The sequence below is a fragment of the Triturus cristatus genome, chromosome 3_2, assembly GCF_964204655.1.
Source record: "Triturus cristatus chromosome 3_2, aTriCri1.1, whole genome shotgun sequence".
Lineage (NCBI taxonomy): Eukaryota > Metazoa > Chordata > Amphibia > Caudata > Salamandridae > Triturus > Triturus cristatus.
The window spans coordinates 153943654-154015742 of NC_140584.1; the positions used below are offsets into that span (position 1 = coordinate 153943654).

Sequence of the window (72089 nt, forward strand, 5' to 3'; positions counted from 1 at the left end):
TATTGGAGGACTCCATTGATAAAGAGCAAAAAGAGTGTGGGGGCGAATACGCAGCCCTGCCGAACCACTTTGTTGACTTAGGTAGGGCCAGTTAACTGTACTTGACTGCCCCAACGGACCCTTGCATAATCGGTCTCTCCGAGACGAATGACTAGTGATAAGATGTCAGATGGAAGTCCCATCTCGTATAAGACTGACCAAAACTTATGCCTTGGGACCAGGTCAAAGGCAGACCTTAGATCGATAAAAGCAACATAAAGGCCTCTCTGACCTATGACCACAGTTTTCCATACCAATAAAAGGAATTGAAATGCCTGATCAGTAGTACTAATCTTTTTGCCAGAACCCAGCCTGGAAGGGGGACAGAATGTTAAAGTCACTACACCAGGCCTGTATTTTCATGAGAAGAGCGTGAGCAAACACCTTCTGAACACAGTCTATCAAACTGATGGGCCTGTAGTTAGAAGGTGAGGATCAATCACCTTTCTTGTAGATTGGGATTACCTCAGCTCCCTTCCAAGAAGGTGGAATAGGGGGACCTGCTTCAATACCATTTGCAAGAGCTAGAATGTAGGTAGTCCAATTCTCAACATCATTAAAAAAAAACATCTCCCGGAATGCCATCAGGTCCCGCGGCCCTGGCCCTTCTGATGGAATTTATACTGGGCCTGGTTTCAGCTCCTGTAAAGAAATCTGTAGAATATAGATGGGGGTGGTCAAGAGTATAGGCTATACTATCGGGATTATGGGGCTCGGAGTATAATGCAACAAAATAATCTTGCCAGGCTGAGATGGAGATGTTGTTAGTCAGAGACGAGGGCCTGTTGGCTTCCCCCCTAGTTACTGACGCCCACAATTGTTTTGAATTGTGTCTATTGCAGGCGTTCCTGACTGACAACCATCAGTTCTCCTCCCATTCCCTCTTTGCTCTGGCCAGAGGTGCCTTAAAGGCACTTTGTAGTTCTCTCAACTATGCCACGTTATTTGCCCTAACAGAAACTACTAGTTTGTGTCTGAGGCTCCTGCATTTTTTGTTGTACCAGGCAAACTGTGACCTAGTCTTCCTAATAGTATCCATAGAACGTGACAGTTCTCTAAAGAGGCAGGCCAACAGACTAAAGAGATGGCTATGGCATCTCATGACATTACCCAGCATCCCCTGTTTGCATCTTGATATCTTAGTGATGCTGTCAAGAATGTTTGATTTGATTACTTTGAGTTTGTCTTCGTCAAGAGATATCCGAGCCCAATTGAGTCGTCTGTTGTCGTTGGAAGAACATACCTTCCGTGTCATAACAACGGGACTGCTTGAATTCATACACTTATCCCAGGGTGATACCAGGGAGGGCTCTAAGGGATTATGATCACTATCTGTGGTAGTCCCCACCACCATATAATTGGCCACAGTCTCAGATCTAGCAGGAAATAATCATTGCAGCTTAATTTAGTGGTTCTAATAAAAGTGTTAGCCCCCCTAGGATCTGACCAAGTGCAGCCATTAGCTGCCCTCAATCCATACTCAAGGGTTAAAGCATTAGGCTGTAGTGGCACTTGTGACCATTTTTTGATGGTAGGTAGATCAAGGGGGGGACATGCCACAGCTCGTCCTCCTCCCTGGTCCCAGATATGTCCTCCTTAGCTAATGGCTCAAAGGTGACGTTTAAGTCACCTGCTACAATTAGTAGGAGCTCAGCTTCTCTAGTATCAAGCACATTTTAGAATTGGCGATCGTCTTCCTGCAGTGAGTCCTCGGGCGTAGGTATTATAAATATCTAGCAATGTGCCATTTCTGCCCCTAATTTGGACTGCTAGAATGTCGGGACTATTAGAATGGTGCTCAAAGATGGTGCATGCTAACCCGATTCTTATCCAAATCATCAGTCCCCCTGCTGGCCAGCCTGGTTTGTTGGAAGAAGTTGGGCGATGGAAAGTAAGGTAGCCAGGTCTGTGGATTGGAATGGTACTACCGGTTTCCTGGAGAATGCATATGTCAAAAGACTCAATAAATTGGACCCAATGAAGAAGAGCCATTTTAGCCCTGCCACATTCCACGACACCAGCTTAAGTCTATTGGATGTTTTACAGCTGGAATTCGCAGATAGATGGGTGTCCACTACATTACAATTCCTATATGCTCTTGGGTGAGATATTATCACAGAATAAGCTCCCTCCTTGGGTCCAGCTATTTTGCTCGGGGGCATAATGATCCTCTCAGCGTCAATCAGCATGGGGGTTGTTGAAAGCTTTGCTGCACAGGTGCAATCCCTGATCGCATCGTTACAATACTGTCTGCTTGGACTCGCCGTGTGTGTGTTTGTGACATCTGGGATAGCAGAGTGGACAAATCAATCGATATTTGCAGTTGTGAATCTAGGCCCAAGTGAGAACCCTGATGCAGGGGAGTGATTAGAGATGGAATCTGGAGAAGTCTGTACTTGAGTTGGATGCCTGAGGGAGTGGGAGACCAGGTTCTAGCTTTGAGTGCTATCAGATCAGGGGCCATATTCCCATGTGCAAGGTAGAGTTCGATAGAGTCTGACTGAGTATTAGGGCAGGTTATCCTTTTGGCACCCAGGATGTCATCCCTTATAACTGAACGGCAACCCCTCACATGGCGGAGCCAATGGATGACCTTGTTGATCTGGGAGTACTCACCTTCATGTTTAGCAGGGGAAACAGCTTTGGGGACATTAGTCATGAATAAACGCTTAGGGGGTAGTTGAATCTGCCCGTGTTATTTGTAGTAATCTGTGCTTGTTTATAAGGCACCTGGAAGCATGGAACTTCACTGCGTGAGTGTTCTGTGTTGGGAGTTCTAGGAGTATCCATTGGTGCCCACTTGATCCTTGTAGCTGCTCTGCTTGATGGCTCAGGACATATATTAATAAATATACTTACAACGTACTTGGGAACTTGCATCTTTACCACATCTTTTGTTGGCGACGAGCTGGCCCATCGACACTGACCTGCGCATCACCGATGTCAACCTTATCTGCTGTCTACGTAGGTGTCTTGACCGGAGTTAAAACTGATCACCCCACGCTTCATTCGGCTTTCCACTACAACGTTATTTGTGGAAGCAGAAGCAGAGCAGCATAATTCATGGGAAAAAGGTCAGTGGCAGCTGGAACGCAATGTGGAACGTGCGTTCAAACAACGGTATAAATCTATGCATATCAGACGTCAAGACGTGTAGCGATGTCAGCACGCATCTGTCAGCACGCATCTGCGTTTCTCCACCGAGACGCAGAGCACTCTTCCGGTGTGTGATGTCACAGTGGACCTTTGTCCTGCTGAAGCGAGATGGCAGCATAGTGGTTCAGTGATGCGTGAATTTCTCTTGTCTACGTCACAATTGGATAAAAGGAGCGGCAGTATCCAAGATTTCCGGGACAGAGGTACTGGATTTGAACCATACAGGTACTTTGCATTCTCAGCGTTCTTACCTGTTTTTTTTTTACATCGTTTTTGACTATGTTTGTTCAAAGTTTTTGGTTTTTTGTGTCCAGTCTTACGTACGCTGTGTTGAACATATCTCCCTGTAACAATTCTTTCTCCATAAGCTCTCAGTGACTTTGGGCCTCATGTATCAAAGGGTTTTACCCATTCTGTGTCTATGGGAAAATGTGTTCATACATATGGCTCTTTGTGACTTACGTTTTTGTTCAACTTTGGACACATTTTTACGACTTGTTGGAGTCACAATTAGCAAAAACATGCAAGCTGTTTCGCCTCCACCACCTTTCCTTGAAACACCCGGTGAACCACCCATCAAATGGAAACAGTGGTTTGATGGGTTTGAGACCTACCTGGGTGCGACTGGAGCGATGAAATTTAGATCTGATCGCAGGCATTACCTTTTGTTACCCTCATTAGGTTTTGAAGGGTGAGAGATTTTAAAACAGCTACATCCTCCAGTTATTGATGGAGAAAATGTTCTTGATGAATACCAAGACACTGTCAAGAGATTACAGATAAGATTCGATGTTCAGCCTAGTCTAGTAGTGCTTCGTCACAAATTTTTCTTGTGCACACAAAATATAGGGGAAAATGTTGACAACTACATTTCGGCTCTGAGGAGACTTGTGGCAGAATGTCAGTTTGAAATCTTTGTAGATCAGTTGGTGCGCGATCAGTTTATTTATCATTGCACGGATAAAACTGTCAAGCAAAATCTTCTAACCATGGAAAACTCTACACTTGAGGAAACTATTAAAGTGGCAAAACGTATTGAGACCTCTCAATTGTCAGCCAAGGAATTGGATAGTAAAATTAATGAGTCTGTTTTGGCAGTTAAACTGAAGGATAATAAGGACAAAGACAACAAATCTGTGGACAAGTCACGTTCCACCATGGGAGAAAAGCATAGGTCTTTCTTTTCTCAAACTAACATTTGTTTTAGATGTTTTAGATGTGGTTACAAAGCTCATATGCCAGGCAGCAAATGTGCAGCTAAATATGTAACTTGTAGAATTTGCAACAAGACAGGTCATTTTGCGAAAGTGTATCAAGCTAGTAAGAGCAAGACATTTTCACTATCTTCCTCTGTCAAGTGTGTTGTTGATGGAGGCATGCTTGCTGATGATGAAGAATTTGCCACTAATGACCTGAGTAACATGTTATCTGTTGTACAAGATGATGGGATTATTGTTGGTAATCCAGAAATGTGTGTTGATCCTTATGTAGAAATTGGAGTTGGAGATCGAGTGCTCAGGCTCCTTGTTGACTCTGGTGCTAGAATTTCTATGAACACGCAGGACCTCTATGATGCGACGTGGCCAAACGGGCCCCTGTTACCCCCTGATCGTAAAGCTGTTTCATACGAGGGGAGAGTGATCAATTTATCAGGATACATTGAGGAAATTATGGAATTCAAGGGGAGGATGATTGCTGAAAAGTTGTATGTGGCATGTAAAGGTTTGAATATCTTAGGCTGGTTCCACCAAGGACTTTTTGGTATGGTACGTAGGCCTGGGACCTCAGAACAAGTCCTTGTTATAAGGGATAATCCTGATCTTGAAGATCTGATCAACAAATTTCCTCATGTATTATCTGGTGAGCTAGGCAAGATTAATGATTTCCAACATAAAATTATTGTGAAAGATAGTGCAAGACCAGTCAAGCACAAGCTTAGGGATGTTCCCTTTAGTATCAGGCAAGATCTTGGGAAATAACTTGATTCCTTGTGTACTAAAGGAATAATCGTACCTGTTGATTCCTCATTGTGGTTATCTCCATTAGTAGTTGCACGTAAGCAAAATGGTGAACTGAGGGTCTGTGTTGAACTCCGCTGTTTAAACGAAGAAATATGGGTGGATTCCCACCCACTGCCAAATATCAAGTTGTTGGCAGGTTTGAAAGTTGCTAAAGTTTTTACTAAATTGGATTTGGCATCCGCCTACCATCAGGTAGATTTAGCCCATGAGTCGAGACACCTCACTGCATTTGTTTCCCCTTTTGGAACATATCAATATGTTCGCATGCGATATGGGCTTGCGTCTGCTGCTTCAGTTTTTCAGCGACTCATGAGCAACATGTTGAAGAGGATTGAAGGTATATCTGTGTTCCAGGATGATGTCCTAGTCTTTGCACCTGACAGGGTTTCGCATGATACAATCCTTCAAGAAGTTCTTTCTAGGTTCCAGACAAATGGTGTGGTGTTGCTTAGGGATAAATGTGTTTTCATAACCAAGAAAGTCGAATACTTGGAACACTTGGTCAATGAAGACGGTATTCTCCCTAAGAGTAGTCTGGGTGATTCTATTGTCAAATTCAAAGCTCCATTTGACAAGTCTAGTCTCAAATCGTTTCTGGGCCTTTGTGAATTTTATTCACGGTTTGTGTAAGACTTTGAGAGCAAGTTGAGGCCTTTGTCAAAAATGTTAATGAAAGGTATTGCGTTTGAGTGGAGTGCTGAATGTCAAAGTGTTTTTGAATGGGTGAAGCAACAACTAGTTTCACCTAAGGTATTAAAGCATTATGATCCCTGCTTAGATTGCACCCTCACGGTTGATGCCAGCAATGTTGGTGTGGGGGGTGTTTTGAACAAAGGAGGGGAAGTTAAAACCATTGGTTTTGCGTCCAGAGTTTGGTCTCCCTCCAAAAAGAAGTATTCGGTTATTGAGAAAGAGTTGCTGGCATGCTGGTAGGCTGTGATGAAGTTCAGAAATGTCATTTGGGGTAGGAAGTTCTGTCTACAGACTGATAACAATCCTTTAGTCTTCATTCTCAGTGGGAATAACGTCAGGGGTTTCACTCCCAGGATTGCACAATTGTCCTCAAAACTTCTTCAATTTGATTTTTGCACTGAATACATCCCTGGAAGCAAGAATGGGTGTACAGATTACCTCTCGCGCTCTTCTGACACAGTTGAGGATGAATTTGATGTGAGTGAGGAGGACAAGGAGGAGTTTATTGTCGCTTCTGTGGATCTTTCACAATTGTGTGCAGTATCAGAGTGTGAATGGTGCCAAGCTCTTAATGCTGATGTTTCTTTGAATTCAGTTATGAAATATGTTGAAAGTGGGTGGCCCAAGGAAAGGAACCTACATTTTGAATTTAAAACATTTTTCCAGGTAGCAGACAAATTGACTATTGAAGATGGATTGTTATTGAGAGGAGACAAGCTTGCTCCTTTTTTTGCTTTGAGAGCTGTTTTAGTCAAGCATGCGCATGAGGGGCATCTTAGAGCTACAATGACAAAAAAAAGGGTCCGACTTTCTTTTCGGTGGCCCTCTATGGACCGGGAAATAGATGAAATTGTTAAGTCCTGTGTGATATGTTCTAGCTGTGATGAAACTGCTAAATTACGCACACCTCCTCTTTCTCCCATTGAGTTGCCTTCTGCGCCTTGGGTGAAGTTAGGAATTGACATTGTTGGCCCCTCTATGCTCTTGATTCATCATCTAGGTTTGCATTAGTTCTTATGGATTACTACTCAAAGTGGCCTGAAGTAAAGTTTGTGAGGTGAACTCTAAAACTGTTGTTGAGTTTCTTAATGATGTTTTTATGAACGAGGGATTTCCTGAGTTTCTTGTGATGGATAATGGTGCCCAGTTTGTGGCTAGAGAAGGAGAAGATTTTCTTCATTCCAGTGGTATCAAGCACCTCAAAAGTTCTTTGTATCACCCTCAGACTAATGGCCTAGTTGAGCGAATGAACAGGGTTTTGGGGGAGTGCATGCAGTGGGCTTTGCTAATAAATTTGCTGTTGCCAATTCTGTGAGGAGCATGCTTTGGTTTTACCGTACTACACCACATTAGTCCACTGGTGTGTCACCTTTTGAGTTCTTGCGTGGTCGGAGAGCCGCCACTGCTTTTTGTCCTAGTTGGATGAGGAAGTGGGTCAAAGGTACTCTGTGGACGGATGACACAGTCAGGAATCAAGTGGGGTTGGCCCAAAGCAAACAGAAAAGTTACTTTGACTCCAAGAAGTGTGTTAAAGATGTTGAGATCAGTTTGGGAGATTATGTCTGTGTGAAAAAACCTGTACATGTGAGAAAGGGATTTTCTAAATTTGGTTCCCCTGTTAAAGTGGTGGATGTGAAAGGGAATTCTGTGAAACTAATCAATGGACAATGGTGGAACAAGTGTTTCCTGGTGAGAAATTGTTCTCTTAACAAAGATGTTAGTAGTAAAAGTAATGAGGTGAGGCGTAATGCTCGAGTTAGGAATGTTCCTTCTTGTTGTAGAATGTAATTTTTGTAGTGCTCAAGTTAAGAATGTTTCTTCTCGCTATGGAATGTAATTTTTCCTAGTCCTACTAGGATTTCCTTTGCATGTACTGCATTTCATTCCTGGTTGTGTTATTTTCGTTTAACCTTTTATTTCCTTTTCAGGCTCTTCCAGTTGTTGTTTCTTTTCTTTTGTTTCTTTTAGTGTTCTTTCGCTATTCATTTTAAGGAATGGCCCATGTAGTAATCTGTGCTTGTTTATAAGGCTCCTGGCAGCATGAAACTTCACTGTGTGAGTGTTCTGTGTTGGGAGTTCTAGTAGTGTCAGTTGGTGTCCACCGTGATCCTTGTTGCTGCTCTGCTCGATGGCTCAGGACATATATAAATAAATATACTTACAACCTACTTGGAGACTTGCATCTTTACCACATTATTGTTTGTAGGAAGTCAGGGGAGTAGTCAAATCAGAAGATTGAGAGAAGGATTCTTGGCTCGTACGCCGGCCATGCTGTTTGTGACGTCTATTTTTTACTTGCCACCATGCTTTTTGCGCACTGCTTGCGTCTATGCTAATGTCTAATGGCAAGGGACATCACCTAGGGACAGTGTTTAGAGGCTGTTGGCAGTGTACTGGCATAGAAATAGTTGGTCAAGTACCAGCTCTAGGTTGATTTTGTTGCTTATCACCTGCCATTTTAGGCGGATGGACTAATGAGACTCCTCCAGCTGTTAGGAGTTTAACCTGCTCAGTGAGGGTGAGAACAACTGACTTTAATAGGATGACTTCCTTAGGTCAGTCATTGTCCTAAGAATCTCACTTTTGTTCAATGGTAGCCCCTCTGGAGAACTACTTACCCCTGTTGCACCTCCTACTACTTCCACTACTCTTGTGTCTAGTTCTGCCTCTCCCACCTCCCCCACCACCATATCGCCATTTTGTCTCCCCGTGCCCTCTCCTCGCCAATGGACACAATTCAAGTTCTGGAGTGGAATCTGTTGGATGAGGTAAGGTTGGGGTCAACAATATCAGCAAGGCCCTGGTCTGGAGCCATAAAAGTCCATGCACCGAACTTGGCTCAGTTTCGTTAACAGTGGGGGCCAGCAAAGGATGGCTACCGGGGGGTTGGGAGGTGCTGAGTGAACTGCGTGTTGCAGGTTTATTGAACATCTGTAGGGATACGTTTTTACGTTTTGGCTTTTGAAGTGGTTAAAGGGTTAAAGGGTAGGTCGAGATAGAGGGTATAGAGGATTTAGACGGGACATGGCGGAACGATGGTTCAAGAATTTACTCACATTCAATTTGGAGATTATCAATACGGTCTAAAACACAATTGTTCGCTCTAGGCTTAAGGCCCTGCTTTGCGTTGGAAGATTTTAGCTGGACCCCCATGCTCTTGTTTCCACCCCCAGACGCGCTAGGTTTTCTTTTACCCATAGCTTCCCTTGGCTTACTGGGGTACTGATGTACAAATAAAATCAAGCAAGCAAAAAGACAACAGATCTTTATAAAATCCGCAACTGGTCTGTAAAGCCAGTTTTGTCCAGAGTTTAGAAAGCAGTAACCCACAGTAACGGATCCCCGCGGCAGTTCGCCTCACCCAGTTGGCGAGCTACGGTACATGAGCTTATAGGTAGTAACAAATAGTTGTGGTGGCCGGATTAAAATCGATAAGTCTGACACAGCGTTGAAATGCCGGTGCAGTGGGACAAGTTGAAACACGTCCAGAGAGGTGATTGGACTGAAAGTGATACAGACCCAAGCCTATACCTAGCCCAGCTAAACAGACAAAGGACTTCCAGGACCTCATATAGCTGTGGTGAGACCCCGGAACTGTAAGGAAATCAAACACAAGGGGGGTGGCCCTGCCCTGCCTCTTCCTGCCAATGATGTGCAAGGACGGGCCCGCCTTTCGCCCGTGTGCATCCCGCACTGCGGGATGGGCAGCGCTTTAAGCGTGATGTGAACATCTCCCCCTTGTCAGCAGCAGCGGGAATGAAGCGCGTTGCACCCTGAGACTGATGTCCCACCAGAGTGTTCAGCAGATGGACAGTGTCCCCAGCAAAGCCAGCAAAAAGAACGTCCTGCACCGTGGGGGATGGGCAGCGCTTTAAGCATGATGTGGATGCCTCCTCCTCGTCAGCGGCAGTGGGAATGAATCATGTTGCACCCTGGGACTTGGAGTCCCACCAGGATGTTCAGCAGGCTGTGGGCAAAGAGAGGCGAATAGAAGTACACCCTGGGACTGATGTGCCACCAGGATGTTTAGCAGATGGCCAGTGTCCCCAGGAAATCCAGCAAAAAGAATGTCCCCTGAGAGTCTTGCCTGGATGACCTTTAATTATTCTTAAACAGATTGTTTTATATGCTGTTTTCCTTTCATGTATTTTTAATGTGGGTTATGTGTGAGAGCATTACAAACATTTTGCAGAGAAACGTTGGGTTTGTGTTTCAAGCAACACCCATAAAAAAGTTTCTTTTAGATCTAAACAGGGCCTCACATATTAGAAATGGGAGAGTGCCACATAGATTATTTGCAGTAATATTAGTGAGCTGCTGCTGTGTTACAACATTGAAAACACACATCACCATTCCAAAATATTAGATGTGAACACATTTGGAATTTGGAGGAGTGTGCCTGGGCATTCCAGTGACCTGGCAATAGAAATGAACGAGCTGAAATTGGATATTAAATTCAAAGCTGTTCTGAATAGGGGCCCCCAAAGTACGTTTGGCCCAGGGACCCCAAAATCCTTAAGATGTCCCTGTCTAAATGTAGGATATCAGTGGTACCCATCCTCAATTTACCACGTGCCAGAGGCAGGTGATGCTTTTCCTTTTGCAGGATGGGTGTGGTGGTGTCAGCGGTAGAAGTCCCTCCAAAGACAAGTCTCGTCTGCATTCCACATTAGGTGCCTGCACGCACACACTATTTTAAATACAGCCTCGTGGAGAGCAGAAAGGTGAACGAGTACATTCACCACACCGCTGCCAAACTGTATTAAGCATGGGTGCAGCCAGGGAGTTAGGTAATTAAGATGAAATTGATTTAGCAGTGAATCAAATAAGATAATGCTGACAGCAGGCCAAATTTGCCTTGTAATTCTAAAAGTGCAACTATGTCTGAACCGCATTCTTTTAGGAATCCTCTCCTTTTGGGGATAATGTAGCCTTATGGCTAGAGCTACCGACTTTGGAGCTGGGGAACCAGGTTCGGGCGTTGGCTCAACATCCGTGATTCTGGGCAAATCATTTAATCTCCCCGTGCCCACCAAAAATGAATGTGTCCTTGTGTAACGTAACTGGTGCTCATGTAAAGCGCTCCAATACCTTCGGGTCTCCTTTGCCCTATATAAATCTGCAAAATAATAATAATTCTCACACACAGTAATCCCAATTTGGATGCAAACAGAAGTCTGCTGTCAAACAGGCGTTCCCAGATGGGACCCTCCCGCCCACCTCCCAACCCGAGCATTACCCCGTTCATTTTTCATCAGGTAAAACCTGGTGATAATTGTGAGATGAAAAAGTGTACGATTCTGAGGTTCCATATGTTGAAATGCGGAAAACATGCTAGGCCACTGCATAATCGCTAATTCTGACCCCAAGGAGTAGTGTGGTAATACAGCACCCATCAAACTGTTTACCTAGTGCACTATAAAGAATGGGATTACAATAGACCTTTCAATGTGCATTCAGTAAAAAACACACCTCGCAACTTTCTGCGTTTGAGTGAAATTCGAATGCATTTTTCCTGTTTTCATTTTTATTTACCTATGAGATAATATATACCTAAACCTTTGCAATAACGTTTGAGTAGCTGGATATTTCTATTCATCGTCTTAGATTTTGATAGAGCAACCAAAAATGCATTTAATTAAATTGTATTTCCTGTTGTCCTACTCACCTGAGATCGATTCGCATGACACCTGATTATGAATAGTTGAGAGGTAAATACAAATCTAACGAAAAAATAAGCAAGAAAAAATTTCCCAAACTGGGGTCCCTGGACCTCTAGGGGTCCGTGACACATTCTCAGGGGGTCCCCAGGCAGCAGTTTTAAAAGCACTGCAAAGTTCCTTTTATAATCAGCAGTTTTCAAAGCTTCAATAAAAGCATGAAGAAAACTCTGGTGATTAATGTACCTGCTGGAGAGAGAGATGTGAGTTGTGTCTATTGGCAGCTTTGACTCCTCTAAGGAAGCGCAGAGGTTTAATATGCCTGAACATGTACCATGCACTTAAAAAAACTATATTTTATGTGCATAGCTCTGTGGGTTACGGCTTTTGTCAAAGAGATTCTGTTGTTACTGTGCAGTTCATAAGTTACAATTGTAAACTAGCACAGTGAGCTATGAACTGCCATCAAAGAGATGCTTTCAAACTGCATGGTGAAAGGTAGTAAGTTATGTTTTCTCTCAGTCTTTCATTATCCTGGTGCTGCTAATAAAGGTTTATTTGGGTAGAAATACATTCTTATTATTAACGTCAATGCTAACCACTGTTATGTTCTGAATCCTGAGTTTGTGCTTCTCCAGACCAAGCACTCTTAAAAAATGCCTATAGGTATAGATTACATGGCAGAGTAGGAGCCTCATACAGCAAAATAAAAGCAAACATTGAAAAGTTAGTCGCCGAGGTACAGCACCAACCTTCCCATTAAAATCTTTAGATTTTTGCAAACTTTTTCAATATAAAATAATCAAATCTTTAGCTAGTAGAGTATTTATTTGGTATGCACTTGTTTGTGTATTTTTCACAGACTTCTGTTTTAATGTCTGAAATTTAAATAGTAAAAAATTGCTTGGTGGTCCCCGGCTTCCACTAGGGACTTCCTGGGGGTCCTCAGGAGTCAAAAGTTTGGTAACCCCTGCCCTAGTTGATCAAAAGCAAAACGTCATTGGGTTGATAAAAAGATGCTGCCATTAAGGAAAGCGAGATTTGCACTCAAAATCAATTTGTTTAAGGCAGTTTAATTTCCATGTGTGGCATGCCAAAAAATGGGGGCAGAAACGTAGAATGTATTAGGACTTTGAGTCCCTCAACCAACATAGGAAACGAAGAAAAACAATTGGAAAGTTCAAATGTTGCAGCGTGGAACATCAAATTCCCCCTTCGTCACAGACCAAATACCTCAACAGCAAATTCACTCAAATACATTCATTGGTGGGGCCCATAACACCAATACTCACACTCCATTGATCTGCTTCCCTAGAGGAATAAGCTTCCACACGCTGACATGAAAGGAATACCTTTACCTTACTCTAAATACGTTGACTCCAATCCTAAAATATTCCCCTCATAAGGCAATGAAACATTTAGTTGTTTTATAGGTTTAGTGTCACAATCATTTACCTACACTTACATACTAAACTAAATTCTCTGCTTTAAATAATCGACACAACACATTTGTCAATTAATCAAATATTCTTTATCTAAGAAATATTGCAAAATCGTTAGAAATCATCATCAGCATTGCAGAACATTATATTTACCTAATCTGGCTAAAAGTCGTCCTCTAAGTCAGTCAGGTCGAGGAAAAATCTTTATTCAGCAAAGTTAGGTCGCAATTCAGTCACTCAAAGATTCAGGATAACAACTGTCTAGCAGTGTCACCATCCTCTCCGTCAGCATAACGTCAGGAAATTGAGTTTGTCAAAGAAGAGCGAGTTTTTTTAGTTCAAATCCCTACCTACTTTTATAATGAAAATAATGTCAAAAAGTATCAAGATCGGGATTTTAGAAAGTTCTGATTGGTCAACTTGGGTTTGAGGGGTAAAGTTCTCATGAAGTCTGTATAATGAATTCATCGCACTTGCTGGTTCCGGTTTTTAAATTGTCTATTGTCTTGTCGTTGGCGGAGTTCCCGGTGAGACCTTGACTAGGCTTCTTCTCCCGGGGTCAGGTCCAGGCCACTGCTACTGGTGGTGACGCCTGCGCACTTCACCCAGAACCTCGTGTTGTCAGGGGCAGTCACGTTTAACGTCTCGTTCAGCCATCTTGTCTAGGCCGACATGGGCAACTTAAGCAAAAGAAACACAAAAACGTAATTAAAACATAGAAATGACTAATAAAATAATAACCCCTTGCTAATACCCATATGTGTGAGTAATTATCTAGCAAAAAGCAACACTCAAAGCATTTTATACTCACTTAATAAAGCACAAATCACATATACCATGCAATATTCTAATTTTCTACCATAAGTATGCGTACACAAGTTAGTTTACAATTAATATAGCCATGCAAAGTGCAATTCCCACGTGTAATTCTTTTGTTAATATGATTGATAAGTCTTTCACTGCAAACCAATTAATAAGATTACTATTAGTTAATTATTCAGATTAATATAAACATGCAGAAAGAGGGGGTATACAAAATGTTGTACTACCCGCTCCAGCACAAACACCAATGAAGCAATCCACAAGGGGAAATTAAATAAATAATGAATTTTCCTTCGTAGTCATTTCTCGAAATTCTCCCCAGCCGGCCCCACTTCTCTTACCTGCAGCGGCTGATTGGTGTTGGTGTTGGGGGATTCCACCAGGCAAATTTATATATCTCTTTCAGCATAGCGGACTCGCAGCGGAGTACTGTCAGAGGAAATACATGACATAGCTTTGTATCTGAAATACGAATGTTCACATCACGTATCTGAAAGTAATGTTCTAATAAATCACATCTGCTGAGCACACTATAAAGCACACACCATGCTATACCGTGATCCTTTGCCTTTCTCAAATGCAGCCAACAGCAGATAGCCATTTTGGGTTCACATCATTTGGTTTCTCTGTGTTATCTTTTCTTGCATTTACCCTTCTTATATATCTATCGTTTTCCTACTATATTTGCCTTTTTATTTTTAACCCCTTAACTGCTGGGCCTTCCACCCTCCCACCCACACACACTGCAGAGCCCATTTTTGGCTATTTGGGATAGTTCTTGCTTAGGCATCCATAACGTTTTGTCCACGTAAGGTATCCACACCAAATTTGTGTCTTTTTTTTTGCAACATTTGGAAATTCTAGCGGTACCCAGAATTTGTAGATGTCCCTGGAGGGGACTGAGAAAATGGCTAACAATAGCAAAATGTTCGTTTTTTGAGCAAAAATCGGAAAAAAGTGCTCTGGATAAAATGTAAAAGTGGTTTTTTTTATCAACGAACTGTTTTATGTGCTAAAGTCATCATCTTCCCAGCTTTCAGGAACATGCAGAGCTGAATCAAAAAAACGAATTTTTGACCACATTTTTTTTATTTTTCAAAGAAATAGCCAATTTTTCCCTTTTTTGTGCTTTCAACCTACTTTCAATTTGTGGTGGAAACCAGTATGAAACCCACGGGCGACCCAGGAAGGCTATATATTTCAGAAAATTGGACAAAATTCAGTAAAGAGTCATGTGTGTAGATCCCTCAAGGTTTTCCTAAAGAAACTAACTGTTGAGATAAATAAATATTGAAAACGAGAAGGAAAAAGACAGCTATTTGTGAGAATGTTTTCATCTGTAAGTTTTTGTCACAAAGGCCAATTTACAAAAGCAATGTACCATTATGTTTGCTAGACCCTTTTGGATATGGGGTATGGTTGCAGGCTCTCTAAGAACTCAAGGTACGCAGAGCCAACCAACTGAGCTGCATCGTACAATGTTTTTCTATTGTGCACTGAGTATAGACCAATCCATATGGTGAAATGTATGTAGAGTGAAAAATAGGTATCATGGTAACATATGCATTTCTGAAATGGGCACATGATATGAAATTTAGGAACAATGGTTATTTGTACATCTATGAATTTGTGATAACTCATACGAGCATATGATTTAGAGGATATTTTTCAAAATGTCTTCTTTCTTACACACTGGCTTACATTTGGAAGGTAAACACAAACAAAGAGGTAGAGCAACCAATAGTCGGCCTATATATGTTTGCAAATGTAGTAGATTTTAGAGAGCACACTTACTCTGTAAAAACTGCCCTCACCCACAACAAGTTGTGGCATGCTTCATCATAGGGCTGCTACTGATGCCTCTGCACAAAACCAATGCTAGAGGCGGAGCAATAGAGAGGGGTAAACAATACAACAGTGATAAAGACAAAAGGAAAAAACAGGGTCCTATAGTGCAGATAATTTGTGAATTTAAATCTGGCTATAGGATATCTCTATAATAATTTTCTTCCTAGACTCCCTAGTCAGAGTTAAAAAGGTATATATAAAAAAATATACCTATCGGATAATGGTGATGTGAGTAAATTAGGTGCTTACCACCCCTCCGTTCTGCATAGCGGTCAACATGTTTCTGCTGGTTCAAAACTTATTATCCGGCATTCATCAGGACAAGTTGGATCCCTAGGCTACTTTTCCATAACTCTCACCGCCCACTATGATGGGCTATACTCCACCTGTGAGTCTGGAGTGATTTGTAACTCTACGCTTCCAATTGGAACTGAAAGATAAAAAACTAAACAATAACAGCAAATTGTTTCCACAACAACAATAAAATACAAAGAAAACGTATTGTTGTGTGCTCTCAAACACTCTCATACATTCACAAACCACCCAATTGGTGCGACCAGGGTGTCTTATAAATGGTGCAAAATCCACCCTTATAACTTTGCGGGCAATCAATGGCCCTTCCAGTGGTATATATATCTCTCACATAATCTGTGATCCATATCCATATAAACTAATGACATGCTTTTCAATAAGATGCAACGTGCTGACGAAAGAAAGTAATGAAAAACTCCACACCATCAAACATAGTATAAAAGATATAAAGGCACCTTGCCCCATATCGTACTCATAGGTCTAGGTTATAGGTGCACTGGATCTCGGTCTCACAATGTACAACACTCCGCACATCTTACCGAGTTTATTAAGTAGAAAGCTAAAAATGGCACTGGAGTAGAGGGTGACCCTCTGTAGTCACACACTGTAGGAAGGAAATCCGTTTCAATTGCTCAAAATATTCACTTCTTTGTTGGATTCCCAGTAAAGAAAATATCCAATTCCCCACACAACTCAAAGCACTCATCCCTTATTATTAATAAAGATATTCATCGGGATGTCAATCCCCTATGCACGTATTTCGTGATACAAGCACCGAGGAACAGTCTGCTGTACCCATCTACACCATCGATTTAGATGCGCAGGACTCTGTGGGGTATGACCGTAAGCAGCGCGGGGTAACTGAATCGCACCCAAGTAGAACTTATTACCTCGGTCAATGACCCATTCTTTTATTCAAACGTATAACATGTACGCCTTCAAATGAGATGTAATCTAGGTCTATTCTCCTCAAATCTATGGCCAACTCCTCCTTACTTCATCAAGAGTGGTGCGCCACACCCGAAATTCGTCTTTCGTGTCTGCCGTGTAGGTACCGCAGATGTCCGTCTTGCCTGCGATATCTCTTCCGCTTCTCATCACGTGGTGCATGCGTCTGACGAAACGCGCACCACATCAAGATCTAGACCGCTAACCCCACAATGCAGAGGCTATGCGTCCACTAAAACAGGAATCAACTCAAGGACACAGCACATATTACGTGCAAATTATAAGCTAATGAACCCACTAAATACTCCAAAATAAAAGCAAAAAGGGGGGTGTATGGTATTATGATACATATGCTAAAAGTTAATGATGGCAACAAACAAATGTTATTTAAAATATCAGTCGAATATAACAACAAAGGTACAACCCAAAACCATATATGTATCAGAGGGTTGTTCTTGGCTCTCTTTCCAAGTTTCACGAGTGCTACTAGCTATTCAAAAGTCAATAGAGTACTCTTTTTATAATACTCCTCAACTCTCACACTCAATAGATTTGGGGATTATTGGAGGGAGACCTACTTGTTAAGGTCCAACTCATTTTCTACGCAGGGCTGACCACGGTATTTCATCGTTAAGCCCTATTACATGGCTCTTAGTGCGGGACAGCCACTTCTGCTCCCGTATGAAGAGGGCTTGTGATAAATCCCTCGTAGATGGTGCAAAAGAGGGTTTATCAAGTACAGCCCAATATATGTCCTGTACTGTGTGCCCTTTCTCAGCAAAGTGTAGTGTGAGGCATGTGTTAGTCCTGGAACATCGGATATTACTCCTATGCTCCATAATCCTCACTTTTACCTTTCTGCAAGTCATCCCGACATAAATCAGGTTACACGGGCACTTGATCATGTAGATAACATTGGAAGATTTACAGTTCGTGTGTACTCGCTGTTGCCAAAGATATTTCAGACCCACATCTACCTCTTTTGTATTCTTCATCAATGAACAAACATCACATGAACCACACCGTGTGTGCCCCGTGACAGGTGTCAGAAGCCCAGCCACACGAGGATCCCCTCGGGCGCTGTTGCGTGAACGGGAATGTACCAATTGGACCTTAATGTTTTGACTTCTCCTAAATGAGAAGAGGGGTTTCTCAAGTTTTAGGCCACTGGAATTCAAAATGCGCCAATGTTTTAGGATGATCCGTTTGATGGCCGTAGAGGATGTATTAAACGTTGTGACACAAATAGCGTTGTTTCTTGTTGGTCTCTTTACTTTGTCCAGTAAAGCCCCTATAGGGAAATTCCATGCTGCCTTGTGTGCCCTCCTGATAATTTGGTTCGGATAGCCTCTGTCATCTAATTTTCCTGCTAAGCAGGTGGCCTCTGCCCTGAATTCATCCGGTTCTGAACAGTTCCTGCGAAGCCGCAGGAACTGACCCACAGGGAGATTCTCCCTCAAAGATCTAGGATGGAAGCTCCCAAAGTGAAAGAGACCATTCTTATCCGTGGGTTTATGGTGAACTCTTGTTTACAGTTTACCCTCCTTAGGAAAAATAACCAAATCCAAAAAGGGGAGACTATCCTTGATGATAGTAGTGGTGAAGTGCAAGAAAGGATTTTGTGCATTCAACCATTGCATAAAATAATTTATAGAGGCCTCATTTCCCCTCCAAATGAGGAGGACGTCATCTATAAACCGTTTCCAAACCCATATATTATGGGTCCATGGATTTTCAGAGCCAAAGATATGTTTTTGCTCAAAGGCGGCCACAGACAAACCCGCTAGATTCAGTGCAAATGCACTACCCATTGAAGTACCATGGGTCTGCAAAGAGAGAACTCCCTTGAGCTCAAAGAAGTTCCTTGTCAGAGTTAATTCAGCCAGATGTAAAATAAATGGTCTAGGGGTCTGATATTGCCAGTGCAATTCGAACAAGAGGTCCTCTACCATCCTCAAAGTTTCTAGTTGCGGAAAATTGGTATACAGGGATTCTATGTCCAATCCCACCAAATATTCCTCATCAGGATTAAAAACCATGTCACTGAGGAAATTGAGTACTTCAGTTGTATCCTTAAGGTATACCCTCCTACTCTGAACCAAACGTTTAAAGAAAAAGTCACAAAACTGTGACAAGGGCTCAAGTATAGAGCCTATACCAGCCACAATAGGTCTTCCTGGTGGTGGTCTGGTTACTTTATGTTCTTTTGGTAGAGTGTAGAATGCTGGTGTAACAGGATCTTTCTTATGTAAAAACAGCCTCTTGTTCTGTTATCCAGTCATTGCTCAGGGCTTCCTCTATGACAATGCCAATTTCTCTCTTTAATCCTGGTGTAGGATCGGTTTGGAGAATCTTATAATTCCTCTTGTCACTCAATAATCTTCTGCACTCCTGTTCATACACTTCTTTCATTTGAATAACTATAGCTCCACCCTTATTGGCGGGCTTTATAGTTACATTTTGATTGTTCTTTAATTCTTCTAGGGCTTCCCTTTCTTCTCTTGTGATATTCTTGTAGGGATGCCTTTGATTTTTTCCTAGTTTCTCTATGTCATAAACCACTGCTCTCTCGAAAGTAACAACTTCCTGTGGCAATACCGAATTCATAGGAGTGAAGGTAGACTTGGGACGGAAATCAGTATCCCCTTTCTTTTCAGTTCTATCTTCTCGATCTTTTAATTTAATCTCACTGTTCTGAAAAAATCTGAGAGTTTCTGGCGTACCCTAAAACTATCCATGGTGTTGGTAGGTACAAAACCCAAACCTTTATTTAGCACCCTTGTTTGGGCTGACGTCAAAGGGAGGTCTGTGAGATTCATCACTAGGTCGCGACCCTGCTGGTACTCAGCATTGGGTCCCGTGCCATGCTCCGAGTTACTCTCTGATTGAGATCTTCCCACTGGACCCCCATGGTACCTCTTTGTTTCCCCCTGCCCCGGCCGCTGCCTCCGCCTAAAAAAGGGGAACCAGGTAACTGTGGGAAATTCTGAATATTATTCGGGCCCTGCATGGGTGGATAGGGTAGATACATTGAGGGCCAACCAAATCCTTGGCCTGGATAATTATGGTACAGAGGGTTGAAATTAAACCCCTGACCTTGATACTGTCCTCTACCTCTGCCTCTACCATGCCCCTTCCTCCTTGGTCTGTTGTCAAATTCGCTTCCATCACTATTCTAGCTCATGGAGTATGAACTCCTACGGTCTCCCTGCTGTCCCTTCTTAGCTTCTTCCAATTTCCTCTGAACATATTCTTCTGTCGGATAGATTTTTTCTTTTGAATTTTTTTTTAGGTCCTTCTGTAATTTTGAAATCTTAGATTGTAATAGGTAGTCCTTGTAGTCTCCTATTTCTATGTTTGTTTCCTCTAATATTCTCTTATATGTGGCCAACACCACACTGGCCCTAAGTCCCTGTTCACTGTTCTGTATCTGTATGAGCAGTGTGTCTGCCATTCTTTTAGCTGTTGTTATAATAAGGACTAACCAATCTCTCGTGCATTTCCATGCAATTAAAGCCCAGTCCTTCCTGAAAGACGGATCTTCCAGGAAGATAAGGGGTTCCTTGGTCACCAATAAGCCTCTAGGTGCAGCATTGGCCCTCAGATATTCAGTGAGTACTGCCCCATGTAAAATGGCCTTCACATGTGTTTTCCTAAGCTCTATTAGAGTATCCCATCCTTCACCCTGGGTCAAGACCTGATTTATAGTTGTTTCTCCCAGTAATGAAGGTCCATCTAAGATTTCTTGGACTAATTCCTCGTCAAAGGCTAATCCCTGTTCAAGTGCCATGTTTGACTGTGGAGGTATCTAAACTAAAAAACAAAACAGCATGCTCTCCCACAAAGTGATTTTCCAATATGATGTACCAAAAGGTCATCCAAACCTAAACCCCTACGGCTCAGCGGCTCTGTTGTGTGAATTACATTTGGAAGGCACAAGTGCATAAAAATCCATTTGGTAATAACAAAAATTATATTATTCCATGCTCGCGCATGTCTTCTTATAAAAATGGTACCTTACTGGTGGGCATAGGCCTAGTGCCTGCATCATAAAATGGTCCAAAAAGCAACATGGATACATCATATTTTCCCACTTAAAACTGACAAATTGTTTTGCAAATAATAATTATAATAATAACCTTGAATTTGTAAAGCGCACAGCTACCTCCAATGTGGTTTCCCAGCGCTGGGGGCCCTCGGGAAGATCAAGCGAGCTATTGCCCATAGTCACATGGTGCTGGGCTGACCTTGCTGCCGGCGCCGGGGATCGAACCGTGAACCCTGCGGTCCGGAGTCAGGCACCCTGGCGCTGCGCCACACCTCTTCCGCAAAAGGGAGTAGCTGTGCATTCGAGCCCAAGTTGCACCTAGGGGAACCTAGAAAACCTGACTTTTTTGACAACTAGACCACTATGGGAGTCTATGTTGGTGTGCCTTGTGTGGCTCTCATCTGGGTGCTTAACCCAGACTCCCTTGTAAACCTCAAACTTTGACTTAAAAAACACGTTTTCCTCACATTACTGTGATGGAAAGTTGTTGACTATGCGGGATGCCATAAACTTCCTTCCAACCCAGCATTCCCCTAAGTCTTCCAATAAAAATGGTATCTCACTCTTGTAGGTAGGCCTAGTGCCCGCGACATGACACAGCTCAAAACGCAACATGGATACATCACATTTTTCCACTCATAACGTCCCCTTTTTTGTAAAGTGGGTAGCTGTTGATAGTGAGTCCTAGCTCAGTCGGCACCTAGGGAACCCTAGCAAACCTATTCATTTTTTAAAACTAGACACCTAGGGAAATCCAGGGTTGGGTGACTTACAAGTTTCTCACCAAGATTTCTTACCCAGAATTCCTGGAAAACCTCAAACATTGCCTGAAAGCACATATTTTCCTTACATTTCTTGTGATGGAAACTTCAGGAAGCCAAAGGATTCCACAAAATTATTGTGACCCAGCGGTATCCCACTTGTGCCAATAAGAACGCTGCACTGCTTGTGTGGCTGGGACAATTGCCCATGACATTAAAAATCACACCAAGGTCAATCGGAGCCCTTACAAGGGGACTCTCATTGACCTCGGTTTGATCAGTTCCTGTCGATTTTAGTGGCACAAGTTGGGCATGTTGGGTGATAGGAATTTTGTGGATTATTGCGGATTCAGGAAGTTTCCATCACAGAAATGTAAAGAGAATGCATGATTCCAGGCAAAGTTTAAGGTTTGCAGGGCACTGTGGGTAAAAAAAACACCCAGGAATCCCCAGTTTGCCTACTTTTCAGAAATGTCTTTGATTCGTAGGTTTTCATTGGTGGCGGCCAAGCACGGCCCAAATTGTGCAGTTATCCTTATTGATGATCTCTCCACATAGCACTTTAGGGCCTTTTGTGTCAAGGTCCGCAGGCCCACCCACACAAGTGAGGAGAAATGCCTTCTGGTAGGAAATTTGTGGCTTTCCAGAGATTCCAAATGTGTTCCTGCACAGAAATGTAAGCATAATTAGTGTTTTAAGCCAACATTTGATGTTTGCAAGGCAATGCAGTTAAGAAAATGGTGTGGGATGCACGTGAGCCAACCTGGACTCTCCCAGATGTCTAGTTTTCAGAACTGCATGGGACTGGTAGGTTTTCCAGATTGCAGCCAACTCAAGCCTAAAATGTGCAGCCATTCGTCATTGCAGGTAGAATGATGCTGGGAGTTAAGCGCACTCTCCTGGCATATATGTAAAAACAACACCCATAAAAAATCAAATGTCCTCTCGCTTGCTCTTGGGATGATAAGTTTTAGTCTGCAGGGGAGCAGAAAGACTGTTGAGATTTTAGGGGTGAGGGTGGGGCCAGATGTTAGGCTGGGAAAGACCCACACCATTATTTTATTTAAAATCTATATTGTTACCAGACAGTGTTCTTTCTGCACTTCGGGGGGCATATTGGGGTAATTACCCCATCTACCCAGAAAAGGGCAGAAAGACTGTAGCCCCATTTACGTGGGGGCATGGCAATGTGCATGAGGGGCAGCCTCACCCCATATTTGAAAAAAAAAACAATTTCCTGGCATCTAGTAGGCTTGCTTCCGCTCCTGCCTGAGGGCAGATCAGGCGTAATTACCCCAATTTTCCCCCAGGGGCACAAAAACTATTGCCCCCTTTCGCTGGTGTGTGGGAATAACCATGCCTATGGTGGGCTGCCCCCACCGCATATTAAAAAAAAATCACTGGCTTCTAGTGGGCTCTCTGTGCCCCAGGGGCAGATGGGTGGCATTTTGAGTTCCCCACTGCCTTTCTGTCCTCTAGCTCTTCTGGTGGCAGACTACTGGCAGAAAAACTCCTCTCCGTCCTGACAAAGGGGTCTGCTCCTAGGAGTGCGTTTTATCTTGCTCTGGGTACTGCAGCTCCAGGTTTGTGTCCAGATTTGTCTCCCAAGGTTCCCCATTGCCTCCTATCATACTCTGAGGCACCTAGCATCTGGTGGGCCTCCTAAAAGGCTCAGAGGGCCTTATGGAACACATCTTTATTGGAGCTCCTTCTGGCTGGGACCCCCTGTCTTTGCAGAAATTCCTGAGCTCAGATGCAGTGTAGCTCTCCAGGATGCTTAGCTCAAGCCCCATCCTTGCATGTAGGGAAACAGACGCAGACAGTAAGGTAGACTGAGAGTGGGTTTGTAATAGCATACTGTTAGACCTGGCACCTTGGCGTGGGTCTCCCTTCCATTTTTTCGCCGTTGCCTCGTGTGTTTTTGCTGGTTATAGATGCTTTGGGCACTGTGCCACTGCTGTCCAGTGCCGCAGTGCAAGTGCTCCCTATGGTATATTGATGTATGGATTAGTGACTCCATGATTGGCTGATTTGATTTAATTGTCAAACCCTAGTACAGTGCACTGAGTGTGCCCAGGGCTTGTAAATCCAAATGCTGCTAGTGGGCTTGCAGCACTGGTTGTGCCACCCACAGAAGCAGCCTGTAAAGTGCACCCACTTGCCAGTCACTAAACCTTCCCTTTTCTGCATATTAGTCAACCCTATGGTAGGCCCCAGGGCAGGGTGCATAGTAGGTTTAAGGTAGGACATGCCCCGGTGTGTGTGGCATGTCCTAGTAGTGAATTACAGCCACTTTCGTTTTTCACTACTGCAAGGCTACCTGTTCCCCATAGGCCAGAATGGGCAGTTTGATTATAACATCTTATAATCCTAACTGACTCAGGAAATTAGGTAGAAATTCGAGTTCAGAATGCCTGAACTCAGAATGATAAAATACATCTTTTAGTGAAGTTGGTTTTAACATTCTGTGTTTGAAAATACCACTTTTAGAAAGTAGGTATTTTCTTGCCTAACTATCCAAGCCTGCCTCTGCTAGGTTGTGTATTCCTTGTCTGGAGTTTGAGTGACAGGGGCTGGGGGATTCCAGGAGACAGGGTGAGTCAGCACAGGGCTGAATAGAGAGATCTGCATGTAGATGGGTGGGAGGAGTTGCACCTGTGACCTGACTAGGGCTGTGCCTTCCTTCCACAATGATGGCTCCACCTCCTGTGGTACGTCTGATATCCCTGGCCTACACTGTGAAAGGAAAGAAGGAGTCTTCTCAACAAAGTGCTCAGGGACTGACCAGAACTGGTTTGAACTAGGCAAAGGCCTCTCTGCCTTTAGAGAACAAAGAGAAACTGTGTTTAAAAAGGGGGACCTAGACCCTAGAACTTTAGATCACTTTTGGGAAACAAGAAGAAACCTTTGCTGAGGAGAGGAACCAGAGAGACTGAGGAGAGACTATCCCTAAGCCTGAGGGACTGGCCTGCAGTGGTTGCCTGACTGCCAAAGAGAAGAGAAAGGACTTTTGTGCACCTTTCATTCAACTTGTGAAGGATCTCCAAGGGCTTGAGATAGAGTATTCCTCCTGCTGAAGTCTCAGGAACAACAGACTTCACCAACCAGCTCCCCAAGAGTTTTTTGGAAGTGCCTGCGGTTGTGTTGGGCTTTCTGAGGGACTGCGTGTCGCAAGGACCTGGAAGCGCGACTCACGAAGAAGAAGCGTGTCGCCACTGCAGCCGCTGTTGTCGCATCACCAGAGAATAGGCTCAACGTCGCATCAGATGCCGCTGCATCTACGGAGAGGCGTGTTGCAGCCGCTGTCACATCGCATCACCGAAGCGCCTCACATCGCTGGAGAAAAAGGATCGACGTTGCATCAGATGCCGCCGCATCACTGGGAAGCGTGTCGCAGGGCCTGTCGCGGCTCAGAAGAATCGTTGAGTCGCCGCACGGCTGTCGGGTGTGCACGCACCGTGTTGCATCAAGAAGAAGACACCATCTTTGTTTCATCTCACCGGATCTTCATCACATCACGGCGTTGCGGGTCGCATCGCCACAGAAGCGCAGTAAGAAACCAACGCATCACCTCCCTTGCAGAGAAGAACCGACGCATCCCCTACGCATCAGTAGGGACCCGACGCATCACCTTTCTTGCGTGTAAGGAAGCGACGCATCACCTTCCCTGCAACACTTTTGTTGTATAGCATTACGCATTCTAAGGTACATTGAACTCAAAGTGTTGCATTCTACATCTTAAGAGAACTGAGCTATTTCTACCATTTTTAAAGTACAGTATTGTGGATTTTTGTCGTTTATGGTCTTGTGATAAGTCTATATAAAAATACTTATTTTTATGCTACAACTTGTGTGGGGCCCATCTGTTGTGTTGTCACCGGGTTACTGTATGTGTTCACAAATGCTTTACACACTGCCTCTGAGATAAACCTGTCTGCTCGTGCCAAGCTACCAAAGTGTTGAGCAGGGATTATTTTAGGAGTGTACCCCCCTTATCCTGACTAGACGCAAGGGTCCCTATTTGATCAAAGGTACCTACCTCTGCCAACTAGAGACCCCCAAATCTAACACATACAATAGGCAATCAAGGAGAATTAAAATAATAATACCCTGGTGCCACATTATTTATAGGGGTTTTTAATGTTACATAATTTCACTGTATGGCATTGTACAAACACAAATACTGGATCCCACGACTGCCACAAATGGGATTACTTTCGGTTGTTGGTTGAGGCAGTGTGAGCCCTTCTCAAGCAACAGTCACAAACCCTGTCACAACGAACCACAAGTCTCTGAAATAAAATCTGTGCTTAATCCTCTGTTAGCTTGGCAAAAAAGCATTCAGGCTTAACTTAGAGGCAATATGTAAAGTATTTCTGCAGCACACAAACAACAATAAAGTAAAAACACAAGACAAGAAAAATGCCACACCAATTTAGAAAAATAGATTAAAATGTAATAAATGATTTGAACCCATTTCAAAACAAATGCAATTTTCAATACTTTAGTTAAGTATACAGCCTAAATCAGAATTCGCCACTAGTGGGTATCTCGCTGTGTGAGACTGGGTGAAATTCACAAGTTCAGGCCAACAGCGATGGAGTGCTGGTCATATGCAGGTAACAGGTTGGTCATGCTGAAGATTTAACCCTCTAAAAATGAGCTTGAAGAGTTCCGTTCAAGGTGTAGGAGGCCACAAGGAGCAGGGAGAGCATTACAGACAGGGCTGGCTCTAGGGCGATGCGAACGGTCCCACCGCTCTGGGTGCTGACTTGGCATGGGGGCGCCTGTTTGCTAGTTTATTTTATGCTTAAAAGCACCTTCTCTCGCATTCAGTGTCCTCCAACAATTTTCAGACAGTAATGAAAATGTCAAAAAAACTCAGGCGATTAATGTTCTTCCTGGCGAGATCGGAGTTTTGTCTAGTAAAAGTTTTGACTTGTGGAAGTTTTGATTCATGGTAAGGTAGCGCAGAGGTTTAATATGCCTGCTGCAAAGAACATGTACCATGCAGATCACAAAGTGAATGTAATGTAAACAGGTCAGTGGGCTACCGCTTTTGTCAGAAACTATTAACTGACATCAAAGAACTGCGTGCAGACTTCAAGGTATAGAATAGAGCGAATGGATTCTCCTCCCAGACTGCAAAAAAGGGTTAATTTGGGTTCCAATCAGTTCTTGTTAATAAAGTGAGCCTGAATCCATTGTGTGACATTTTCAATTCAGAGTTTGTGATTCTCCAGACCAAGTACTGTTCAACTCTACTGCCTACCTGTATGGATGACATGTGAATCCACCCCTTTTTGTCCTCTGTCTTCTTATGTAACATTTCATATACACTGATATACACACCTATGATTGATAGTCTCTTTGTAATTGTGTGTTCTGTAAAGTGCTCTGACACCCTTCACTTTTATGAGTGACGCTATAAAATTAATTAAATGCATCTGAGAGAGAGTGGTTATGGAGACTGTTAAAGGGTGGTAAGAAGGGAATTAGTGGGGGAGGTGGTTATTGTGGGGCACCAAAAAACATTGTTGCACTGGGCACCACCAATGCTAAAGCCGGCCCTTACTACAGATGGTCATTGCTGTAGCATGGATAGCAGGCCGGGCGTTGAGGATGGTTGTCATTGTAGCGCAAAAGGACCTGTCAGGCATCATCAACAGTCGTTGCTGGAGATTCCCATTTGCGGTCACCACAGTCTGTCCATGCTGTAACGCAAGGTGCAGATCTGGTGTTGCTGGTTGTCTCTGGTAGATGCTATAGCATGAAGAGTCATTTTGGCCAGAACTTCATGTTGGCAGTCACCATGGGAAGCACAATCTTGGCGTAAACAGACTAGTTTGTGGTCGCTGAGAGCCCAAAACTCTAGGATTTATCATTGTGTAGAAGCCTATTAATAAATAAATAAAACAAGTACAAGGTGTGGTAGTTTTATGTTACACATTTCCATGAGGACAGCCTCTCTAATATTCACCTGGGTTTTCATACCTTTGATACATCTTGTACAAATAACAGCCAATCAGACATCGCCCGGAGTTGGGAATTTCCAAATATTTATCCACTCATGAACCAACAACAGACTTTTAGCTACATTTGGATATTGGCTTATCAAATGTTCTGCAACTGAAGTAAATCCTCAGTACACTCATAGTTTCAAGACATCCTTTATTTTTCAAGGCATTGGATCATTGCAAACTCAGCACAAGTCATCACATCTTCAGATGTTCTGTAAGGTCATTAGGTGTCACAAAATAGAACCTGCAATAAGTTGTTTTCCACATCCCCTCTTCTAACACTTACTAATGTCATTTAATCAATCTTAATGTTCATCATTGCTTTTTCTTCATGCTCAATGGTAGGTTCTGCAAGATCTAATTCATATTTAGATATTGTCCTTCTTTGCTGAGGGGCCTACACATCTGGATATTTTAAAAAAATATACCGGGGTGTATTATAGTGGAAAACACTTAGCAATTCCTGCAAAGTTACCTTGTTATTCTCAGTGTCCTTTCTGGTAATTGTTTGACATGTAATCTAGGCAGAACAAAAGATAAGTAACAGCTTCAATACCATCTCCCTTTTCGAGGCACGTGAAAATAAGTTGACTATCTAAATATGAGGAACACTCCTAGCACTACTAGTTGGGGAATTAAGTTCCCTTGGGTCTTGAGGGTCCTTGGGCCCAACTTGCCCTCCTGTTACCTCCAGTAAGACCCACACAGGTAGATTGGTGAGAAGACATCAGAGGACACGGCCCCTTTCTCCATCACTCTGCAAACGTGAAAAAAGTTTATGAGTGTTAAATATATATACTAGGGTGTACTAGTGAATCAGGGGGTGTATGAGGGTCTGTATGGATGACTCAGTGGGTGCATGATTGACTAAATAGGTGAGTGATTGGTTGTGTAAATGAGTGTATCTGTTGATGTCTAGGTGGGTGTATGAGTGTGTTAGTGGGTACATGAATGGCTATATGGGTGATTGATTGATTGGTTGCCTGACTACCTCTATGGTTCTTTGAGTGTCCATGTGGGTGAGGAGGTGTCTAACTGCCTGTATGGATTAGTGAGTGGGTGATCCAGGGGCCGTATGAGGTACTGTGTGCATGTCTGAGAAGCTGTACGGGTGAGTAAGTGTCTGTATGGCTGTGTCGGAGATTGAGTGTGTGTCAGAATGGATGAGTAACTGGGTATGTGAAAGGCAGTATAGGTGAGTGATCTGGTATATGAGTGACTGTTTGCGTGAGAAAGTAAATATGAGCGTGGCTATATGGATGAGTGTGTGCTTCTGTCACTAATTGTATAAGTGAGGGAGTATGTGTTACTATTTGTATGAGTAAGCAAGTGGTTGTGTGTGTAACTGCTTGGGTGAGTAAGTTGCTGTGTGATTGACTGTATGGGTGAGTGTCTAGGTGTATGAGTAGTTCTATGGCTGACTCACTCAATGTATGAGTGACTGTATGGGTATATGAGGGGATATGACAATGGCTGTATTAGTGAGTGAGTGGGTGCATGAGTAGTAGTGTGGGTGACAGAGTGGATGTGTGTGTAGTTCTATGAATCAGTGCGTGGATGCGTAAGTACTGGTATGGCTCTGTGAATAGATATGTGAATCGTTGTGTGGGAGTGGGCGTATAAAAGATTCTATAGGGCTGTGAGTGAGTGGGTCAGAAATTCTGTGGATGATGTCATCACTGATGTCATCACTGATGTCATTTGAGATATCATCAGTGATGTCACTGACCATGTCATGAGTGATGTAATATGAGAGGTCATAATCAGTGCATTGCAGGGGCACGAGATATAGTTAACTCAAGTAACTATAATGGCTGAATTTCTCTGGTTTTGTAGGAGTAAAATCTGACCCTAACTATAACGTTCCTGTGACCTTTATTTGTTTTAGTGAATATATATATATGTGAGGAAATTAGGTTGGAAAAACTGATTGAATTATAGTGTAAGATTTCTGTTTGTTTTGTAATTTTCCTCCAAATAATAATAGAGCGAGAAGAATAAACATCCTGGATCTTCAGGTAAAATACTTTACTTTGCTTTTTAAAGTTTTTCTCACTAAGGACGTTTCAAAGTACAGCTGAACAAACAAAATGTCACTTTCATGAAGAATTGAGTGTCAGTCTAGCGGCAGAGAAGAGCAAGGTTGTGAGGCTTAAAAAGACTCTTGTTTTGTCAAAAAATGTTGATAGATACTTTACTCCTTTGAACGTCTCCTCAGCTTGAGGGTACGCGGCTTGAAAACTACTCACAGCAACTCTGAGAGGCAGGAGATAATACTGCATGTGTTCTGAAGAGCAACAGGAAGAACACTACAGAATTTCTCTCATGACTTTTCCTTTTTTCTTGCGCACTACAGGTACATTACCTCCTTAACAGGAATCTCAGTTGAAGGGCGCATGGATACTTAGCACTGATCTACTCAGGATTCACCAGACTTCTTCTCATTTTGAGAGGGTGGTATGATGATACTCCTGGCATGTCTTTTCACCCAATAGCACTTTAGTTCTTCGTAGGAATGTACATCCTCTAAATGTGCACTTAGCCAACTGACGTTTTATCCTGTTTCTCTTCATTTACATTATACATGCATAGCTAAACATGTTCAGTTTTATGCACATGCGGGCATTACTTAATGACCTATATTTTTATAATATTGCAGTGGAGGAGCGTTTTCTCCTCTCGCCATTCCTGTTGGATATGTTGGGGTTGGGCAAAAGGGAGCACTCATAAAAAATATGAATACAATAAAATCGTATTTACAAGAGTGGGTATATGGATCAACAAACAGAAAAGTATTGCCCATGTGAAACCAATAAAGTGGGTAAAAGTTTATCATACTTAAAATAAAAGCTAAAGAAATTTGTCATCAATTCTATTAAAGACGAACAAGGAGTGGTGCATACTATCCCTACTCAAATTTCAGAGATCTTCAATGATTTCTACCAGCCCTTATGCAAAGCTAACACCTTGCTAGACCACAAGAAATGTATAGACTAGCCTAAAAATGATAATTTATCTAAGTTTACAGATGAGGAATTTAAAGCGATCAACAAAACAAGAAATAGCCAACTTCATTAGGAAACTAAAGTTTGGCAAGGCCCCTGGACCAGAGGGGTATACCATACAGCTTTTAAGGCATTCTCTTCATCAATTATCCAACCTCTAGAAAACCCCTTCACTCACTTTGCTAACTCAGTGTCACTGGTACCCCTACTAAAGCCATTATCACTGTTATCCCAAAAGATGGGAAGGATACCCTACTCATAAAACAATACAGACCAATCTCCTTGGTTAATCTTGACTATTAAAATATATTCCAAAATAATCTCAACCAGACTTAGAAAATAAATCTCTAAACTCATCCAACATTCCCTGGTCGAGTTCTTGAAGAACAGGCTATCTAGTGGTAATACACGTATATTATGCCATATCGTAGAAGTATCAAAGTTCTCAAAATCCCCAACAGTTGAAATTACCCTTGACGCAGAAAAAGCATTCAACAAAGTTGACTGGAGTTACTGAAAATTGTTCCTGGAAAAGTTCAAACTTGGCCATTGTCTCATCAGAATGATAATGTCATTCTACCACAACCTGACAGCAAGAATAAGAGCAGGAGGTATCATATCAGATACATTTTTATTAGAGCAAGGGAGACAACAAGGCCTTAAAACCCTTTCTACACCATCCCGGCAAGACTAAAGATATATCAGGGGTTTCATTTGGCAAACTAAATATAAATCTTGCTGTGTATGAAGACGATATGGTAATTACTACCAAGGATGCCCTGCCTCTATTACTGTACTGATGACATCAATACAAGAATTTGCAGACATCTCAGGCTATACCCAATATAGTGCCAAATTAGAGGTGAAACTCCTTAATAACATAGAGAACAAAGAGATCTTCTGGGACTCAGGTCTTACATGGCAACCACGATGCATCAAATAGTTAGGAGAGGAATTCTCTGGTGACCTTATCACTATACTAAAATTGAATGAAAAATCGTTACTCAAAATGATAAATAACGTTTTGATGGCTGGTCACCCAAATTTCTTTCCTGATGGGGCAGAGCATGGACTTTAAAGATGATGATTACTCCCTTAATAAACCATTCAATTAGTATGCTCCCCAAGTTCCTGCCGGAAAGCTTTTAAACTAAAATAGACAACATCTTCCACAAATTATTTAGGCAAGACAAAAAAATGAGAATATCCCTCAGAGTCGTGAAAGGAAACAGTGGAATACGCCTTCCTAATTTTCGAAACTATCAGACGGCATCTCTATTCAAACAAGGTTTCAATTGGTTTCTTGAGGATGCAGATTATACACATATCCGGGGTGACATAGAAAAATCAATCCGACATAGCGAAGCGATTTGTGCGTATCTGTCTATGCGCAATCCCAACCCTTCCTACACAAATACATTCCTGATAATACTAAGCAAAGCATTCTAAGGGTGGACTACCTTTCGAAGACAAAGATTTGTAACTCTAATCTGTCATGCATTTGGCTAAACCCCTAAATCAGACTTGATTGTCAGCTTATATTATGGTCTGATTGGTTGAAAAAAGTAATAAATCTGATCAAAGACATCTTTGACACTGATTTTTATCTCCCTTTCTCCACAGTCCAGTCCTGTTTCAAACTGGAGAAACTAGATTTCTACAGATTCTTGAGACCTAGGGGTCTATTAGTATGTCGGGCGTATCGCCACCGCCCGCATGGAGGTGGCGATCTGCCCGACATTATCCCCCGCCCGCCTCCCATTTACCCCCGCCATATTATGATGGCGGCGGTACCGTGGAGGACCGAAAGACCGTCTGACGCTTTTTTGCCCGGTCGACGAGTCGACCGAGCGGAAAAGGGTTGCATATGGTGGCGGTGTCTGCTAGACACTGCCATCCATATTACAATGGCAGCGGGAAGCGGGAAAGGCATGCGGTCTTCTCAGTTAGGGGCCTGTTGCAGGCCCTCAGGGTGTTGGGGTGCACATGGGGGGTACCTATGGTACCCCCCGGCATTTGCATACACAAGGTGGCAGGCACCGCACGGTGCCTGCCACGTTGTGCATGCAAATGCGTGACATGCATATATTGCATTGTGGCCGGTGCTGTTTCCAGCACCGCCCACCACAATGCAATGTATGCAGGATGCCACCGCCACCTTCATGGTGGCATCCTAATTGCTGGTGCGGGACCGCCTCACCACTGGTGGCCGGTCCCAGCCCGCTAGGGTGGCGGGCGGATAAAAGTCTGCCCGCCATCCTAATAGGCCCCTAACCGTCCAGATACCGAAATGCTGAAAAAATACAAATAACCCCTCACTCCTGCCTTTCATCAATGGCCTGTACAAAACAGGACACATTGTGTCCAGGGTGTAAAAGATACTCTTACCCAAATCTCTTAAATCCAAAATCCAGAATGAACAGAAATGGTAGGCGAATCCCTCGAAAAGGAAAATAACATTTGATTGGGTCCGCATGTATAATTCCACCTTCTCGAACAAGACATTTCCAATGCTCTTCCAAACTAAACACAGGCTCATCCATAGAAGCTACATGACCCCAGAAAAACTCCATAAACTTACCGTCACAAAACTGTGATTTAGCACATACGCTCTTCGACTTCTCCAACCTTTGTACTTATTGGAACTATATTTTTGTATTTATGGAAAAGGTTTTACATATCTCTCCTAAACATGAATTCACTTACATTTTTCTGGGCCTGTTAGATCCTAAAATAAAAAAATTAAGCAGTTAGAAACTTACTAGACCTAATGTAAATACTTGCCTGTAAACTCATCCTCACTATTGGAAGAACTTTGACACAGTCTCTTTCCACATGTGTCACAAGTGACTCACATTTCTAAGAGGCGCAGACAACATCTCTTTACAGTGCTCCACCTGGTGCCCATCATATAGACTGATTTGGAACTCATTAGATTCTTCTACATGCCACTTCAACCTTCTATATTTGTAAATTTACTGATGACTGACCCATCTATCCTCATACAAATGCGCCCTTGATGGGCACTCCCTTTTGACCTCCGTCAACTAAACTAATCAGTTACACCATTTTATCCGCATTTGACAATTTAAGAGTCATTCATCCATAATCTTTGACACTCATACAGCACATGATGTCAACTCAAATACCAGCCCTAGTATTGACTGTTTATTCTGTTGTGCATACAGATACCAATATTAATTGTACATATAGTTACCATGATGATGTGTTCTGGAATGACAACTCATCAATTCACTCTCTATAGTCCTAATATTTGCATGTATTAACCCATGCTTGGCACATATGTCTTCTGTATGTGTACTATTACAGATGTAACTGGTATGCACCTCATGTACCCCTCCATCTTGCCTTCTGTACCCGACTCACATGGTGCTTCATATATGGTTTACTCAGAAATGTTATGTACAAACAAGCACAGTCTTTGCCTTAATTGCTTTTGCGAACTGTCCTTTTGTTTGCATTCTTATACAAAACTCAAGAAAAAGGATATGGAAAAAAACCTCTGTGGTTTCAATTTCTGTGGTATTGTGGACCCGAGTGGGGCGGCCTTAACACTTTCTTATGATACATCATATGGATGAGCGCTAAATTTGTTTCTTTCCAAATATTGCCTCTACTTTTCCTTCATTCTCCTACTAGTACTCGAAAACTGAAGCCCACTTTCATTGGCAGAGATTGTAGTTGCCAATTTGACTTTGTTTTGCTTACGTCTGGCATGCTGGGACGTTTCTCAGATTACACTGTAGTATAAAAGGGACATAGTAACAATAACATTCTGTCGATTTCTTATCATGGAAATGTGGCCACCCAAATCACTTCACCAGAAAGCCAAAAATATCAGTGGTAAGAAATAAGTAGGTCCTAATTAGGTGGGACAAATTAAAGGAGGAAACTTACTTACAAATTGATCCTAAAGAATAAGATGGAGTTTTCAATACACGTAGATGAGAGTGCTAGTCCAGTCTATAAACTGTTTTGCTGCATTATGTGGATCAGTTAGAAAAATTGCTACTGGCCCCCGGGGCTCTGGCAAAGCTAACCCCTTTAGATAGTTTGATGAGTGCTGCTTAAAGACTCATATCAATTTGATAATTGCACTCAAACAAGTTCCCAGGAACAGGGATCAAGTGAGATATTGAAGAAATTAATATAAAAAGGAGGTCATGAATAGAAAGACATTAATTAAAGATCAGACCTATGAATCCCTCCTGGCAGTTAGTTCGAGTAAAGATAGCCCAGCATTTTGGCATACAGTCAATTTTCCATACGTGAAGGACTCCCATGCATGAGTGCTTGATGTGGTCATTGCCCCATGAATAGATTACCCATTTTGAGCTGTTTATTCTGGACTGTTCAGAATGCCTAGTTTCCAGGTCATATAGAGGGCAGGGTGGAACAGTCAGTCAGTTTATGCATCGACTTAGAAGATGCATTGGCCGCTATTTGCACATGCACTTGAGGCATGGCACAGGACCCGCTGGGGTTCCAGTTGATTCTTTCAGGGAGAACACTGCCTTATGGGCTCACGTTTTGACCAATTTTGTGAAAGCCCTTGCTAACTCTGGTTTACCATCTTCATGGTCCCATGCCACTATTGTGCCCATCTCCAAAAATGGCAACAAAAGCAACCCAAAGTGTTACCAGATTTTTTCTATGATCAATTGGAAAGATAAGATAATTGGTAAGATCCTTGTAGCCCGTCTTGAAAAGTAGGCCCATGAAAGCCACATCCTCTCTGTCCTGCAATATGGGTTTTTATTCAGGCCTTGGAAATCGAGCAGTGCTTGAATTTATACCTTCTAGTTAGTAAATATACAGGGGCCAAAGGAGGAAGTATATAGCCTTTATGGGCCTGAGTTCTGTTTTTGACCACATCAATCACTCTAAATAATGAAATATCATCTCTATGGGTTGAGGACAGTATTCTTAACTTTCCCTCGCAGCTGCATAACAAGGTAAGGGCTAGGCTAGAGGCCAAGAGGTGACAAGTCCTTTCCAGTTATCCAGAGGAGTTCATCAGGGTTGTGCGCTCACCTCTTATGTATTTAGTTTATTTATCAGGGGGCTTGAGGAATTTTTGACTAACTTTGTTATCGATGTACCACTGCATGTAGGCAACCGCTCAGTACGTGCTCTTCTATATGCAGATAATGAGGTACTTTTACCTATGACTCCACTAGGGCTTTTGAAATGTATCGTCAACTTCACCCTTTTTATGGCAGATTTAAACCTAACACTCAAGTAGATAAAGACACATATTATGGTCTTAAGACCTAAAAAGTAAAAATCTAGGATTTATGTTATGGACAACTTCAAGATCAGCCCTGTTCCTACTTACTCTTAGCTGAGGATTTTATTTGATGATGTTTGTAGCTGGAGCCCTCAGGAATGTACAAGGGCAGCTGCCTGTGTTAGGAGCATAGAGGCATTGTTTAATGTCGCCGTAAAGTTGGACAGTAAACCTATAAAAGAGCTAACAGCCATATGTAAGGAGACATTTTTCTCAATTTCCAGTTATGGTGGGGAGCTTTGGGGCATAGAATACGATGCGGCCATCCACAAGTTAGAGAATAGCTTTCTTAGAAGACTGCTGGCACTTGTAGTTATGTGTGTAATTCAGAGTTGGGGGTCAGGCTATATTTCGGACCATTGTTCACACACAAATTGGACAGTGGATCACTGAACAGCAGGCACCAGATCAAAAAAGTAATACCAATAAATATTTTCCAGAAAAGTTCTTCCTGTGTGCAAAAGACACGAAGGTACCTTCTGTCCAAAAGGAACCACCCTGAAGCTCAGGGTCAATAGAACATACAAACTAATATCGTGATTGCACCACTCTTGTTAATATATCAGAATAGTTCATATTAAGTCCAAATACTGATTGATGTTCATCTTTATTGGTGATTCATATTCTTCTTTCTCTTGATATAAAACAGAGTAAACAGCCAACGCGTTTCGTTCTCCACTGAGAACTTCTTCAGGGCTGTGAAATTAAAACACATATAAAAAATCCAAAATATGTGGAACAAGATACACATATAATAACAAACATAAAAATGCCACAACATTTTTGCACATGACGCACATTCCATAGTGACATATAGAAACCCTAAACATATCGCATACTCAATTGTATCGGAGGTGCATAACATCATATTAATATCCATGCACCGATTGCTTAAAAGGAATTAACCTATGTATGACCACTTCACAAACGAGTAAATATATATCTCAATAGGGTATGACCAACCTAAGGACATTCCAATATATCATTTTCATCAATAGACATTTAAATCCACTAAATGCCAATAAAATGCAAAGGCTAGGATCAAAAAATACAAGAATACATGAAATTCATATCCTAACAAACTATCAACCTCAATAAGGTAGAGAAGGTAAAGTTTATCATATGTTAACATACCATTTTAAATTTTCCAAAAAGCGAACAGAGTTGATGTTTATAACCTTGTTATCCTGGTTTGAATAAGTATGTCCGCCCAGTAATCGTCAGTCAGCTGTATAAAAGCATAAAATTAAAAAACAATATGTGTGCTCAAACGAAAAGCAAAAAACATATCACCAAAGAGAACATGTACAAAAAATGTGTATCAGTGCTATAGGACAGTGGTTCCCAAACTTTTCACTCCCGAGGACCCCCATTGAGTCACTACTGGAAGCCGGCGACCCCCTAGCAATTTGTGGGATTTAAATCGCAAACATTAAAACTGTAATTCTAAGGGAAACAAACACACACGTGTGCACATCAAACAAAGACGACTTGAATTACTCAATATTTTAGTATTTTTATATTACAAATATGTGCAAAAATTGAAAAATCCTAATGGGAAAGTTGGTGCTGCATCTCACGATTAACTTTTCATTGTTTGGTTTTATTTCACAGCCAGAGGCTCCTGCTCCTGCCAAGGCTGGACTGGACACCTAAAGCTGCTCTGGCAAATGCCAGACCAGTCCCCGTACAGTGCACACCAAGTGCAGTGAGTGAGCCTGACCACTGCAAAGGGTCATTTTCACCAACAGAAAAATTGGGGGAAAAGGGTGCATTTTACAACACATTTGTCATTATATAATAAATTGTATTCGCTAATAAAGCATAGTAAACAATGACCTTACTATGCACCAGGACACAACAATCTTTTGTCAATCTTCAGTGATTTCCTCACTACTACCCTCCAACAGTGCCTCTCATCTCTCCTAGCCCCACTGTCACATGTATGTAATTTGTTTTATAGCACCATTCATACCATTGTAGGCTGTCAAAGCACTTTACATCACACACATACAGAGACAATCATATGTGTGTAAATCAGTGAATAGAAAATTTTACATAAGGCAAAGGGGACTAAAGGTGTAGGATTCACTTGTCATCCATACTGGTAGGCATTTTTATGAGTGCTTGGTCTGGAGAAGCACAAACTTAGGATTCAGAACATAACACAGGAGTTAGCATTGACTTTAATAATAAGGATTCATTTCTACCCAAACAAACCTTTTTAGTAGCATCTGGATAATGAAAGACTGGAAAAAAGCATGACCTACTAACGTGTACCTTGCAGTTTGCATGCAGCTCCTTGATGGCATTTCATAGCTCACTGTGCTAGACTACGATTGAAACTTGTGAACTGCACAGTAACAAGAGAATCTCTGTGGCAAAAGCAGGAACCCACTAAGTTATGCACAAAACAAAATACTGTTTTAAAAGAAATGCTTGGTGGACATTCTTTGCAGCAGGCATATTAACCATCAGCACTCCTAAGATGAGTCAAAGCTGCCACTGGACAAAACCCCCATCTCTCTACAGCAGGTGCATTAATCACTAGATTAGATTTAGCTTGACACTTTTATTGCTGCCCCAAAACTGCTGATTATAAAAGAAACTTTGCAGTGCTTTTAAAACTGCTGTCTGCGGACCCCCTAGGAATGTGTCAAGGACCCCTGGGGGTCCACGGACCCCAGTTTGGGAACCACTGCTATAGGACATGGTCATCAGCCTACCTTATGAGTTGAAGTGAACGCTGTTACTGTATTGCAGTATTCAGTTGGAGTCATCAAATGGTGATATAATAGTCACCATATGCACCATAATGTATACTTTGAATCAAAGTATCAAGGCATTACCTAAGGAGATTCAAACAACATGGAACAAGCTATTAATTTCCCATGTTGTGAGTCCAATGCTCATCTGCACCAAACCTCAGAGTCATAATTATCTAATGCCATATGGTAAATGATGTATCAATAATTTATTATTGGTCAAAGTTTTAAAAAAAAGAAAAACTAGCCCCAACATTTTGAAGCGGTAAGATAAACCATAATCAGAAGTTATATATCGGAAATTGCTCAGACTCAGAACGTCGAGAAAAGATAATTCCTTCACGTTTGGAGCCCAAAAACTCAATGGAAATATATACAATTTTATAAACCGAATATACGTGGTCCAGTTAGCAATGTCGCAGCTGACCATGCAGAACACAACGAAATGTTGATGGAGATGACAGATATTATTTTATCACGTAATTTCTTTTTACATGAGGGAATTTGGTTCCATCAAATCCAAGGAACCGCGATGGGAAGCAGGTTTGCTCCCTCGTACGTCGGCCTATTCATGGGCTGGTGGGAGAGGGAGCATGCCTGGGGAAAGTATGCCTCCCCCTGGATGGACATGATTGTCTTCTGGGGGAGGTATATTGATGATATCATTATGTTGTGGAAAGGTACCTCCAGTCAACTTCTGGAATACCATGCTTTTCTAAACAACAATCCCCATAATGTACATCTTACCATAAAGTATAGTCGGAACAGTATTGAGTTTTTGGATATTTTATTCTACATTAATCATAACGAAATACATAGTACCATCTTTCGAAAAAGTACTTCATGTAACAGCACATTACATGCAACCAGTGCCCATCCCAAAACAGTTATTGCGAACATACCATTTGGAGAAATGGTCCATGTGCGTCGTAACTGTAGTTCGGAGGAGTCATTCCGGGTTAACATCAGGGATGTTAAAAACAGATTCAGACAAAGGGGCTATGCAGAGGACATCCTAACAAAGGCTGACTCAAGAATTAAGAATGTAACTAGAGCTAGCACTTTACAAAAACAAACAAGACCTAAACATCTAAGAACAGATGGGTCCCATCTAGCATTTATTACACAATATACAAATAACAGTGCTAGATTGTTTAGTATACTTAAATGACATTGGGGACTTTTGTATGAAATACCGAATTTGAAGGAATATGTTACAGCTACACCTAGAGTCACCTTTCGTAGAGGCAAAACACTTCGAAATCTATTATGCCCTACTTACCCCAGGCATACAAGCCTCAAAACATGGATGCCCACCATACCAAATGGTTTCTATACATGTTCTGGTTGCAATGTTTGTACCTTTGGTAAGAACAAGACTTTAAAATTTAATTACAACATGACAAAGGAATATGACATAAGACAGTTTATTAACTGTAAAACATGTTATGTTGTATACATTTTGGGTTGTGACTGCAATATGATATATGTAGGTAGTACTGTTCGACCGCTTAAGTTACGCATTCAGGAGCACGTAAGAGCTCTTAAGAACTATGACTTAAAATACCCTATGACTTATCATATGAGAGAACATCATGGCGCTAATTATCGAATATGGTTCCACGGCATTGAACATATCCATCCCCACCCTCGTGGTGGTAATAGAGAACTTACCCTCCGTAAAAAAGAGGCCATGTGGATTTGTCGTCTGAGATGCATTGAGATGGGCCACAATACGGAAGATGAAATGCACTATCATCTGTAAAGGCACACCATCTTATACTATCCTTTTCTCCATTCTGCTTATAGGGTTACCTAATTGGACCCAGAGTTTTAATGTGTTCTGTCTCACTGCTACAATTCAAGCACGTTTTAGGAACTAATGGTGATTGGAGATGTCGGGAGATATATATGTACCCCCGTGCCTTTACAATAGGCTTAACAGAATATACTTTTTCTCTTTAATTCTATCGTGGTATTTTCAAGACATTATTTTAAATATGTATTCCCATATCTTCACAATAGGCTGTGCTCCAGTGTAGCATCATAAAGATAATCATTGTTTACATATCCCTTTTTGGATCGACATTGTTTACACTTTCTGTTCCCTATAGGTCCTTATGATTAAACATGCAGTCTGTTGCTTTTATATATTGAAAGAATACCATCATGGGCCAATGCTCTAAAATGGCGGGTTTTCTTCACATTGTGGGGCAGTTTCTATCGTGTTCCCTTTTTGAAGGGTTTAGTAATGGTAATGGATTTGATACTATCCATTTCATGTTAGTCACGCCTCGGACAACTAGGGGATCTGTCAGTTATCGATTTTGCATTATTTTGATTATGTATTTTTTGTTTTATTTTGTGTTATAATTTTTTGTTTATTTGTATCATTCATTTATTGTTTTTTATATTTTTTCTTGTAATTATGGTTTACCGGTTTAGATTCTTCGTATTGTTTATGTAACCATAGGAAGAACCTATAGATCGTGACTTAGATATTCATTTGTTACACACGATCCACACTCCAATATGGCCACCACGTTCAATATAGGTAACGTGGGACTAGATCCAGCTTGGGATGGTGACGTATGATTGACGTCAGACACACGCTTTTGTGCGGCGTTTAAATGACGACTTATTTTGTGCCCGCATTTTCGAAACTACGGCGGGCTCACGCGAGTTACGAGAGTGATAGCTACGTTGTCACTGCAACATGGGGTAAGAACTATTGCCATACACAAGTCTCCTTATAGTTATTATACTATTTCAGCAATTGTGCTCACATGATATGATCTTACGCCTGTTAAATGCGATATGCGGTACGTTGTACCGATCGTGCATACTAAAGCCTAACACCATGTAGTATTAATGCCATACTAAGGGCTCTTTGCTGGACATGTACATGTTCGTGATTAGTATCGTTTCGATACTTATAGGTCTCATAATTATGTTGTCTTTGATTGTAATGATGTTGGTTTTGATTATTGTCTGTTACTTTAGCATGGCCGGTTTCGTACTGTGACGGCCCCCTCTAAATTGCGTGTCTTCCGCATTTGGTTATGATTATTGTCCGTTACTTTAGCATGGCCGGTGTCGTATTGCGACGGCCCCCTCTGAATTGGGTGTCTTCCGCATTTGGGTGATCCCCTTTTGGAGTTTTGGACTTGCTGGTCGGATCCGTGCGACATTGCTAACTGGACCACGTATATTCGGTTTATAAAATTGTATATATTTCCATTGAGTTTTTGGGCTCCAAACGTGAAGGAATTATCTTTTCTCGACGTTCTGAGTCTGAGCAATTTCCGATATATAATATCTGATTATGGTTTATCTTACCGCTTTAAAATGTTGGGGCTAGTTTTTCTTTTTTTAAAAACTTTGACCAATAATAAATTATTGATACATCATTTACCATATGGCATTAGATAATTATGACTCTGAGGTTTGGTGCAGATGAGCATTGGACTCACAACATGGGAAATTAATAGCTTGTTCCATGTTGTTTGAATCTCCTTAGGTAATGCCTTGATACTTTGATTCAAAGTATACATTATGGTGCATATGGTGACTATTATATCACCATTTGATGACTCCAACTGAATACTGCAATACAGTAACAGCGTTCACTTCAACTCATAAGGTAGGCTGATGACCATGTCCTATAGCACTGATACACATTTTTTGTACATGTTCTCTTTGGTGATATGTTTTTTGCTTTTCGTTTGAGCACACATATTGTTTTTTAATTTTATGCTTTTATACAGCTGACTGACGATTACTGGGCGGACATACTTATTCAAACCAGGATAACAAGGTTATAAATATCAACTCTGTTCGCTTTTTGGAAAATTTAAAATGGTATGTTAACATATGATAAACTTTACCTTCTCTACCTTATTGAGGTTGATAGTTTGTTAGGATATGAATTTCATGTATTCTTGTATTTTTTGATCCTAGCCTTTGCATTTTATTGGCATTTAGTGGATTTAAATGTCTATTGATGAAAATGATATATTGGAATGTCCTTAGGTTGGTCATACGCTATTGAGATATATATTTACTCGTTTGTGAAGTGGTCATACATAGGTTAATTCCTTTTAAGCAATCGGTGCATGGATATTAATATGATGTTATGCACCTCCGATACAATTGAGTATGCGATATGTTTAGGGTTTCTATATGTCACTATGGAATGTGCGTCATGTGCAAAAATGTTGTGGCATTTTTATGTTTGTTATTATATGTGTATCTTGTTCCACATATTTTGGATTTTTTATATGTGTTTTAATTTCACAGCCCTGAAGAAGTTCTCAGTGGAGAACGAAACGCGTTGGCTGTTTGCTCTGTTTTATATCAAGAGAAAGAAGAATATGAATCACCAATAAAGATGAACATCAATCAGTATTTGGACTTAATATGAACTATTCTGATATATTAACAAGAGTGGTGCAATCACGATATTAGTTTGTATATATTTCGGACCATATTAAGTTACTGCAACTTTTATTATGGTTATCTATGTGGACCAAATAACAAACCACTTTTAAATACCTGTTTTATTAGACTATGTTAAGATTGAGTACACCTTGAAGATTACTTGGGTGGCGTATTTTAAGAATCTTAGTAACAAGGTGAATATGCCGGAATTGTTTGGTAATGAGGAGGTATTATCCTCCTCCGGTAAAGCCACAATAAAAAATCTGTTTTTAACGATGTGCCACACATATAGGGACCAAGTTGAGATGCTGAAAAGCACAGTGACAAGTCATGCGGAAATCGCAGCAACCACAGAAATAGCATACCTTATATGGCCTTATAGCCAAGGTATCTTTTAATTAGGCTGAAATTGAATACTGTAAATTTGTTTAGTTGCCTTCCCTGTGACTTGTGTCTTTAATCTGATTCTACAGTATATCTCTGTGATTCCCACTCTTGCAGACCACAATACACTTGTTGTTTTGTAAATTTTACGTGTCTCCCAGCCATTTTTTGGTTTTAACTTTGAGGTGCACCAATCTTAGACCTGTTTTTTATGCAATCCATGACATCCCCCATTTGTCCTCTGGGCAACAGTGAAGTTTATTCAGATTGGTATTAGAACTAAAACAATTCATAACCGATACCGATTGATCTTTTTAGCTTGGTTTTAAGTACTACAGTTTTTTAATTCAATTTTATTTGTTCAGAAACTCTATGATAATTGTGCATGTCCTTGTCTTTAACATTTTAAATGTTCTATCCTCACAGGGTAAACTCCTGTTTAAGCTTCTCTAAACTTGTGCTGTATTGTTGTCAACTGTTTTTGGTAAGTCTTTTAATTATGATTGCAAATGTTTTAATGTTTGTACTTTTATGCAGCTTTTTAACTGTAACCAAATAAAGTTTATTGACTGACTGACTTGCTCTGCTCAGAGTACCCCAATCTCTCAGAAGGGACCAAGTGAGAACTATGAAAAGCCTATGTGACTGCAGCGGCTTAGTTGAGGCTACACTGCTGTTGTGATTGTGTCAGGCTGGTCAGAAATGCAACTGATGTGATGATTGTGTTCACCCAGCCAGGGCTGAGCTAGCACAAGGGAGGACCAGCAGGTGTAATGTCACAGGGGACTGTCATGATGAGGATCACTGCCCTAACTACTGGATTGACTTTTGTATTCTAAAATCCTGGTGCTGGGCTGGACAATAAACGTACTGTATTTTTGGGTTGATTGTTGATTTCTGAGCTTGTGTCCCCCACACTACCTTCCTGAGAAGCCCGTAAATGCTCGCCCTTTATGGCCAAGTAGGATGAACCCTAGGACACTTGTGACAAATGACCTCAACTGCCAATGTTGAAGCCCAGTAGGCCTTGTCTGCCATGTATCCCTGCCAAATAGAGTCCTACTCTAATATACTCTGAAGCCATTTCTAACTCTATTCAACATCACTAATATCATTTTGGTCTGGAGTTCCATTGACCTGTGCTGCTTCCCCTTTACCCTCATTTTTCTTTATCCCACTTCACTAAATGATGCTAAACTTAAGAATCTCTATGGAAGTTGCACAAATATGAGGTTAACTTTTATACATTATTTTTAGTCAAGCAGGGTAAAGCATGACACATGGCACACCTCTCTCTCACAACCACTTTCTAACATCTCCAGAGGCCCTCCCATCTTCTTGAGTCACAGAAGTAAAGTCCAGGAAAATGGGAAATGTATTTTCCTGCTAACATAGATCTTTCTTCTTATCCAACCACAGGATGGTTTTGCAGTAGGTATTGATAGATAAAAGGAGATGGGTCAGCCTAGAAGGAGCACCCAGATGAGAAACAGGTGCTAGTGATATGTGCACTCACTTGGCAACAAACAGAGGGGGATAGGATGTTCTTGCTTATTACAAGAAGTGATTCAATAAATCTTGTTCCCTGTCTTTCTATATCAGTTATCCTTCAATGCGAACATTATTACAGTGTAACTTGGCTTCTACGCCTTCATATGTGGCTCAAATTAGTTCCAATAAGTCTATATATTATATTTATTGATCTACAGGTTGATTATAATTGCATGTTTATCTAGACATTTTTTTCATATGATTTAATTGTAGTGTGGTTCTATCAATGTTCCTCGTCATTTTTTAGACTACTATTCATCTCAAGCAGAAGTGAGTGCATGTCACCATCTCCTGAAGAGGTTTTGCATCACTAAGGTGCAGTATCTTTATCTGTCCTGCTATCCAATGTGCTCAGAGTGTGCCTTTTATGTTAAAAGGTCAATTTGCTCTTTTTCGCCTGCCCATAATGAAAAGAAGGATGATTCTAGGTGAGTGAGTGGAGTTTTTACCTATTTGGGCAAAACTCTGTACCACCCTGACCGCCTTCCAGATGGTGAGGGGGAATGGGGGGGGTGACCCTCATAGAGTGACCACAGGAGAAACAAGCATTGGCAAATCCAATAGGTCTAGCTTAAGGAAGAGTGATTGGCTTAGTAAGTAAGTCTTAGCAATGTTGCACACCAGAGTGGCTGCGCAGATTCTAAGTCTCTTTCCTCATGTTGGCTGCCATCTGGAGGTTAGCAGTTGAGTCCCAAATCCATACTAGGCCAGCTGGTGCATGGACATTACTTCAGTTCCCAGGTGGACAGTGTGGTAAAAGTATACTTCGTCCTCCTAAAATCCCTGAAAAGTTTCTATTCCTGCTCCCTGCACACTGCCAGAAAACAGCAATTCATGCACTCATCACCTCATGGCTGGATTATGCATACTGCATACCTCTGCATATGCTGTACTGGGACCTCCCAGCATACCAACTCAAGAGACTTCAGTTGGGTCAGAATGCTGCTACTTAACGTCTCCTAAATCTCCATAAATATGACCATATTAATACGCACCTCAAGGATCTGCATTGGCTACCTATTCACCAAATAGTTCATTTCAAAGGGCCTGTGGTGACTCACAGAGCTTTCAATATGACTGTCAAACCTACCTGGCCAACAGATTCACCCACTACCTTTCAATGAGAGCCTTGTGATCTTCGGAGCCTGTTGGCTGCTGTGCCCAAAGCCAGGAGGAAGAAATGGGGCATCTCTTCCTTCTAAGCCCTTGCTGCCCCCAGCTGGAATGCACGTCTCCAACATCTACAGGCCACCAAGGACGAGAGCACCTTCAAACAGTGCCTAAAAGCCTGGATTTTCTTTCAGGCCTTCTAACAATCACCATCATATGACTAGTGGTTGCTTGCAGTACAGTGACGTAGTGTAGACTGTTTCAGAGTATTGTGAAGTGATGTAGAGTGGAGTTGTGCAGGGTAGAGAGGAGTGGTATTGAGTAGTGGTGTAGAGTGCACTGGCGTAGAGTGCAATGTTGCAGAGTGAAGTGGAGTAGAGTGGAGTGGTGCAGAGTGGAGTGGACTATACTGGAGTGGTGTAAAATGCAGTGGCGAGGAGAGCAGTGGTGCATAGAAGAGTGGGGTAGAATGCACTGCATAGAATAGAGTGGTGCAGAGCAACTAGGCATAGAGTGAAGTGGTGTAGTGTGCAGTATTATAGAGTACAGTGGTGCATAATAGATCAGAGTGGCATAGAGTACATTGGTACAGAGTATATTAGAGTGGCATAGAGTTGGGCAGAGTAGAGTGCAGTAGCATACAGTAAAGTGGAGCAAAGTAAATTGGCACAGAGTAGAGTGGCACAGAGTAGATTGGAGTAGAGAGCATTAGTATAGAGTGCAGTTGTGCATTGTAAAATGATAGAGTTCAATGGTGTATAGTGGCATAGAGTGCAGTGGCATTGAGTAGAGTATAGGGCCATACACTACAGTAGGGCAGAGTAGATTGGCATAGAGTGCAGTGGCATAAAGTGAATTGGTTTTAAGCAAAGTGGAATAGAGAGCACTGGTACACAGTGCAGTAGCGCCAAATGCAGCGGTGTAGAACAGTGTGCCATACTGTGGACTGGGGCAAAGTGGAAAAGAGTGAGACTGCAGTGTCATAGAGTAGATTGTTTCAGAGTAGAGTGAAATGGCATAAAGTGCAGTGATAGAGAGTAGAGTGTTGTAGAGTGCAGTAGTGCAGAGTGGATTAGAGGGGCTTAGAGTGGATTGGCATAGAGTACAGTGGCATAGACTGGAGCAATCCAGAGTAGAGTGGCATAGAGCAGTGTCAGGGAGAGCAGTGCTGCAGAGTAGGGTGACATGGAGTGAATTGGCATAGAGTAGAGTGGTGTATAGTGGAGTGGTGTAGGGTAGAATGAAGTAGCATAGAGTGTTGTGATGCAGAGTAGAGTGGTGTATAGTGCATTGGCATTCAGTGGAATGGTGCAGTGGTGTAGAGTGCAGTCACATAGAGTGCAATAGAGTAGCACAGAATGCAGTGTCGTAGAGTGAAGTTGCGTGAATTTCAGTAGAAGTGGTATAGAGTGCTGTGGTATATAGTGGTGCAGAACAGAGTGGTGCAGAGTAGAGTGGGGCAGAGATCAGTGACATACAGTACAGTGGTCCAGAGTAGAATAAATAGAGTGGTGTAGAGTGCAGTGACATAAAGCACAATGGTGTAGAGTGACATAGTGTGCAGTGGCATAGAGAGCAAAGGCATAGACTAGAAGGTTGTTGAGTACAGTTGCGCAAAGTGCAGTGTTGCAAAGTAATTGGCTTATGTACCCTGGCATAGGGTGCATTGATTTTGAGTAAAGTTGTGTAGAGTGAATTGACAGTGTGCAGTGGAATGGAGTAAAGTGGCATAGGGTAGAGCGCAGTGGCATAGAGTGGAGCGGCACAGAGTAGAGTGGAGTGGCATAGCGAGTAGTGGCATAGAGTGCAGTGGAGTAGAGTAGTTGTAGTTTATTTCAGAGTAGAGTGAAGTGGAGTGGAGTGGTGAAGGGAATAGTATAGTGCTACAGGGTAAAATGCAGTGGCATAGAGTAGTGGCATAGAGTGCAGTGATATAGAGTGCAGTGGTGTAGCGTAGATTGTTTCAGAGCATGGAGTGGAGCAGGGTAGAGGTTAGAGGTATGGAGTAGTGGTGCAGAGTGCAATGTTGCAGAGTAGCGTAGAGTGGATTGGTGTGGAGTAGAGTGGCCTAGACTGGAGTCATGTAGAGTGCAGTTGAAAAGAGTGCACTGGTGCATAGTAAAGTGGAGTAGAGTGCACTGGCATAGAGTAGAGAAGAAAGGCGTAGAGGGAAGTGGCAAAGAGTGCAGTGTCAGAGTGCAGTGGTGCAGGGTAGATTAAAGTGACATAGGGTGCATTAGCATAGACTGCAGTAGAGTGATATTGAGTGGTGAAGTGGCATAGAGTAGATTGGTGCAGAGTTGAGTGGCATAGAGTTTAGTGGTAGAGAGTGCAGTGCTGCAGAGTACAGTGGTGTAGAGTGCAGTGCTGCAGAGTACAGTGGCATAGAAGTGCTGCAGAGTAGAGTGGCATAGACTGCATTGGTGTAGAGTGCAATGGAGTACACTGGTGCAGAGTAAAGTGCTGCATAGTGCAATGGTGCAGAGTAGATTGGCATAGAGTGCAGTGACGTAGAGCGTATTGGTTTTGAATAAAGTGGCGCAGAGTGCAGTAGCACACAGTGCAGTGGCGTAGAGCAGGGTGATGTGGAGTGGCATGTTGTGGAGTGGCGTAGGGTGAGTGGTGCAGCGTAGAATTGAGTGGCATAGACTGCAGTGGCATACAGTAAATTGTTTTAGAGTAGAGTGAAGTGCCGTAGAGTTCAGAGGTGTAAAGTAGAGTGTCACAGAGTGCAGTGATGCAGAGTAGATTAGAGTGCCTTAGAGTTGATTGGTGTAAAGTTCAGTAGCGTAGAGTGGAGCAATGCAGTATTCAATGACACAGAGTTCAGTCACGCAGAGTTCAGTGGCTTAGAGTACAGTGGCGTAGAGTGGCATAAAGTAGAGTAGCATACAGTACAGATGCTAAAAGCAGAGTGACAGAGAGTGCAGTGTTGCACAGTATACTGTCTTAGAGTAGCGTGGTGTATAGTGCAGTGGTGCAGAGTAAAATGGAATAAAGTGCAGTGGTGCAGAGTAGAGTGGCGTAGAGTGCAGTGGTGCAAAAAGAATAAAGTGACATAGAGTACAGTGATGCTGAGGGTAAGAGAGTGGCGTATAGTGCAGTGACAGAGTACAATGGCCTAGAGTTCAGTGGTGCACAGTAGTGTGGAGTAGAGTGCATTGGTTTTGAGTTAAGTTATGTAGAGTGTAGTGGCATAGAATGCTGCAGAGTGGAGTGGAGTGGCTCTGAATGTAGTGGCACCAAGTGCAGTAGCATAGAGTAGATTGTTTCAGAGTAGAGTGCAGTGTTGCAGAGTAGATTGGAGTTGCATAGAGGGGATTGGCATAGAGTACACTGGTGTATTGTGGAGTGGTACAAAGTAGAGTGCATTGGCATCGTGTGCAGTGTTGCAGTGTAGGGTGGTGTGGAGTTTAGAGTGCAGTGGCAAAGAGTGCAGTGGTGCATAGTAGAGTATTGTGGGGTAGGGTGCATTGCAGTGGAGTTGTGTGGTGCAGAGAAGAGCGCAGTGACGCAGTGTGGAAGGGAGTGGTGCAGAGTAGAGTGCAGTGATGTAGAGTGGTGCAGAGTGGAGTGGGGTAACATTGAGTATGCATGGTATGGTATAGTACTGCCATTACAGACAACACATCTTCAATTGAAATGACCATTACATTTGCACTCATACACAGTTTTACTGATAATAGTAGACAGCGCACAAACAATAATGTGTGGAAATGTCAGCTTCCAATGCACTGATTTGTTTGTCAGCACAGTTCATTTACATCCATTTGCATTTGTTTGTATGCTAGGAAAAAAATAACATTGTACAGTCTTTCTCAAGAAGACCCCGTTAGCTAGCGCAAATGTCACATCTATTTTGAAATCCGAGAAAGAAAATAATACACCAAGCCCCCTGGGAGACAAAGCCTGACATTTGACCTCTGTCTTTGATAAGAACAAGATTTAAAGGCCTGTTTACAGAAAGCAAGTTTATGGGAGCATACAATAAACAATGTTTGGGCAACAGTAGGGACAAACTCGAGCTGAAGAGCCTAAAGCAAATACATTCAGCAAATGGAAAGCCAGAAAATGTAAGTTACAAACCACAAAGCCAATGGTAAGCAAAGGGTTGAATGCCTTCCTAGGTCAACTTTCCGAATGTCCCAAAGATGTCTTTAGCAATCCAGACAGCAAGGCTGTAACCTAAAAAAGGAGGATTAACTTAATTTATAGTTGCACCATTTTGTCAGAGGAACTGAGGTACAGGCCCAGTTGTAGTATATGCAGTTTACTCATAGATGAGGGACTCATCAATCAGACACACTCAAAAGAAAATTGCGGAAAAATTCAGCAATGGCACACCCCCAAGCCGGAGGTCACAGCATTGGTCACAAGTCTAGGCAGATGTATCTTGGACATAAGGCAATTGTTTCTATTGCTATCCTCAAAACAGGAAGCCATCTCCTCCCACCAAGCAGCTCTGTTTTCTCCATATAGGCCCACATACTACAAGGGAATGTGCTAAGCAGTTCAGAAGGAACCAAGGTGTGATTCTTGGGCAGGGAGTCTTCTGCTCTACCCAGGGTTCACACAAAGGACACAGTGCTTCACATAGAGGATGTTAAGCGGGCAAAAAACAGACCGCCCACAGGATCTCGCCACCTTCGCCTACCTTTCATCATGGTCTCATCAAAGACAAGGTCAGTACGCCATTTAGCTTGTTCCATAAAGTGAAAAAAGCGCAGAAGCAAACTGAAGTGCGAAGGCCAACATGACCCAGCCTGCACATTAAGTCAATCGATTGCCACAAAGAGTTTGTATATCACCAGCATAATGATTAGCGACAGCCCCAGGCTTCTCGCTATCTGTCAGATCAATAGGTGTAGGGAAGCAACAATTTTGTGCCAGGATGGGATATTTGAATTAGATCAGATCTCCTCACTATATAGCCATCTTTAATGGGCTTTGTGATGCCTATATCTGTAATGTTTCTGAGGCCAGATTCGGTATCCAATTTCCTTAAGTTGGATGGGAACAGTGCCTTTCCTAATACAGAATGTGCCCCTAATACTATGAAGTATATCAACGTTTCTTAACAGAAGGACAACGTTTTCCCTAAGGCGTATGTAAAGTCAAGTTTTTTGTTTCAGCTAAAAGTCATACAATTTTGCTATTAAAGGTAAGTGCAAAAGCATAAATTGTTAAAAGCAGTATACATATTCTCAGATTGACTTTCATTTTGCTAATTCATGATGTGGATATTAAATTTTCCCTTGCAAGAAGGGTGCTACATTTTACTAATGTTCAGCAATGAAAACAATTAAAAAGTCCCAGGTAGATGGGTGTGTTTCTTGTAAGTTCCGCTTTTAATCTTTTGCACACATTCTTTGTAATCCTGGAGGTGAAGACAGTGATGGGACTAGTGTATGTATGTGTATATTATTTATGGCCTATGCAGAAAAAGATGGTGAGCTCAGGTAGATGCTGATATCCTAACTAAGGGTAAATTAAAGAAAAGAGAAGCAGAGAGAATCCGTAGCTCCGAAAATCCAGGTTTTCAATGACTTTCTGAAGGAAGATTCTGAGTGAATGAACCGAAGATGACAAGGGAGAGTATTCCATGCTTTTACCCCAAGAACAGCTACTGATCTCCGTCCTTTTGTTTTATATCTAAACGGTGTGGGTTTTAAAAGATTTGCTGAAGAAGATCTCAGAGGGCGTGAGGTGACATAGGGAGTAAATCTGGCTGTTAAGTATTTTGGTCCTGATGCCCTAAAAGCTCTGAAAGTAATGATGAGTATCTTAAAAACCTATTGTAGTGATTTGAAGGCAGCTGAGGTTGAAGAGCAACACTGCAATTTGAGCACCAGGCGGGATACTGCATATTGAACAGTCTGGAGTTTTTTTTAAATTGACTTGTTAGCACCCGCATTTAGGCTATTACAATAGTCCAATCTGGAGGTGACCAAGGCTGCTGTAACAATTTTTCTTACAGTGACGGGGAGAAAATCAGAGAACCTTTTTAGGGATTTTATCAACTGAGAACACTTCCCAGCCACTGATATCGCTTGTGAACGAAAGGAAAAATGTGTGTCAAATTTCACCCCCACATTGTTAACTACTTCTACCGTGTTAGGTGGGGGGTTGTCTGCCAGCCACCAGCGACTGGGGGTGAAGGTATTAGATTGACCTAGGAGCATGATTTCCATTTTTGAGTATTACAGTTCAGATGGTTTCGCTTCATCCAGTGACTGACCTCCATGAGACATTGCAAGAAGTTCTCTTCTTCACTAGCAGAGTGTTTGTTCAACGCTAAGATCAGCTGAGTATCATCAGCATATGAGGAGGTTTCAATAATAAATGATTATATCAGCTCTATGAGGGGGGCATATACACATTGAACAGCACTGGACTTCAGGTGGAGCCCTGCGGAACACCTGTGCACAGTGTAAGTACTCTGCATAGATGTTGTTCTTCCGGCAGTAGTGAGAGGCCTGATTTGTTAACAGGTTGATGAGGTCAATCACCCATACTTGTTTCGATTTGCATTTTGCATGGTTACTGGATACCAGGAAATCCTGATGAAAGTTCTATTAATATTCAATCAATCAAATACCAGAAAGCTGACAGAAGACAAAATGTATCATAATTTTTTGATATGACAAGCATGATATATGTGTGTTTACGAATTTGTATGATTGAGGAAAAAAAGACAAGGATTTTTCTTGACTTGGCATTTTTCAGGGGACTTCCAAGCAATATGAAAAGAATGCCTGATTTTTGTCATATTCTGTACCTATCATGTGACAGGTTTTTCCCCTTTGTTTTTTTTTAGTGTTCATGGATCTAATAGTTAGTTCATTATCTACATTATATTACCTCTTTCTCCACTAACCCTGAGTCAAGTTCTCTGACATGATACCACCAAAGCTACAATTAAGACCGCTTGTTCCAGTCCCACTGACAAAAAAGACTCATTGAAAAGTAAGGAAATAAATTGAAAACTATAAGGCAAAAACTATTTTTATCACCAAATTTAAAGGAAAGCATATTTTTGAGGCAGAGACGTTTTAAGGCATGGGCAAAGTGGGCTCTGGTCCAGGGCCCTAGCCTTTGAAGGGGCCCCCTGATAGTGCCAGCTCAGTTCTGCAGAGAGTCATCATCATAATACTTTATTTCGGCTGGGATGCCATAAAAGTGTTCCACATTCACAGTTTTGCACCAATATACAGTATATGAAGCTACAAAAATGAACTGTTGGTAGATATCGACATAGCTTAATAAAAAAGACAGATTGACAAATGGATAAAATGCATATGAACACCAATATTGCAGTTACAATTTTTACGTATAAATACTAAGAGGAGCGGGTACCCAGAGAATTTCCTGATTAAACCGTTTCTGCCTGGTGCTCATTAAGTAGCATAACTCTGCTGTCCAACCCTTTATAAGAGCACTATGAGGGAAATATCCAAGTAGAAATGCATACAGTACAGTGAAATTAAGGTGCTTACGGTATCACATTAAAACTTCTGTTAAATATATAAACTGTGCGAGGTTAAAACTAAGGGATCCAAGATTTGATATCAATAAGCTCTGTGAACATCCGCCTAAGATACTCAGTTAGCAATTTTCAGAAAGGATCTTCGGATAGCCCACATCTTGCCTTAGAACTTGGCAACTGCACATGCTATCAGCAGGCTTGTATCAGCTTTTAAAATGTGCAGTGTTACTCGAAGACAACGAGTACCGAGGCTCTTACAGAGAGGGGATAACCATCTCTACCTTGGAGCGCTATAAATTGGACAAACAAATAATATGTGGGCTATTTACTCAGCTGCCAAAGGACATCCTGGACAAAACCCCAGTTGAGTGGGAGACTTTCGCCAGGAGGCTGTAAGTGAATTCACCTGAATGGAGCTTAATCTAAATTGCATGTAGAGCTTTCTCTCCAACGGAACTGTAATGGCCTCTAAGTATTGCTCATATTTTACTGTCAATTTGAACTCAAGAAAATCTGATGTAAGGCGGCCCCATTGGTAATACCTTAAAGAAGACTGGGCCACCCAGTCCCAGTATTGTTTCTTAATTATGGCCTTACTAGGAAGTAGTGCAGGGTCCCTAACATCCCATAGTACCTTAAGCCCTATTGAGGTGAGCAGGCTTTTCAATTTGTTAAGCCAGCCAATTTTCTTAAAGCGGTCGAGGGCAATTACCGCAGATAGAGCAGCGGCAACTGGGAGCAACTAGGGGGTACTCCTGAGACGCAAACAAAACAGAAGGGGGCGGAGCTTGGACTTCTCAGTGATAGAGGTTCTGCCCATATCTAGCCTAAGAGGATGCCAGGGGGTGCCCTTGGGAGTGAGACTAAGGATCTCAAGAATTTGTTCTCCGTGGTCAGGAGACCATCCAAGGTTTCAAACTCCCACAGTTCAGCACCAAATACAATAAGAAATCGAATATTAAATCTTAATCGATTACAAAAAGGACACCTGTAAGCAAACTAGTGCAAGAATATCAAACTAGTGCAAAAATATCAAGGGCAGGACAATGTGCAAACAAACCTGTGGAATGAATTCCAGAGATTTGGCAAATAATTTTTTTCATAAGTACAGAAATCTAGAACACAACAGCAAGGTCTTGTCATTTATAATGAAAGGCAATTTCTTATAATCCAAATGGACAAGACACAATAACTGAAAAAAAACAACATCAAAATTCAATCAAAAACAATCAATCTTGTTATAAGGAAAGATTAAGCAATTTAATACCATGATTTTAAATCCATTAACCACTGGCTAAACGATCACCCAATCCCCAACACCCCATCTCTAACGAGAATAAAACTGGTAAAACCAAAGAGTAAAACCAGCTAAAAAACGATAAAGAAAAAGCATAAAAAGACCAGGATAAAAGTTAAAACCAGTAGAAAAATAGATCTAAAATCAAATAAATATGGGTATAAGAGAATAGCAGCAGCAATCTGAAAAGCATTTCATTCCTAAAGGGGCTCTACAAATTGAAAACAACAACTGAGAAAAGAACAATGCAATAGACACTATAAAAAATTGTGAAGGTCTTCCCCAGTATTCAATCCATTTGGAATCTTAGTGTCCAGAAGTAAAATATAATGACTTTCCAACTGTCTAAGTCTTCTTTCTCTATCTCCTCCTTTTTTGGAGGAAGGGACTGCGTCAATAACAAAATAGCTAAGGTCTTTAAGGTTATTTTGATAGACCAATTTAAAATGACGCGCCACAGGATAACTCGAATCAGATTTAACAATAGCTCTTAGGTGTTGCAAAATTCGATTAAAAACTTGAAGCTTAGTACTTCCAATGTAACGGAGATGGCAAGTACACTGAAGCACATAAACAGCATGATGTGTTTTACATGTAAAAAAAACATCAATCTTATTTACATTTTGGGTGAAGGCATCACTATATTCAAAAGTGTTAACACCGAATTTGCAGGCCCTACAAGAACTACATTTAAAAAATCCTTTTCAGGTGGAAAGCCAATTAGTAGATTTGATTAATTCTGGACTAGTTTTAACTAGGGCATCCCTCATAGAAGGAGCCTTTCTAAAAGTTATGCCAGGAATTTCAGTGATTAAGGGAGCAAGAGTAATGTCAGTTTTCAGAATAGGCCAATTGTATTTAAGAATGTTTCTGACTTTCTTCTCATAACAACTATAAGTAGTAATCAATCTTATGGCCATGTCTTCATTACAAGGTAAACTGTCATCAACTGAAATAGCAGCACTAGTATTGGGGACCTGAGAATATTCTTTGGTGGGAATTCTCAATTTATTCATAGCGCTTTGTAAAACTACTCTTTTATAGCCACGAGCTAGAAATCTCTGAAACGATTCATCTAGACACTTTTTAAGATCAGATTCATAGCTACAAAGTCTGTAAATCCTTAAAAACTTACATAGGGGATGCTATTGATGAGATGTCGGGGGTGGGAGCTGGAAGCATGAAGAACTGAATTGCCTGCTATACATTGTCTATGTAATCTGGTATGAATTTCATTATTAATAACATAGATTTCAACATCTAGGAATTCAACTCTTTCCTTGCTTATGGTAGCAGTGAATTCCAAGTTCAGATCATTAGTATTAATGTCAGTAACACATTTTTCGGCAGTTTCTCTAGATCCATGCCATATTAAAAACACGTCATCTATGAAACGCCACAAGTGAACTATGCCTTTACCTTGGATATCAGCACCCGCAAGGATGCGGTCGAGGACATGCTTCTCCCACCAGCCCATGTGTAAACACGCGTAGCTGGGGGAGAAGCAACTGCTGAAAAACTTCATTGTTAAAGAGGAAATAATTGTTGCAAAGGCATATCTCAATCATTTTTACTAGCATCTTACTGTGCTCATAATAACTGATATTTCTATCAGATAAAAAATGTTGAATAGCACGCAATCCATCTTGATGGTTAATGGAGGTATAAAGGGAACAGATGTCCATAACAATAAAATAATAGTCAGGATTCCAAATGACGTTATTCAATTTAATTAAGAAATTACCAGTGTCTTTAATGTAAGTAGGGAGGGACTCCATATATAATTATGCAGAAAAAAATCTACATATTCGGATATGGGTTTAAGTAGCCCATTCTGAGCAGAAATGATAGGGCGCGCAGGTATAGGAGATACACACTTATGAACTTTAGGCAGAAGATAAAGGGTCGGGATGATAGGATGATCCGTTTTAAAAAAAGAATACTCCTTTTTGCTAATTAAACCTTGCCCTTTCCATTCAGATAAATATCTGTGAACCTGCTCTTTAACTCGATAGAGGTCATGAAAGGAGGCCTTTCTATAGCACTGGGAGTCATTAAGCTGTCTTTCTGCTTCTGTGATGTAAATATCCAGCGGCCATAAGACCACATTACCCCCATTATCTGCTTTGTTGACAATAATGTTACCATGGTCATTAATTGTTCGAAATGGTTTGGAATATTGCATTTCAGTGTAACTACAAGGCTTACGATTGAGGAAAATAGAACGATTTAATCCCTTCAGATCTTCAATCACGCGGTCGCTAAAAACATCAATAGCATCTCTTGGCATCATGGGAACAAACGTAGAGCGGGGACAGAATGGATTGGTTACTGCACTACTACTATGTATGCCCATTAGATGCAATTCTTCCTGAGTGCTAAAAGGAATATTTTCACTGGCATTATATAGAAAATGTAATGTTTTCAGGGTAGAGACATCAGAGATACAGATATTTTTACTAGGTTGGGAATCAGAAATAATGTTAGTGGCAACACTGTTAACTTTATTAAGTTTGAAATATTTCATCAACTTAAGTTTCCGTATGAACTTAAACACATCAACACGGGACTGTACGTATTTAAAGCTGTTTTTAGGACAAAATGACAAGTCCAAGGATAAAAGTTGGATTTCTGCAGCATTTAAATCAAGATCGGTAAGATTAATAACAGTGTTAGCCACATTAGCAGTTGCAGTCTTATCTAATTTGACTGAAGATTCCCTCTCCCTCTCCCTTTCCTCATTACGCCGCCTCTGCCTCTTCCTCTGTTTCCGGCTTTTGTTACGTTCCCGCCGTCTTTCATCTGGGGTGGTCCTCTCGGCCTTAGAGTGTGCCGTCTGTCCTCTATTATAAACCCCAATTCCTCAGAGGGGGTGAAACCACTTAATGCCGGCTGGACATCCAATCTTTGAATGTCATCATCAGATTCATTACTGCTTATCAATGAACTAAGGTCAGTATCAGAGGTTTCTGGAATGTCAATTTTCCGAGGTTGGGTGACTGGTGCTTTGTTCGTCATAGCCTGGCGTTTTACAGATTCAAACTTTTTTGAAAAAGTGATAATGCGACCGTGTTCGTAATCAGCTTTATCGCGTGCAAATTTGAAAACTTTATGCGTTTTAATTGTTTGTTCATGTTTGTCAAGGCGTTTTTTGATCTCATCTCTTGTCTTGACTATTAATTCCTGCTGATCACTAGCATCTAAATCGACGTTTAAGGCATCAATTTGACGAACAATATCAATGCTGTCAATCTCTGCATATTTGATAAGGATGCAGACCATATTCATTGATGATTTTAAGTTATTGGATGCCCATTCCTTCAGCATAAGGGGGTTGGGGTTCTCAAAAGATGGAGCAATAAGAACCCTTAACCCCCGTGGCACCCTTCCGGCTTCCTTATACTTCTCTATGGATTTCTTTTCCCACCAGTTCGTTAACTCCGTTCAGAGCAATTTCTCAAGTTTATTCAGTTTGGTTTTAATGTCGTTTTTATCAGTCATATCATTGCTGCCCTTGTTAGCAATATTGACATCTGGTAGATTCAAAAACAAGGCGTCCGCCACTAATTCGCAGTCTTTAAGCACGTCCGATGCCGTTGCCATGTCGACAAATTTAAATGGAAAAAGCTATGCACTATAATGACAGGAGCAAAGTTGGTTAATGCAATCCAACAACTCCAAAATCCTCAAAGTCACAATCTCTTCACCCGCCAATGTCCGTGAAGTAGCAGAAGCAACAACCGGCTCACCTCAATCAAAATACGAAGGGTCGTAGGTGTCCTCCGAAACCACGCAATCCTCCGGTTCAGACCTTCCGATGACGCCGAGGTGCAACTGCCAATACTTCCTTTTCCTGGCTGCGGGGGGCTGGTGTAAAGAACTCCTTCCCGGTCACACATGAATCGCAAAGCGATGTTGACTGCAAATAACCAGCCGCTTTTAGAAGAGAGGGTCCGTATAAGGCAGAAAGAGCCACTCCGCCGAAATTAAATAAGTTTTAAAGTCCTAGAAATATGCAAACGAAAGCATAGAGCAGGAACAGACCACTCCGTGACAAGAAAATAAGTGCTTTATTCCTCAAGAAACAGCAGCATGACGCATTTCGACTAGGAAACCCGGTCTTGATCACATGACATGGGCAAAGACCATAGAGTTTATATACAGTGCAGTTGGCCGCCAAAACACCTTTCACTAAAAAGTGGAAATGGAAAAAATACTAACGTTAATAACAAGAGCCTGCAATGCTAATCTGAGAATCATAATCAAAGCAATCTCATATTGCACAACAAGATAAATTGTTGTTAAAAATACATTACTATTATAAAAAGTGTCAGCGTATAAATGTATAAATATATAAATATGTCACGCTAATTTAAACACATTTTAAAGAAAGTGGAAAAATATCTGATGATAAAGAAAAAGATATATATATTCCTTTGAATGCTATTCATTTGACATCTGGGAAAGCCTTTCTGTTAGAGAGCATTGCATAAATAAAACCCCAAGCGTTATTCTAAAAAGAGACTTTGGTGTGTTTCATTTTATAAAGTGAACCCCCTTTCTAGGTGTTGTGTTTTATGTCTCCTGCTTTATATTGTTTGGGCCATCATGTGAGAGTGGTATTTTCTGAGGACGAAGCAAGACAGGAAGTATCCTTCATTTAAGTGGATGGCTCATATTTACTAAGGCAAGTGCTTATCAGCACAGACTTGCAGAAGTTCAAAGTTAAATGGAATGTGTCACCAGCATCTTTTGAAGGGGCATGAACACTCTACTTGTGGCGTGTGTGGCAACCTTCTACCCTGTGGAACGCATGTGGGTGGAGCACCGGTGTGTCTTGTCCACATCATTGAATTTCCTCCAGCCATTTGGAACGCTTCGTACCCGCCATGTGGAATGCCTGTTGGTGAAGCGCTAGCGTGTATTATCCACATCACTGGATTTTCTTCAGCCATTTGGAATGCAATGTACCCGAAGCATGGTTGCATTGCGAGGTCACGCAGCATGTGACGTGCCACCATGTTTCTTTACCTTCTGTCACTCGCTAGTGACCGATCCATGCTAATCATGGCAAGGTTGTAGTTTTTTATGCAAGTAATTGCCATTTGGTTACCATTTGAAACTGGATGGGTGTTCGGATCAAGATGAAGTACTGTCCAGGAATTTATTGTTTTGGGACATTTTGCTGAATAATTTGGTGGCTTTTAAGTATTTAAAAGGTGAATAATTAGATAAGTGAACTAGTCCCTTTGGGTGAAGTAAGGACACTTATCCAGTGCTTGGCAAGCATTTTCCACAAGTTCAGATATCTGAATCCCACTTTCAGGTGAAGAAGGGACGCTGTAAATATTTAAGGTTCAGAAATGGCTACACAGAATTTTTCACTTCAGCCACCACAAGCATTTTCGCAAGCTGGTGGGAGTCCTTGTATGAAATAGGTGGAGTATAAAGTATTCAGTCAAAATATCAAGTTTGAAATGTTGACTTACATAAATATCGAGTTTTAAATAGCATGACAGAAATATCGACAGCAAGAATATCGTGGTCAAGATTATCAACTTTAAGGTAAGAAATATCGATTTTAAAAATATAGACGTCATTAATATAATTTGTAAAAATATAGTTGTTAAAATATCGATTTTTTTATTAGTGTTGTGTATTTTAGAATATATTTAAAATGTATGTGATGCTTTTTTTGTGTAAGTATTGTTTATGTTTTGTAATATATGTGTTACATTTTTAGTAGTTATTCATTTTATTTTGATTAAAGATTGCATTTTTTAGTTCCGTAGCGGGTTGTGGGTTTGTAGGGTAATAAGGTGGTAAATAATTTAATTATGATAAATTAATGAATGTATATATTTATTAATATTTTTTTAATTGAGATTTTATCATGTTAATTGTGTTTTTTGGGGTACATTATAGGTGCGGGTTGTGGGGTTTACAGGGATAAAGTGTTGGAAGTAATTTGTTTTTAATTAATTAATAATTCGTTGTTAATTAATATTAACAAATTATTTGACAATTAATTATAGTAATTGTGTAATTAATTTTGGGTGCAGTTTGTGGGGTTTATAGTGGTAAAGGGTCGGAAGTAATTTAGTTTTAATTATTAATAAGTAGTTGATATTTAATATTAATTATTTGATTGATAATTAATTAATTTGTGTAATTGTTTGTTTAATTGTGAGTGTGTGTGTGGTTTTTGGGTTTATAGGGGTGAAGGGTAAGTAGTAAATTATTTTTACTTACTTTATAATTAGTTGTTAAATACTAATAGTTATTCAATTGAAAAAGTTTTTTAATTGTGTAATTATTTTTTTTATAGTTAAATTTTAGGTGTAGGTTATGGAGATTATAGGTGTAAAGGGTAGGAAGTTAATTACATGTTATGGGCCAGATTCCAATGCGGTTAGAAAGGCCTCCTAATGGCATTTGCTCTGTCCAAATAAGATTGGGAACGAGTCTTTCCCACCGAATCGGAAAGGTTCGATCAAGTACGATGCGAGTTAGGCTTAAGGAATATCCCAATATGAACCCAATGGTATTAGGAATGACCGAGCCGTATGGAGCAGACTCATACATCTCTACGGGCCACATTTCCGAATGACCGATTACGATGCTGGATTCGGACAGCTTTTCCGAATCGTGCCGTCCAACTTGAATCAGCAAATTAATCACAATTTGGGGACACATAGCGGCCCCTCCTGCACCCGGAGCCTTCCAAATCAGGCCCGTGAGGGTACCCATGGGTCCCTCCTTACCACCATGCACAGTGTAGCAGGCACCAGGGGTTGCCCACCACAGGGTGCCCAATTTTCCCCAGTGACCCCTTTCTTCAATTGGAGCCTATGCATTTCGTCAGAACATAGGCTCCTATTGAAGTCAATAGGAGTCCGACCGACTCTCCCGATCCAAGTTGGTCGTAAACCATTCCCAAACATATTTGGTCCCAATGATTTCTAAACAGCATCAGAATCGGGCCTTGTGTGTTGAATATAATATTTGTAGGTATTTGTGATATATATTCAACATTATCAGTTTTTTTAATATTAAATATATATATTTTTTAACATATTTATATTTTTTTCTATTTACTTAAAAAAAATAATTTATTTGGTTGATGACGTTTTGTTTGTTTTCCATTTTGAACTGACTGGGGTGAGAATAGTAAATCTTAACCCTCCGCAATCCACCACTTTCCCTATTCATGCACTGACTGGAGTGGGAATAGTAAATTCTGCCCCTCCACTATCAAACACTTTCCCTATTGATGCAATGACTGGAGTGGGAATAGTAATTGTTATCCCCCCCATCCAACACTTTCTCTACTGTTGCACTCACTGGAGTGGGAATAGTAAATTTGATCCCTCCGCTATCCAACACTTTCCCTACTGTTGCACTGATTGGAGTGGGAATAGTATTTTACCCCTCTGTTATCCAACACTTTCCCTACCGTTGCACTCGTTGGAGTGGGAGTAGTAATTTTTACCCATCTGCTACCCATCACTTTCCCGCACTTACTGGAGTGGGAGTAGTAAATTTTATCTATCCGCTATGCAACACTTTCCCTACTTTTGCACTTGTTGGAGTGGGAATAGTAAATTTTACCTCTCTGCTATCCAACATTTTCCCTACTGTTGTACTGACTGGAGTAGGAATAGTACGTTTTATCCCTCCGCTACCCAACACTTTCCCTACTGTTGCACTCACTGGAGAAGGAATAGTAATTTTTACCCCTCCGCTATCCAACACATCCCCTACTACTCCACTCATTGTAGTGGGAATAGTAATTCTTACCACTCCTCTATCACACACTTTCCCTACTGTTGCACTCACTGGAGTAGGAAATTTAAGATTAAAGATTTTTAAATAGTTTAATGTTTTAATTTATAATTGAATGTTTTTTTAAATAGATTTTATGTTATTTGTATATGTATATATATATTCATTTGCTAAACTTTTATATGTTTAAACTTATAAAATACATGAAAATTATTAGTTTAATATTTGTGTTAAAGTAAAATATATATATATTAATTATTATATGTGTTTAACTTTTTTAAATTAAAATTATTTGTCATATTTATTAAAATGTATATTAAATCTAATTTATTTTTTAAATAAATTGTATTATTTAATATATTTAATATTTAGTCATTTATTTTATATAATATTTTCTTGACACTTTTGTTGAAAATGGAAAAATGGCTTCTGCATGCAACAAGAAGATTGTTTTACATTCTGTAGGGCCAGAGGGTTTAAAGATTTCTGAGTAAATGACTAAAATACCTGGGGGTGGGGATGTGAATGTTTTTGAGGAAGCACTCTATAATTTTGATAACCATTTTGCACCAAAAGTCTATATAGGAATTGGGAGGTATACGTTTTTTGGGAGGAAACAGGAAATTAACGAAACGGTGGATGAGTATGTGGCTGTGCTTAAGAAACGGGTAGGATATTGTACATTTGATCATTTGCACGAGCAGCTTATCAGAGACCAAGTGATCATGCACCCAAAGGATCCAGCTATCCAGGAAAGGCAATAGATCAACGGTGATGCTGATCTCAAAGACATTTTAGCAATCGTGAGGAAGGCAGAATTGTTTAGTCGCAGTGCTAAGGCATTAAAGACGGAATCTAAATATACCTCTGAGGTGATTGTAACTTAAATTAGTGAGAACGGCTTGATCAAACCTTAGAATGAGGTTACCAAAAGTCATGATTTCACTAAAATGAAATAGACTTTTACGTGTTATCACTGTGTTCACATCTTGCTTCTAGTAAATGTTGCCCTGAAATTAAACAGTAACGCGACCCTTGTGGCGTAATAGGTCATTTTGCAAAGGAATGTAAAAAAAAAAATACAATGCAAAGTTTGTGGAGGAGGGTAGCTACAGTAATGAAGATGAAAAAGTGATTCTGAAAATGACACAAATATTTTTAAATCTAAAGAACTAATTATTTTAAATGTCAATGACAACGTTGGGAGTGGAAGGAAAAACTATTTGTGCCTGATGATGACTGGAGGGGTGGAAGTGTAATGTATGCGGACTCTGGTACCCCTTATACCATTGTTAATGAAGAGATATGGAGAACAAAGCTTGTTAAACTTTTAGGGGAAAAGTTACTGGAAACTAACATTCACCCAGAATGATTTTTATGTTAGAAGATAGATATTATTGGGTATAGACCTTTGGTGTTCAAAGCTGGGTCCATCTGTTTTGGAAGGCTCAAGGTGGGCTAGATATTTTAAACCTCAATAACCCTGATCCAGTCAGATAATGGGTGAGGGTGAGCTCGTTCGAGCGAAGGTGTTAAAAGAATTCCCAGAAGTGTTTAGTGGTACAATTGGAAAACGTACGAATTTTGAGGATTGTATAGTTTCAAAAAAAGGAACTTGTCCTAAAGTACACAAAGTAAAAAGTAAGGAACATTCCAATTACCCTCAGGGAAGAGGTTGAAAGAGAATTAAATAAACTTGTCAAGGCAAACATCGTTGAGCCTGTAATGTCCTCTGAGTGGATTTCTCCAGTTGTGGTAGCGAGATGGAGCAATGGAAAGATTAGATTGTGTATCGACCCATGTCATTTGGATATAATAGTGTGGTGGACAAATCTCGACTCCCTAACATTTCTGAAATTCTGGCTTTGGTGAAATACACAGGGTGATTTTCAACTATCGATCTCTCTGCAGTTTATTTTAAAGCTTTTATCATCCCTATATGGTATTTCCAATACAAAACAATGCCTTTCGGGTTATCATCTGCTGCTGCCATTATTTGAAGACTCATGTTCCGACTTTTTTGCAAACACAAGAACATCAGGAGCTTCCAGAATGATATTTTAGTGTTTGGTAATGGCAGACTTGAACATGACAACATTTTGGCAGAAGTTCTAGGTATTCTGGTAGAAACTGTTTTGACTGCTGAGCCTTTTAACTGCAAGTTTGTGGTGCAGTCTGTGACGTACCTTTGCCGTGTTTTATGTAGAGAAGATGTTACCACCAAGCCATCTTTGGTTGAGGCCATCCAAAATGCTCCACACCTTAGCATAAAGTGAGACCATTCTTGGGGCTAGTGGAATTCTATGCTAAATTTGTAAAAGGGGTTTCTAATAGTGCTTTCCACATAAGTCAATTATTGAAGTTAAAGTGAAATTTCTTTGGTCAGATCCTTGCAAGCTAGAATTTGAAGACATAAAAAATGCAATTAAGGAAGTCCATATTTTTCAAAACTTTGACCCTGAGTTGGAGAAAGTTGTAACAGTAGATGCCAGTAACAAAGGGTTGGGAGGTGTTCTCTCACAAATAAATTTAGAGGGGAAGGGAGACTTTGTCGCTTCTGCTTCTTCTGTGTTGTCCCCTGCAAAAGAGACATTTTCTGTAATTGAAAAAGAGATCCGTGCTTGTGCTTTAGAGCATTTTAGATATTTTGTCTGGTGTAGGCAATGACCAGTACACTCTGGTAATAAACCCTTAGTAAAGTTTTGACTACAGAGGGCCTATTGAAAGTATCTGCAAAAATAGCAAGGATGTCTAGGAGGCTACAGGATTTCATTTACACAGGTGAATATGTGCCAGGAAGAAAAATGTATTGGCTGATTTCCTATTGCGTATGCCTACTGAAATGCTGGATTGTCAGGAGAGAGATTGGGATGGCTTTCAAATTGCATTAATCCTGGACTAGAGAATGGCACCACTAAATGAAGAGGAGTGGAAAAAACAATGTTCTTCGTATACTAATTTACAGCAACTCATTGTATTTGAGGAACATGGTTGGCACAAAAAGCATCTGGTTAGAAAGGAATTGAATGTTTTGGGGGAATAAGAAGTGAGTAGTCTATAAATCAAGTGTTTACTGAGGAAAAAGAGTTGTTCCTCCCACTTGTTTAAGAAACAGAATTGTAATTTGATGTGTGATGTGTGATGACGGTCATGGAAGCATTGTGAAAACTAAGCAAGGTATTAAAAGATGGTACTGGTGGCCTGCTGTGGGTGTATGTGCTGAGAGAACAATAGGTAGTTGTGTGCGATGTGCTAACTCTGATAAATCTCTTAGGACATTAAGACCAAAAATATGTGAACCTTTTATCCTTAAACAACCCTGACCCACAGTGGCTATTGACATAATGAGACCAATTGGTTAACCTGCTAAGTACATTATTGCACTAAGTGATGTTTTCTCAAGGTTGGTGGTGATTAAGGTAGTGGAAACAGTAGAGTCAGAAGAAGTACTAAAGTTCATTGACAAAGTTTTTGTGGATGGAGGCTTACCAGTGCACATAATTAGTGATACTGGGGTACAGTTTTTTGACCAAATTAGCTAAGGAGTATTTTAGTAAAGAAAGGGTCAAGCATAGGACTACATCCTTGAACAATCCTAGTGGCAATGGCATGATTGAAAGATTTAACAGGGTGCTGAAGAATGCTATTCAACTTGCTGCTAAGAGTAGAGGAAAATGGGAAACTCAGATTTGTAAGACTTTGTGGATTTATAGGACAACTACCCATGAAGCTTTGGAAGTTTCTCATTTTGAAACTATGAGAGGAAGGGGACCTAGGACCTAGTGCAAGCCTGAATGGCTGTTGCAGGCTTCTGACACCACTTTGTTGGATGATGAAGTAAGGAAAAATATCTTAGCCAGACATCAGAAATAAAAGGAGAAGTTTGATCTCAATAGAGGTTCATAGAATGTGGTGATTAAGGAAGTTCTATTGATCAAAGTTTAAAAACCCTGGAAAGTAAAGAAGGGTGAAAGTCAGTTATCTGATCCATTGAAAGTGACTAAGGTCCTACAGAATATTGTTAAATTTAGAGATGAGACGGTGTGGAATTGCAGAAGAAATGCAGTTTTAAAAGGTGACTGAATTTACGTGATGTCCTGGAAAAGGTGTAAATGCAGAAATTCACCTGATTGAGGTTCAGAAAAACAAATATAATGCTGAGTTCAATCACAGAAGTACTAATATAGAGGAAGGTGGACACGTTAGGATGCAAGGTGACTGCAGAGAGAAGGATTTTAGTATGTAGATGTAAGAAAATGTATTTGATGGGGAAGAAGAATGGAATGTTGAAGGTGAAGTTGTGCCTAATGATGTTAAAGGGAGAAGAGGTGGCAGTGAGGTAGAAGGCTCAGGCAGTAATAAGAGAACTCGGGTCAAAACCAAGTGGATGTCTGATTGTGTTTTGATGAGGACTTGAATGAATGATTTTGTTGAGTGTAAAGTTTGTATATACTTTATACGTTTTCTGTTTATGTTCTATTAGAGTTATACATTTTTATTAATGCAGGAAGATGTTTTCTGTTTATGTGTACGTAATGTAATTCTTTTGTACATGCTCATGCCTAGCTGTCATGTATTTTGTTATGATTTTGATAAAGGCGTTCTTAGCGCATGCTTCTGCTGTGTTCTAGATTATGGTGTAGCTAGGACTGGAAGTCGTTGGAGGAACAGAGCAAGGAAGGCTGTGCCGTTTATCTGCTCTGTACTCCAGTGTTTCAACGGTGAATAAAACCTTTTTGCATTTATACTGCTGGACCATCTTTACAGGTGCTGATTTTAACTTTCCCAATTCAACATGACCACAGTACTTTTCCTGATGCATTTACAGCAACCTAAGTTTACATAATACAGGTGGCACTTCCCTTAACACTGAATGGCGATAGTACCTATGCTAATGAGATCGCTGGAAGTTAGACTTACAAGGTACATCTAAATGTGACTCCTGCTCTTCATGTTTTTGATGCCCACATTGCTACTTTAAAGAAGAGGAAGAGGTGGGACAGAAGAGGTATTACCCAGTGCCAGAGCTTTCTTTTTTGGTATTTTTCAAGTTGCTGAGTGTATATACCACTTTGGTTGCAGGTTTATTGAGTACACAGAGACCAATGCAGTCATTCAGCTACAGTGGTGCCAATTTCTATTTATCACAGTTACTGCCAGGGAGTAATGTAATTTAGATGAAATTTGCTGTTTGCTGTCCTTCATCAAATGCCAACCTGCTAACAGCAGGCCAAATTCTCAGCATAATACAGTAAAGCCAGCTGCATAAAAATGAAACTGTGTTTCCCCTACTGTGCCTCAGATGCCAGAATAAAAGTGATAACTGCCTTACTTTGATCAGTAGTAGAATTGAGTCTTTTAAGTATGCATTAATCACATAGCTCCTAAAGAAGCCAAGTGCAGACCCATTGACACTGGAAAAGTATGGGCAAATTTCCAACCTTTCTTTCCTCACTGCGAAAAGTGTAGGCCGAGCACAAACCGTCACTTCCTCAACATGATCCGGGAAAAGGTAACGAGCAAATGCTAGCACTATACAGAACTAAACTCCGTGAAGTCCAATCTGGTATTAATCCTGTGAGTGGTACCAAAATATCTGTAGCAGGGATGAATGAGAAACAACTCCTTTTTATAAAAAAAACCTTTCATATACCTCAACTTATCTGTTTCTGAGAAGCTTAGTGTTAATATTAGGTCCTTTGCTATCTCTTTTAAAATCATTTGTCTCCAACCACAGGCAAAAAAATCAAGATAATTACTGAAGATTCTTCCACATGACCATCATTTTTGTCTAAGACTGTCTCTCGCTGCATTTTAATCTTTTTTATAAAAAACATTGTTTACTTAGTCTGATTTATCTTTTGCATTTTAAATTGGCCTGTTTACACATAATATCGTGCAACAGCGCTCAAGGGCACTCACTGATTGGCTTGGGGTAACCAATCAGTGAGAAGGTGGGTGGAGCCTGTAAGAGCCCGCAGCACGTAAATGTTGGCAGCAGCAGTCGTGCTTTTGACTGAGACTGTCTTTCATCGCATTTTAATCTTTCTATAAAAACACTGTTTGCTTATTTTGCTGCAACTATGGCACTTCTGTGCAGATAATACCTTGCCGCCATCAGCCACAGCAGATGCTCGAGGGCACTCCCTGTTTGGCTGGGGGAACCAATCAGTGAGAACATGGGTGGGGCCTGTAAGAGCTCGCATCCCTTCAATGTAGCCAGCAACTCGGCCGCACAGTGGCTGCTCCTAGCAGGCTTGCTAAAGGCGCACCAAAGGCAAGCCTCCCAGGGCCAGGGGCCAGTTACCATGCCCTCAAAATCACTTATATGTCTAATGAACTTAGGTAAAACTCCAACTTGATCCCTCCACCTTACTCCACTTTTCTAGGTTAGGGTTACTTAATAAGAACAGCCCACCCATTGAACCGATCCAACCTGTTATCCCTCACACAAGGAACATTATTGGGACTGTTAACACTTCTAACTAGAAGGGTCTTTTACCTTAATATTAGATCCATGGTTAAACACCAACTAGAAATATACCAACTATTGGACTCTGATAAGCCTGATATATTACTATCATCAGAAACCTGGTTAACACATGACTCCTCTCCCGATATTTTAGCTGCTCCCCCAGAAAACTACTACTTACTCCAGTCTAACAGGCAAGTGGGTAATACAGATGAAGGGGTGGAAGCAAAAATTATGAAAAATATCAGATTTACTAGTCTTATAATTCGACATTCCAACTGTCGACAGTCTCCTAATCAAACTCGCCTCTTCAACCTCCTAATTAACTCGTGCTCTGATATACAGACCCCTGGGCCATATGCACCATTTTCCACCTACTTTGAAGGAACTCCTCTTCCCTTTAGTAATTGAATATGCAAAAGTATTGATAATTGAGCATTTCAATTACTGGGCTAATGAGAAATTGGGTGTGCATTCTTCCACGGAATTAACTGACACGTTAAGTAGTCTGAATTTTGACAGCATGTGTTCTTGTCTACCCACAATAAAGGCCATACCTTAGACCAGGTGTGGTCAACTAATCTTTCTCTAACTAATCTTACATTTCTGCCATGTGCATGATCGGATCACTTTTTTGGTAAATTCTTACTCACTGATCAGATCCTTCCTAAACCCCCAACTAACACTGGAATCCCTTCTAGAAATTGGGTCAGAATTAACATTGCATTGTGTTTCCCCTCACTGCCAACTACTACCCCGATACAAAGACTAACATTAACTAATAGGAGGGAGGAATTTCTGCTTGGTTAACAGAATCTAGCAATTTGCATGCCCCTCTCCGGAGAACAAGACCATCCAGACGACACAAGGTATCTAAATAGTTCTTTGAAGAGCTAAGAGAAGCCAAACTTGAACTGTAGAGGGTCTACTCACTAGAAAAAAAGGAAGCTTATGTGCTTTACCTCAAAATATCTAAAAAATCAAACATCCAAGCTAAATCTCCTTTTTTCAGATAAAATTAGAAATTCAACAAAAAAATCTAAGGAAATCTTTGCAATCGTTGCCGAATTATCCAATCCCGACAGAGTGACCGCCACAATCCCGTCAACCCAGACTCTATGTAATGCTCTTAACTCTTTCTTTATCGACAAGATCAAAATATTCAAAGACAGTTTCCCTCCCAACCCATCCATTGCAATAACCCCTACTAATGACAGGAATTCTTCCACATTGTCCAAGAACCCTGCCATTAGCAAGGTGTGCCTCATGGACCTTCTACTTAAAGAAAGTAGGGCTCCCCCAATTACATATGTCCTATGCCAGTCCTAAAAGAGGTTTTATCCCTGTTCCCAGATCCAGCCCTATCACTCCTTAATAAATCTCTGTGTCATGGGGGGGTCCCCAACTCCTTTAAGGAGGCAATAGTGGTCCCCCTACTAAAGAAATCCGGTACCGACCCACAAATTCTGAAACACTACCACCCCATAGCCTTGCTACTGTATCTAGAAAAGGTCCTGGAGGCACACATGTTCAGTTGCTTATGTTCCTTCTTAGAGGACACTCATTTCTCCAATCCACACCAAGAAGGCAACAGACCTGCTCACTCTACTGAAGCAGTTATTTTATCAGTCGTGGATGACATGAGGGAAGAAGCAGAGAGGAGTAACTCTCAGGCACTGTGACTCCTTGACCTTTCGGCAGCTTTTGACATGGTCGACCATGAACTTCTGTTTCACTGTGTCGGAGCTGCCAGCCTGCAGGGCTCGGCACTAGACTGGATCGTCTCTTTCATGAAAGACTTTCGTCAGTCGGTCTGTCTATCTCCCTTCAGTTCCCCCAATATCCTACTTTCCTGTGTAGTGCCTCAAGGATCTTCTCTGTCTCCTCACCTTTGCAATCTATATATATGCCCTCTTGGACACTTTCTGGTAAAGATGAAGGTTAAGATCTACAACTACGCAGCCGATATGCAACTGATCTTCGTTATCGATAACTTGCCGGAAACTAGAGCTGCTATTCATCTGGAACTGAATGAATAGCAATCAGCTCAAACTAAATTTCAATGAGACGGGAATCGTAATTACCAGCACCAAGCTCGACCTGTGGAACCCTAGTTTCTGGCCAACAGAAATTGGCACTTTTCCTCAGTCCAAGAGCTCTGTGAAGAGCCTCAGGCTTTTCATTGACAATGACTTGTCCATGATGTCCTAAGTGGGGGTCGTTATATCATCCTGCTTCCTGCAATTGCTTAAAATCAGAAAAATAGGTTCCTTTCTTACCTTTGAAGCCCTCATCCAGGTAATCATTGCATTAGTGATCTCTAGGGTAGATTATGCAAATTCTCTTTACTTGGGCCTCACTGAGGGTCTCAATGGCAGACTACACTGGCACAAAACCAGGCACTCAGGCTGATTTTTTATAAACCTAGAAAATGTCACATTATCCCCCTGATGAGAGAACTGCACTGGCTGCTGTTGAAACAGCGAACAGTTTTCAAGACCGGATGCCTCATTTTTAAATCCTTATATGGCAACAGTCCATCTCTGCTCATCTGCAAAAATTATACTCGCACTGTAACCTAAGATTCTCTCATTTGAATCTTCTTACCATTCCCTCCTTCAATAAGAAGAGACTCTGTGGCCCTAGATTTCCCATACTCACCCCGAATATAGTGATCTCTGAAAATACAAAACTAGGAGGACACCGCGCTACA

The 72089-nt window shown here is 41.1% G+C and overlaps 1 long non-coding RNA gene across 1 annotated transcript; it reads right to left on the reverse strand.

Annotated features, from left to right (window-relative positions):
• Window positions 1-13142: 13142 nt before the first annotated feature.
• On the reverse strand, window positions 13143-59238 carry LOC146856928 (uncharacterized). The gene is made up of 3 exons (XR_014979827.1): window positions 58869-59238; window positions 14175-14262; window positions 13143-13691 (listed from the first exon to the last, which is right to left on the reverse strand). It is a non-coding gene; the product is annotated as an uncharacterized LOC146856928 (long non-coding RNA).
• Window positions 59239-72089: the final 12851 nt, after the last annotated feature.